Source organism: Nicotiana tabacum, chromosome 22 (assembly GCF_000715075.1).
Source record: "Nicotiana tabacum cultivar K326 chromosome 22, ASM71507v2, whole genome shotgun sequence".
In the NCBI taxonomy this organism is placed as follows: Eukaryota; Viridiplantae; Streptophyta; class Magnoliopsida; order Solanales; family Solanaceae; genus Nicotiana; species Nicotiana tabacum.
The window spans coordinates 227,629,000-227,701,088 of NC_134101.1; the positions used below are offsets into that span (position 1 = coordinate 227,629,000).

The following is a 72,089-nucleotide window of genomic DNA, read 5'->3' on the forward strand; positions in this document are numbered from 1 at the left end:
CTTCTAACGTCCCCATAAGCTATCCGGCGCCCCATTCGGGTACCCAGCCATTTCGGCCTTCTCTACTGGATCGCCCTCTGATTTTTATCCATGGGTGTCAACAACGGATGTAAATACAAACATCCTTACTGCACCTCCCTGTCCAATCACGGCACAACCTGCTACACACAAGCCAAATTTTGACTCATCCTCGTTTACATTCCAAGCACCATCTTTCTCAATGGAACCAACTCGGTTCGCCACCAGCACTCATCCTCCACAGCCTCAGTGCGAGTTTGCACCTGGGCAGGATCAGAACCCCAAAATTGTTGAACAAGATGAGATGGCCAAAAGAATAAGAAGCCTTGAGCAGAGTTTGAAGAACATGCAAGGTTTGAGCGGACAGAAGAGCGTTTCCTATACCGATCTATGCATGTTCCCTCGCGTGCATCTACCAGTGGGTTTCAAGACCCCAAAGTTTGAGAATTACGACGGGCACGGTGACCCCATTGCTCATCTCAAGAAATATTGCAACCAATTGCGGGGAGCCGGCGGAAAAGAGGAGTTGCTAATGGCATATTTCAGGGAGAGTCTGGTAGGAATAGCCTCGGAATGGTATATGGACCAGGACATATCCCGATGGCATATATGGGATGATCTCGCCAGAGATTTTGTGAGACAATTCCAGTATAACATCGACATTGCACCAGACCGAAATTCTCTGTCAAACTTGAAGAAGAAACCTTCAGAAAGCTTCAGAGAATATGCTATTAAGTGGCGCGAGCAGGCGTCGAGGGTGAAGCCTCCCATGGACAAGATAGAAATGGTCACTACTTTTCTCCAGGCTCAAGAGTCCGACTATTTCCAAAACATGATGTCAGCCATGGGAAAGCCTTTTGCGGAAGCAATCAAAATCGGGGAGATGGTGGAGAACGGTTTGAAGATTGGTAGAATCTTAAGTCAGGCAGCCATAAGGGCAACCTCCCAAGCCGTCCAAAGCGGGTCCGGAGGAATGGCAAGAGGAAAGAAAAAGGAAGAAACGGCCATGGCGGCATCAGAAGCAAGGGAATATCGTAATCCCAGGCCCCGTTTTCCAGAAAGGACCCCACAACACTACTACCCCCACCAAAATGTGGCATATGCTCCTCAACCCTACATGGTCATGAACACCCAGCCTTATGTCCAGCTGCCGCAGCAAGCCAATCGAGGCCAAGCTCCACCTCCCAGAAATCAACCTCCATACCGCAACCACTATAACCCATAGCCTCCCCAAAATAACTTCCGCCCTCAGGAACCACCTAGAAGGCGGACTTTCACACCCATCGGTGAACCATACTCTATTTTGTTCCCGAAGCTAGTCCAATTGGGTTTCCTGCAGCCGGTCCCTCAGACAAGGCACAATCCAGCATCACCTTCTTACAAAGCCGGTGTTACGTGCGCCTATCATTCAGGAGCAGAAGGGCACGATACAAATGACTTCTGGGCTTTGAGAAGGGTGGTCGAGAATTTAATAGAGCAGGGGAAAATAGTGCTAAGGGACGAGGATGTCCCAAACGTGACTAACAATCCGTTGCCAGCTCACAATAACGGGCCGCTGATTGGAATGATTTGCAAAGACAAAGAATTTGACCCTGCTTTGAAAGCTATAATCGCCATCGTCGACGCAGGGAAAAAGCCTGAAACAGCCCAGAAGCTAGAAAAGGGGGAAAAGAAGGTCAGTACTGTGAAGTGCGAGCCCGAAAAGAAGGTGGAGAAAAAGACGGTGCCTGTGAAGAATGGAGTTCTTTACGTCCCGCGAGGTCAAGCAGAGAAGCCGCAGAGTTTCGAAGTCAAAAGGGCAAGGCCAATGTACGTACCAAAAGGGGCCTATGTGGTCCGGGGGATGATTCAACCACCTCGGCTGAATGAGCCGGTGGTTATCGGACGCGTGCCACAGAAGTCGATGACCAACCCGTCCACAGTGCCATGGAATTATCAGAGAACGTTGGTTACGTACAAAGGTAGAGAAGTCACGGGAGAACTTCCGGAAAATACCTTTATTGGAAGGTATTCAAACACTCAAGAGCTAAACAATGCCACACGGAGACGCTTCCCACCGAAGAAGCCTATAAGCGTTGAAGAGGCGGAAGTTTTCTTCCAACAAATGAAAATGCCAGACTACGAAGTGGTAGATCAACTACGCAAGTGCCCTGAGCAAGTATCCATGCTATCTCTGCTGATGAGGTCAACCGAGCATCAAAAGATCTTACTCAAGACCCTGAACGAAGCATACGTACCAGTTGAAACTTCAGTTGAGCAACTAGAACGGATGACGGAGAGGTTCTTCGCCGTTAACCAGGTCTTTTTCAGCAAGAACGATTTACCCCCAGAGGGAGCGGCGCACAACAAAGCCTTGCATCTAACAGTTAAATGCGAAGACTACTACGTCAAGAGGGTAATGTTGGATGGAGGTTCAGGTGTTGACATTTGTCCACTCTCCACGCTACAGAGAATGGAAATTGGGACCGGAAGAATCCGCCCCAATAATGTCTGCGTAAGGGCTTTTGACGGCGTCAAGAGAGACACCCTTGGGGAAATAGACTTGGTGTTGACCATAGGGCCAGTGGAGTTTGAAATAACTTTCCAAGTGCTTGACATGGATACGTCCTACAAGTTTTTCCTCGGCAGACCTTGGATTCATGCGGCAGGGGCTGTACCTTCCACTCTTCATCAAATGGTGAAGTTTGAGTATGAAGACCGGGAAATTGTGGTCCACGGAGAAGACGAACAGTCTATTTATCGGGACTCATCCAGCCCATATCTTGAACCAAGGGAAGGGAGCGAGCACACGGTCTATCAGGCTTTCGAAGTTGTGTTAGCAGAACAGTATGAAGAGGGAAGACCTTTCCCCCAACCTTTCTTGTCTAACGCCTCGATCATGGTGGCTAAAGAGATGATCCGGCACGGATTCAGGCCAAGGAAAGGGCTCGGACGAACATTGAAGGAATAACGGAACCCATCACTTTGCCTTTCGCCAAGAAACTTTTTGGGATAGGTTTTCAACCCACTCCAGAAGATGAAGAATGGGCAAAGAAGAGGAAGAATGAGGGTTGGAAACTGCCTCGACCACTGCCGGATTTATATGAAACTTTCGTCGGACCAAGATACACTGAAGAAGAAGACGATGAGGTTTTCACGGCCGAGGAAATCGAGGAGATATGTGGGGCAATGAGAGAAATGCTCTAAGAGGCTCACATGGTTCAACCAGGAGAAGACACCAGCACCGCCGAGATGCTATATATGGGGCCAAACGCCAAACTTCGAAACTGGGAGGCCACGCCATTCCCGACTAGGCAGAAGTCTGGGTAGACCTGTCCTGCCACCTTTCCTGCATCACGAGTTATCTCCAGGATATAACTTGGATGTTTTCTTCCCTTCAATTGTTGTTTTGAATTCCTGAGTTGTAAACATTGTTGTCTTCCAAATTCCAAATAAAAAGAAATCATCATTGTTTTCTCATTTTTCCCTTTGTTCTGATTTTTGTTATTTTTCCTTTATCTTTTCTTTCAGTTATAATAATGCGGCTTTAAATATGACATGCTTGAGGACTTCACACCCAGATCACAACGAGCTATTTAATTGTAAAATAATGAACCCAGAACCAGAATATGATGAAGAAGAGGCTTTTAGGGAAATAAACCGAGAATTGGAACACTTTGAGAATAAACCTAAGCCAAATCTGAATGACACCGAACCGGTTAATTTAGGAACTCCTGAAGAAATCCGAGAGACCAAAATAAGCATTCACACGGACAAGAAAACGCGAGACGCAATAATTCAACTCCTTTTTGAATTTAAAGATATGTTTGCTTGGTCATACGATGACATGCCAGGATTAGGTGTTGATCTAGTGGTTCATAAATTGCCAATTCACCCTGATTGTCCTCCAGTTCAACAAAAGCAAAGAAAGTTCAAAACTGAGGTCAGTGACAAAATTAAAGAAGAGATCACCAAGCAGCTGAAAACGGGAGTGATTCGGGTAGTCCAGTATACCACTTGGTTGGCAAATGTAGTTCCAGTGCCGAAAAAAGATGGGAAGACTCGGGTATGTGTGGATTACCGAGATTTGAATAGAGCGAGTCCCAAAGATAATTTCCCATTGCCCAACATCCACATCTTTGTTGATAATTGCGCCAAACATGAGATCCAGTCTTTCGTAGATTGTTACGATGGGTATCATCAGGTGTTGATGGATGAAGAAGACGCTGAGAAGACTGCCTTCACCACACCTTGGGGCACTTACTGTTATCGGGTTATGCCATTTGGTCTGAAGAATGCTGGGGCAACTTACATGAGGGCCATGACTGCCATTTTTCATGACATGATGCATCAAGAAATAGAGGTGTACGTGGACGATGTGATAGTCAAGTCCAGGACGCAGGATAATCACATCCAAAACTTGAGGAAGTTCTTCGAGAGATTGAGGAAATACGATTTGAAGCTGAACCCAGCCAAATGCGCTTTCGGAGTCCCATCGGGCAAGCTTTTGGGCTTCATAGTGAGCAGGAGAGGCATCGAATTAGATCCAACAAAGATAAAATCTATCAGGGATCTACCTCCCCCAAGAACGAAGAAAGACGTGATGAGTTTGTTGGGCAGGTTGAACTATATCAGTCGATTCATTGCCCAGCTAACTAGCACGTGTGAACCCATATTTAAGCTGTTGAGGAAGGATGCATCGATCAAGTGGACGGATGAGTGTCAAGAAGCTTTCGACAAAATCAAAGAATATCTTTCAAATCCCCCAGTTTTGGTCCCGCCAGAGCCAGAGAGACCCCTGTTCTTGTATCTGACAGTTTTGGAAAATTCTTTTGGTTGCGTCATCGGGCAACATGACGTAACCGGAAAGAAGGAGCAGGCGATCTACTACTTGAGCAAGAAATTCACTGGCTACGAGGCCAAGTATACTCTGCTAGAAAGAACGTGTTGCGTTCTGACGTGGGTTGCTCAAAAGCTGAGACATTATCTCCAAGCCCACACTACTTTCCTCATAAGCAGGCTGGATCCTTTGAAGTATATATTTCATAAACCAATGCCTACTGGAAGACTGGCCAAGTGGAAAATCTTGCTTACTGAATTCGACATAGTCTATGTCACCCGTGTGGCAATGAAAGCCCAGGCGTTAGCCGATCATTTGGCCGAAAACCCAGTTGATGATGAATACCAACCATTGAGCACTTATTTTTCGAACGAAGAAATAAACACCGTAGAAGTTGTCTCGGAAAACGCCCATGTTTGGAATATGTTCTTTGATGGGGCCATAAACGCCAAAGGTGTAGGAATCGGGGCAATGTTGATTTCGTCCTCCGGTCAGCATTATCCTGCTACAGCTAGACTGCGTTTCTTTTGCACGACAATACAGCTGAGTATGAAGCCTGCATCATGGGTATGCATATGGCGATCGATCAGGATGCCGAAGACTTACTGATTATGGGAGAATCTGACCTGATTATCCGGCAAGCCCAAGGTGAATGGGAAACTCGGGATGTCAAGCTTATTCCTTACTGACAGCACGTGGAGGACCTCGGCAAGCATTTTAAATCAATAGAGTTCAGGTATATCCCGCGGTGTCACAATGAACTAGCGGATGCACTTGCTACCTTGGCTTCAATGCTACCTTACCCAGGCAACGCCCACGTCGATCCCTTGGAAATCCAAATCAGGGAAAGACACGGCTACTGCAATGCAATCAAGACAGGATCGAGTACACAGCCATGGTACCATGATATCAAGAGGTTCTTGAAGACACAAGAATATCCCGAACATGCTACTGGAGATCAAAAGAGAACCATTAGGCGGCATGCAAGTGGTTTCTTTTTTAGCGGCGAATTGTTGTATAAGAGGACCCCGGACCTCAATCTACTAAGATGTGTTGACGCCGATGAGGCAAGAAGGATCATGCATGAAGTACACGTAGGAGTGTGCGGACCTCACATGAACGGGTATGTCTTAGCAAAGAAAATCCTTCGAGCAGGTTATTACCGGATGACCATGGAAAAGGACTGCTTTAGCTTCGTTCGGAAGTGTCATCAGTGTCAGGTGCACGGTGATTTGATTCATGAACCTCCCACGGAATTGCATCCCATGTCTGCACCTTGGCCATTTATTGCCTGGGGTATGGACGTCATTGGTCCGATCGAGCCGAAGGCCTCAAATGGACATAGATTTATACTGGTTGCCATCGACTACTTCACAAAATGGGTAGAGGCTGTCACTCTCAAGTCGGTCACTAAAAAAGCTGTAGTGGATTTTGTACATTCAAATCTTATCTTCCGTTTCGGCATTCCTGCAACTATCATCACAGATAACGCAGCGAACTTGAATAGTCACTTGATGGGAGATGTATGCGAGCAGTTCAAAATAACGCATAAGAATTCCACTCCTTACCGGCCCAAGGCCAATGGCGCTGTAGAAGCAGCAAACAAGAACATCAAGAAGATTTTGAGGAAGACAATCCAGAGTTCCCGATAGTGGCATGAGCAGTTACCGTTTGCATTGCTGGGATATACTACGGTACGCACGTCAGTAGGGGCAACCCCTTATCTTTTGGTTTATGGGACTGAGGCTGTGATACCAGCAGAGGTAGAAATTCCTTCGCTTCGAACCATTGTCGAAGCAGAAATCGAAGACAACGAGTGGGTTAAGACTCGATTGGAGCAGTTGGCTTTGATTGACGAGAAACGAATGGTTGCGGTTTGTCACGGGCAGTTGTACCAACGAAGAATGGCTCGTGCTTACAATAAGAAAGTCCGACCCAGGAATTTTGAAGTGGGTCAACTGGTACTGAGGCGCATTCTGCCACATCACCAGGAAGCGAAAGGGAAATTTGCTCCAAACTGGAAAGGCCCATACATCATCAGGAAGATATTGCCAAGAGGAGCATTGTACCTAGGTGATATTGAAGGAAATGATCCCGAAACAGCAGTGAATGCGGATGCAGTCAAAAGATACTATGTCTGAATTATACTCCAGTGGTCCTGACACATTTGAAATGATGAAGGTTTTATTTCCACTACCCCAAACATTATCAACTCTCTCTACAAGCCCTTTGAGCCGATTACATTTCTTTGGCTATCTTCGGAAAAAAAAGAAAAAAAAACAAAACAAAACATTGATTGAGGCCTGAACTACGTCTGACTTGATTCCGAAAGGATACGTAGGCAGCCTCTCTCTGAGGTTCAGTCACACCAACAATAAAATCTGATTTACCCTAAAATTGAAACCGGGGCACACCAAACGGTTTAGAATTTGTAGTATTGTCTACCGTTCCCTACCAAGCACAGGCCTTTCGGATCAATTACCAAAGGTAGGGGGAGCCAAGAAGTGTCACGAATGGAGGCCGGTACATTCCGAATTGAGAGAAATAAAATGAGAGAGTCTTGTCGGTGAAAACCTTCGGGCACCGCAAGGCGACGGGAGTAGAGAAACCAAAATGAGAGAGCTTGTTTAGTAAAAACTCGCAAAGAGTGCTATCAAGCGACAGCAAGGAGGGAAATGAGAGAGGTCAACTAGCGAAAACCCGCAAAGGGCGCTGTTGGCCGAAAGGATGACTCCACCTCAGGAAGTCTCGGCAAAGTTCCACCAGTTTGGAAACGCAGATCCATTTTGGTTCGGGAGGAAATGCAAGTTCGTTGAAGGTCAAGCGTCCAGTCCAAAAGCGTGTCATGTCCATTTAAAGTCAGCATTGTTTCCCTCAGATAAGTCTTTCTTGTCCCGAAAGAGACACTTCTTTTCTGAAATTTATTTTCTCCGTTCTTTGTTTTACTTTTCTTCGAATCCCCTTCATTTTTAACCCTAAGTTCCAGATATACCGGAGAGAATAGGTGGCAGGATTGGCTTCACGGATTTTTGTTTCGCAAGGGAAAATGCCTTGCTTCGTTGGTACGTTCGTCCAAACCTGATGGATCATGATGTTGACTGCATTCTAAGTAAAGTCACGAAACCGAAAAAAAAATCCCCACAGGTTTTCCCTTTGTACAAATCCCCACAAAGCCTCCCTTTGTAAAACAATTCCCCAAAGAGTCTGCCCCAGCAAAATCCCCACAGGTTTTCCCTTTGTACAAATCCCCACAGGGCTTCGCTTTGTAAAATTCCCCAGCAAGCCTGCCCCAACAAATCCCCAGCAAGTCCGCTTTGTAAAATTCCCCAGCGAGCCTACCCCAATAAATCCCCGGCAAGTCCGCTTTGTAAAAAATCCCCACAGAGCCGCCTTCAGACAAATCTCCACAGAGTTTCCACCTGTGCAAATCCCCACAGAGTCTCCCCAATAAAATCCCCATTGAAAATCCCCAAGCAAAACGGGATGGAAAAACCAAAGCCTTACAAGGCAAATCATCACAGAATCTGGAAATGCAAGCCTGAGCAGTCTAAAAGGGTTTCACCATTTGAATCCAATCAATGGCAGAATTTCTCAACAGAAATAAGGACGCAACAAAGCAACTGGAACAATCAAGGTCACCGAACCAACCGCCACTTCCGAGCTAACAATTGTTCTTTGTTTGAAAAGTTGAAACAAGTATGATCCAAGACAACCGTGCAAGAAGCAGGTGTCGCCCAAAGAAGAAAGTACATGAGTGCAAGAAACAGTTTGGCAATAAGGAATCCACTCGAAATGGAAGTTTCCACGAAATTCTCTTTTACATTTTACTAAAACAAGAAAATTCAAAAAAAAGGGTCGGTTAGTACCCCTGAGCATTTTCCATTTAGTCAGCATTAGGGCTCCAACCCTGAACTGAACTTTTTCCATTTAGCCAGTATTAGGGCTCCAACCCTGAACTGAGCATTGTCTGTTAGTCAGCATTAGGGCTCCAACCCTGAACTGAACTTTTTCCATTTAGTCAACATTAGGGCTCCAACCCTGAACTGAACTTTTTCCATTTAGTCAGCATTAGGGCTCCAACCCTGAACTGAACTTTTTCCATTTAGCCAGCATTAGGGCTCCAACCCTAAAATGAGCATTGTCTGTTAGTCAGCATTAGGGCTCCAACCCTGAACTGAACTTTTTCCATTTAGCCAGCATTAGGGCTCCAACCCTGAACTGAGCATTGTCTGTTAGTCAGCATTAGGGCTCCAACCCTGAACTGAACTTTTTCCATTTGGCCAGCATTAGGGCTCCGACCCTGAACTGAGCATTTTCCGTTTAGCCAGCATTAGGGCTCCAACCCTGAACTGAACTTTTTTCATTTAGTCAGCATTAGGGCTCCAACCCTGAACTGAACTTTTTCCATTTAGTCAGCATTAGGGCTCCAACCCTGAACTGAACTTTTTCCATTTAGCCAGCATTAGGGCTCCAACCCTGAACTGAGCATTGTCTGTTAGTCAGCATTAGGGCTCCAACCCTGAACTGAACATTTTCCATTTAGTCAGCATTAGGGCTCCAACCCTGAACTGAACTTTTTCCATTTAGTCAGCATTAGGGCTCCAACCCTGAACTGAACTTTTTCAATTTTGCCAGCATTAGGGCTCCAACCCTGAACTGAGCATTGTTTGATAGTCAGCATTAGGGCTCCAACCCTGAACTGAACTTTTTACATTTAGCCAGCATTAGGGCTCCAACCCTGAACTAAGCATTGTCTGATAGACAGCATTAGGGCTCCAACCCTGAACTGAACCTTTTCATTTAGCCAGCATTAGGGATCCAACCCTGAACTGAGCATTGTCTGTTAGTCAGCATTAGGGCTCCAACCCTGAACTGAACTTTTTCCATTTTAGCCAGCATTAGGGCTCCAACCCTGAACTGAGCATTGTCTGTTAGTCAGCATTAGGGCTCCAACCCTGAACTGAACTTTTTCTATTTAGCCAGCATTAGGGCTCCAACCCTGAACTGAGCATTGTCTGTTAGTCAGCATTAGTGCTCCAATCGTGAACTGAACTTTTTCCATTTAGCCAGCATTAGGGCTCCAACCCTAAACTGAGCATTTTTCTGTTAGCCAGCATTAGGGCTCCAACCCTGAACTGAGCATTTTTACCTTGTGGCAATATTAGGGATCCAACCCCGAGTTTGGCATTTTGTAGACTGAAATTTTCCAACCCCTTCATCAATTCTATAAACTTCCTAGCAATTAACTCACGAAATTTTCCTAGTGAAACTGGGGCAGAAAATTTCGTTCGTCTGTTTTTCCCCGTAGGTCTGACCTCGAGACGCATGGATCGAAACGACCCACGAGATGAGTCTCAACCCAGAATAGAGAAGAGAAGAAAAGACAAAAGAAGATGTTCCGAGATATTTGGAAAAACGAAGGGCGGATCGCTCCAAGATTTGATCAAAAGTCCCGAGTTATGCCAATCCCGTCTCACTCAATATCGCAGAAATAAACAGGCGCCTACAACTTGCAAGAATCAAGATTCGGATCGAAGTCTACTAGCAGAATCAGCTAAGACCCAAGATCAAGTTGCAAAAGAATCATAAATAGGAATCTTGTAACTAGCAGTTGACAAGCATAAGTAGTTAGTTTAGTTTCAATTTTCCTTTGATTGTAATAAGGCGATCGGTAAGTAGTTAGTGGCAACAGCAACAGCACTAACATCAAGCATTGCAATCCCATGGTAGTCCCAGCTACCAAGGTTTCCCGAACTACATTGACCTGATTCCTGTTTATCCCAGGATATGTACGAAATCTTTGAAGCAAAGATTCGGTCAAATCTTTCAAAATGTGCTTCACACGGAGTATTCCAATAGGCAAAAATCGCTCATATCCGCTCACTTTATCTTTGTACGAAAACTCTTCGCGTTTTCGCACAAAGAGGGGCAGCTGTGAGCACGTGATTTTTGTTTACACAACAAATACTCCAAAAGAAATCAAAATAACAACACATTGTCTTCGTGTATAATTTTGTAAATTTGCCGGTCATTTTTAGCTATTGTTGGTTTTATCCGTGTCTATTTAGTCTTATCCAACAAAAAAAAATATATGTCGCATGTGAGTTTAGGATGTCATTTTACTGCTAGGAATTAGTCAAACTACAATTTGTTTTTAAAAGGAAAATCATAAAAAATACGCGTCTTTTATCCTATTTTTGTTGTCATTAAGTGATTTTATTTTTAAATGTGAGTGATAATTGTTGTTTGAGTATTAATTAATATTGGTTGATTTTATCTTGATTTTTATAATTTAGTTAGGAATTTTTATTTAAGTTGTAAGAAGGAAAATATTGAATTTGGGCCAAAATTTCAAATGAAATCAGGCCCAAACCAATACAAATGACCCAGTCCAACCAGGTCTTCTACGAGACGCCCCAAACGATGTCGTATAGGCATTATCCTTTTGAGCCATTGATTTATTCAAAGGAACGGCCCAGATCAGGCCAATCCTTTACCCAAACAACGCTGTATAAGGCAGTCTAATCTCAACCGTTAAAACCCAATCCCGTCCAACGGCCTCATGCCACTCCCATGTGCCCGACCTGTTCAAACTTGGACCAGCCCGACCCCTTGTAGTTGAAACGACACCGTTCCTCATCAGCTGAAAGATCCTGGACCTTCATCTCGCTCCATCCGACGGCCAGGATTTGATCACTCATCTACTATATAAGCCCACCCCTTTTACCCCCTGCCCTTAGGTCGTCCTCACCAAACCCCAATCCCTTAGAACCCTAACGCCGCCCCCTTTCCACTCACCATTAAACCCGGTGGCAAGGATGCCGGTGACCACCACCTTAACACCCTAGATGCACCTCACCACCCTGAATCCAAATCCGCCAACCGCTTAGTTCGAATAAGTCCCTAGGTTCTCGAATCTTCATTTGAAGATTCGAGCAGAACTTCGATCTACACTGATCTACCCCAGATTCACACTAGACACTCCCCTGACTTCCCCCGTGACCAAACCAAGCTTGGTTTGGTCCGAATCTACCCACAAACCCCAAAAACCCAAATCTGAAGAATCGAACCCTAGAACACCAAAATTTGTGGAGTCTGTTGGATTTAAACGAAAGTTTGGGGTCTAGTAGATCCTAATCAAAGTGTTCTCGTTCGAAAATACCTTGGTTAGGATTTGTCCGACCTCAAATGGGAAAATCAAGCTCGGGCTTGGGTCATCCATGTTAAAACATTTTCTGGTTTGTTCACTGTTTCCTTTTGTTATCTATTTAGTTTAGATTAATTTATCAGCATGTTTATTTAGTTTGTTTGTCTATTTTTGATTTTTTGTTGTCAGTTTGTTTCCCCATCTCTGTTAAGACCTTTTATTTGGCCGTTTGTTTATTCTGTTATGTTGAATTCATATAGTAGTATACATATTTCAATGTGATTAACGTCGTCGAATCAATAATGCCTGTTTTCCTGTATCGTTGCAAAATTGTCAAGAACAGTGTTATGCTTTGTTTTGTGTTATTTTGTTTGGGTCGACTGCTTGTCCTGTGTTACAATTGGTATAGTCGAGTCGATATACGTCGTCAATAAGTTCAGCTTCAAATGGTAATAATTTGATTCATGTTATTGGTTTTTCTGCTGAAGTCTTATTTAAAGCCAATTAGGAACTGAGTATAGTCGCATGTGAGTGTGTTCAATCTGAATCAAAAATATTTAAGGGTGGTGTTATAGTTGCAGTTCAGACTTTGGTTTAATGGATAGCATGTTCACCTAGTTTAGGTTTGGGGCAGCATGTGTTTGGTCAGCTGCTGAGGAGTTAAAGTGAAATGGACAGCATGTGCTGCCAGAACACACCCCTACTGCCCATAACCTGATTTAGTTCAGAAATAATAAACCATATCTAAATATAGGACTGTCAGGGGAATATCATGGGAGGGGGGTTTTATTTTTATTTGGTGAGTGGAAAGACAGGAGACCACATAGGAGGAGTTTTGATTGGTTTTACAGACTGTAAATGGCCTGATGCTAGGCTATAAAGAAGGAGAGCTTCCATTAGTTAAGCATATACATACATAGAGACAAAAAAGGGAGAGGGGGATATATACAGACATAGACACACATACACAGAGATTGAGAGAGGCATATATACAGGAGACAGACAGAGAGAACAAAACACACACAGACAAAATTAGAAACTGTCTTTCCATTGTGGCCTTGATTCCACCTTTCGACCTATTAATTAACAGTGGTATTTCCAAGTCCCAACTGAGGGTACTGGGTGCTGGTGTCATTAGTTTGCTTCTGGGTTTGGTCTATCTGGAGTTCTGATTCTACCCCACTGTTTGCTGCTTTCATTGTTGCTATTTTTTCCATCGGCTATAGTTGCATCTTGCACTGGAACTTGTTCTGCTGTTACTTGTTGTTACTGCTGTTGTTCGTCAAACTTGTTATATCCCAAACTGTCACTAGAACTGTCAAACTTGTTATATCCCAAACAAATTCTCATATGGTGTTACGTTAACGGGTTAGCCATGTATGCCAACTCTCTTGTTGGATTCCTTGCTTCGATATATGTTTGATAATAACTGATATTGGCATCGGCCCACCATTTAAACAAAGTGGCTATTAATAGGATCAGCAGGCTTTTACCTATTTTGAAGCACGAAATAATGCAACAATTTTGAGAAACACTAATTTAATAGGCATGAGTTGGGTAAGATGTTCTGGCGCTTAGATCAAATAAACTCCTAAATGAGCATTAATAATTAAGGTTTAATCTCAGCACTAATAGTCGCGGACGATTATTCGTTTGTTCACATAATTGTGAGGAGTTAATTTAGCTATAGGATAATTAATCATGTTCGGATATATTAATTTATCGTTTTCGATTTTGTTTATAATTTCTAGTAATGTTCCTTTCAGTAAATGCGCGTCTCAATCTAGCGTTTAATATGATATGCCTCTTTTAAGCTTGTAACGAGTTAGGATTTTCTCTCACTTATTTTAGAGACAAACATAATAGAAAAATGTAGTCGCTGTAGGTTTACCCTTTTAAAAATAATGAGACGAGCCTCACCAAATAAAAATGCAAATTGCGGGGGCCCTCAATAATTGGTCATAATAAATACTTAGAATTTGGGATGGATTGTTTAGTGAATTTCACTGTCTTCCCCAAAGATAATAACGCGTTTAGACTCTTTAGGCGCTACTTAATTAAATTACATTCTTAAATTCGGGTGCGCATTTATGTGACCCAAATTCAAATCTCAACGGAGTCAAAATGTGTTAACAACTACGGGTGCATTGATTGTGACGTGGTTCGAGATGCATTTTCACGACGTTGCAATTCTATAAATAATAAATGATAATAATAAAAGCGGTTTAAACTTAATAAAAGCACATAAGTCATGACATGTATTTAAATCAGATATTAGCCATTATAACAATTTAAGCGACCGTGCTAGAACCACGGGATTCGAGGGTGCCTAACACCTTCCCTCGGGTCAACAGAATTCCTTACTTAGAATTTCTGGTTCGCAGACTTCATTTGGAAAGTCGAAAATTTCCTCGATTTGGGATTCAAGATAAACCGGTGACTTGGGACACCAAAAGCCAAACCTTTCCCAAGTGGCGACTCTGAATTAAATAAATAATCCCATTTCGAATATTGTCACTTAAATTGGAAAAACTCCCTCGCGCATTTATCCTTCGGGGCGGGCGCGCAAAAAGGAGGTGTGACAAGCAGTAAATAAATCAACATATTTGGTAGAAACTCACTTTAAAGAGGAGTGAAAATCAATAAGTTCATAAACAGTCCCCTCAGGCAAAGCATCACTCATGTACATGTTTATATCTATCGCCCCGCGGGCAAGCCTCTCAGTCACTCATGACTCAACTCTTACCAATCAACGCTCACACTCAATAGGTACCAATAGTAATCATTGCAGTGCGCAACCCGATTCATATATCTCTGCAGCGTGCAGCCCGATCCATATATCTCATCGACGGCACTCACTAGGGGTGTGCAGACTCCGGAGGGTTCCTACAGCCTAAGCGCTATATCGCTGCGGTATGTAGCCCGATCCAACATATCGTTGTGGCATGCATCCCGATCCATATAAGTATCGCTGCAGCGTCCAACCCGATCCATATATATATATATATATATATATAAATTGTTGTGGCATGCAGCCCGATCCATAGATATATAATCCTCACAACTAGGCCCTCGGCCTCTCTCAGTCATTAACCTCACCATAAGACTCTCAGTCTACCTCAGTCATCAATCTCATGATCACTCGAACCATCAGTAAAATAGGGAACTCGGCCCAAAACAATTTCCACATTTTTAAGAATATAGTGGTAAAGCCAGATTTGAGTAACAAACAGGTAAAACAAGACTGAGGATATGCTTTCAAACAAACAGAGTGAGGAAAGACAGTAAAAATGCTCCTGAGGGTCTTAACAAGTCGGCACAAGGCCCCAAACATGGCATACAGCCCAAAATATAATAATATCAAATAATTAACTATCAATTACGTATTAAAATAATCGTTCGGGATGGACTAAGTCACAATCCCCAGCGGTGCTCTACCCTACGCTCATCATCTAGCATGTAAGTCACCTCAACATAGCACAACGATGTGTAATCCGGGGTTTCAAACCCTCAGGACAGTATTTACAATCATTACTTACCTCTATCCGGCCCGAAATCTAGCCCGCAATGCCTTTGCCTCTCGAATCGGCCTCTGGATTCTCCAAATCTAGCCGAAATCAGTACCAAACCATCAAAATGTGCTAAGGGAACAAAGCCCACTCGAAAATAATCAAATTACCACAAAATTCCCGAAATTGGTCAAACCCGACCCCCGGGCCCACATCTCAGAATTTGACAAAATTCACAAAACTAAAATCCTTATATGCTCACGAGTCTAACCATACAAAAATTATCCAATTCTTATACCATTTGGTCCTTCAAATCATCATTTTACATTTTAAAAAGATTTTACAATTTCTTCCCAAATCACGAATTAAATGATGAATTCAATGATAGATTCATGTACTCTAGCCAAATCTGAGTTAGAATCACTTACTCCGATGAATTTCTTGAAAAACCTTCGAAAAATCACCAAAATCCGAGCTCTCTAGGTCAAAATATCAAATAAAACCCAAAAACTCATATTTATAGAGTGCCCCACAGATTTCCACCTCCGTGGACCGCACAAAATCGACCGTGGTCCGCACAAAACCAGTGCGGTCAGCACAAAAATGACCGCGGCCGCACAGGTTTTCTTTGGCAGTGACAGGCTTTAGTATTTTGGCCATAACATTCTCTACAAATGTCCAAATTGCAATATCTTTACCTTTCTAAACACTAGACACTAAGGGATACAACTTTTGTTTTTGAATCATCTCAAAATTCCTTGTAGTTCAAAAGATATGAGCTTCCGAAGTAGGACAAGCGAAATGTTCCCCACCGTGGCCGCACAGCATTTTGTGCGGTCCGCACAACACCGAACGCGGCCTCACTTCATTTTGTGCGGTCCGCACAGCACATACCGCGGCCGCACTTCTTTTTGTGCGGACCGCGCAGGTGGGTTCCTAGGTCTGCAATCCTTCTGGACCTGCTACAGCTATGATTTTCGGCCTAAAACATCCCGGAACCTACCCGGAACTCCCAGAACTTCAAACCAATTGTACCAACACATCCCATGACATCGTTCAAACATGTTCAAAACTTCGGAATGCTCACAACAACAACAAATCACCAATTTAACATAGGATTCAAGCCTAAGAACTCCAAGAACTCTTAAATTATGCTTTCGATCAAAAGTCTATCAAATCTCGTTCGAATGACCTGAAATTTTGCACACACATCTCAAATGACACAACGAAGCTACTGTCACTCTCGGAATTCCATTCCGACCTCTATATCAAAATCTCGCCTATCAACCGGAAAACTCCAAAATCTCAATTTCGCCAATTCAAGCCTAAACCTTCCACGGACTTCCAAAATGCATTCCGATCACGCTCCTGAGTCCCAAATCACCCAACGGATCTAACCAAATCATAAAAATTCCAATCCGAGATCAAATACAAACAAGTCAAATCTTGGTCAAACCTTTCAAATTTTAAGTTTCAAACTGAGGACTGTTCTTCCAAATTTCATTCCGATTACCCTGAAAACCAAAACCAACGATTTACATAAGTCATAATGCACCACACGGGGTAAGTCATGCCCGCGAACTAGCTAACAAAGTGCAAAAGTTCAAAACAACCGGTCGAGTCGTTACATCCTCCCCCACTTAAACACACGTTCGTCCTCGAGCGTGCCCAGAATTGTTCCAGAAGCCAACCAATTGCTAAATAACTTTACCATGCATATACTCGGGGGTGATCCCACGTCACCCTATCTCACATAGGTTCGATAACACAATATAACTGAAATTTCACAATCTATCCTAGTCCATAAACCATAGAACCACATTTCCTCTTCTAAAACCATCAACATGATCAGAATCTCATATTTATACTGTGAATAAGTCCAAACATGCTATCACAAACCATATTTGCTATCTCAGGTGCAATTACATGTTATACCACATAACTCAAATACTCGTAGCAATAACTTCTAATCACAGCAGCTGCACATAACAACTGAATACCAATAGAAAACCTCTTATCAACTAAAGTCTCATTCCCACACTTTCATATACTGCCAATGATAAATAAACCACATAGTAAGCCATAACTATTTCTCAGATCAACCATTCATGAAGCCACTTCTCCTTTGGAAAAGACCATAGCAATTTTCCTGAGCTGAAACTCGATATTATCCATCCAACATGCTGAAATCAAAATCCGTTTGTATTCATTAATGATCCTAACGATCTCATCTAATCCAACATACTACGCTGGTGACACAACATCCCTTGGGGTGGACGTGCCAAAAGGAGGTGTGACAGCTCTGGCGACTCCGCTGGGGACTTCAACCGAGAACCACTGGTTCAGGGTTAGAAATTCGAGCTTAGAATAATTGTTATCATTTGGCTTCATTTATTATCTGATTTTATTACATGTTTTAGCCTAAATGTGCAAAATGTTACTCTTACCGCTTTGATATTATCTGAACTGTATATAAAAACTGCTACGAAATCCCTCTTTTCTCTCTCTTGAGGAGTGCACGCTGGTCGTGACTTCTTTCTGTTAGTGTCCTATTCCAAAATAGAACGAGGATTCGGAGGAGTTGCAAAATCGGATGATCTTTTGGTTACCGGTACGCAGTTCCCATCCTCGGCTCGAGTTGTCCGCTCGGGTAAGCCAGGTCTAGAACAAATACACAGGATAAACCTAGTATAACAAAACCTCATGCTGGATCCCTAGTAGGAACGCTTATTTGCATCATGTTGCATTTGACTTAGGGGACTCAACACAGGGGTTGGGTCCGTCTAGGACAAGCAACTTGAAATAAAAAAAACATCATGCTGCATCCTGTTTGTTTTGCACATTTATTTGCTTCAGATCTGCATGCTGACCGGCTTCTGAAATCAGGAATTTTTGAAAAATTGTGAAAAAGAGAAGAAAAAAAATAGCAGTGTAGAAAGATAATTCTGAGTTACCGGCGAGCTCTGCCAAAATTTTGTGGAAAAAAATGTTTTTTTTAGTGTAATTTGTTTAAACAAGTCTTGTTGTCAGAATTAGTTTATTGTCGTGTCCGAACTACGCGGGTCTGATTCTCACCGGATGTGAGATACGTAGACAAACCTCTTCGGTTCCGGCCCACCATAAAAAAAAATCCAAAAAATATTTTACATTATTCGCTTCTTTAGAAAGTCTTTCTTTTAAACCTCAATTTAAAAAAAATATAATACAAAAATATTTCCTTTTAATCTCTCTCAAAATCCAAAAATATTTGTTTAAAAATTCAAAAAAAAAATCAAAATTCAAAAATATTTTTCTTTTCTTTTTTAGTATTTCTTTCATAAATTCAGAGTAATAGTCCAAAAATATTTCCTTTCTTCTTTAGAAGTTTTTTCGAAAATTTCCAAAAAAAAAAAAGCAAAAGAAGTTAAAATTCAAAAAAAATATTTCTTTAGTCGTCGTTTCTTTTCAAAAAAAAAACAACAAAAAAAAAACAAACAAATCGAAATCCAAAAATATTTTCTCTCTTCTTTGTAAGTATTTTATTCGAAAAAAAAAAGAAAGTTAGTTTATTTCCTTTATTCCTGATCGGCCCGAACTACGTCGGTTTGATTCTTACAGGATGTAAGATACGTAGGCAGCCCTCATTGCCAACCTCCCCTTTTGCAAAAATATCAACAACAAAAAAAATTGTGTCAAAATTTTAATTTTTGTCATAAATAAGTCGGGTGATGCCGCTTTTTGTCAAATATAGCCGAATGTTCCCGAAAGGGACGCAGGAAGGCTGACTTTGCATAAACGATCACCTTAGGTCCCTTTTAGTTTTTCGGCCGATTGATCCACACAGCCTTAAAATCTTCGTCCCCGAGACGCTGAAAGGTCGTGTCTGCAATATTGGGTCTTCTGTTTTGAAAAAAAAGTCATAAATAAGTCGGGTGATGCTGTTTTGGTCAAAAATAGCCGAATGTCCCTGAAAGAGGCGCCGGAAGGCTGACTTTGCATAAACAGCCACCTTTGGGTCATTTTTTTTAGATTTTGGCCAATTGACCCACACAACCTTAAAATCTTCGCCGCCAATGTGCTAAAAAGTCGTCTTTGCAAAACCATACCTTTTTTATTTTAATTTGAAAAAAAAAAGAGTCAGTGGTCAAGTAAATACCGCTTAGATTTTTAGTCAAAATAAGCCATTCCAGCTTCAGAGATGTATTAAACCGTTCTTGCCGAGGTAGCCTTAGAGTATCTTTCAGTTGTCGAAAGGCTATTTTCGTAAAAGAACGGACCAGTTTGTAGTGTCATAAAATAATCCTCCACGGCCTCAAAATTCATGTGAAATTAGGAAGGGGCCACGTTTGCAAAAATAACCATTTGGTTAAAATTAGCAAATAGGGAAAGGAATCTGGCCGTTTGTTTTTGAGTTTGTAATTCTTTTGATTAGGGTGTGGTATGTTTTGATTTTCAAGTCTGTAGGTCGTCTTTTCATCAAAATATGTTAGTATGGTCAGTTTTTAAACCGTTGTAATCATGTTTGTTTTGTTATGAAAATTGAAAATTTCAAAAAAATAAAATATTTTATTGTTGTTTATCTTTTTCGGTCCGAACTACGCAAGGTCTGATTCATGCGGGGACATGATACGTAGGCAATCAATATAAGATTCGACCACCATTAAAAGAAAAAAAAGAGAAAAAAAAAAAGAGCACAATTACAAGAAGCCGGAATGACGCACGTAACTGAAGCAAATGCATGATAGAAAGGGTTAACTGCCTAGTTGCATTGCATCCTCAATGTGTGTTTTTCCTGTCTGTGAAAAACCCTAACGCTAACCGGTTGCTCTCATTTTTGTTCCCTTTTCAAATCTTTAGAAAGGTGGTTGGTTGTGGTTCTGAAAGTAACGCTTCCCTGCAACACAAAGGCAAAAGACAATGGCAGAGAACAACAGAGCTAAGTGGGTTGGTACCGATGCCCGAAAGCGGTTGGTTGAACAGGACTATGAGTTGGTAAAAGAGGTAAAAATGTTAAGACAGCATGTGGCAGACATGTATCAGGCATGGATGACTGGGAAAGCACCACCCTCGCCACCGCCTAGCTTCTTGTACTCTGTCCTTACCCAAGCACCCAATACCATAATGGATGATCTCACATACTCTCCATCTCAACCCACTTATAATAGATTTCCCAGCCACCCGAGTAGCTCCATCACTCGTCAACACTACTCCCCTCCCCAACGCTACTTCTCTCCACGGGACTCCCAAAAACATGCTTCACTTTCCCAGTACCCAGCTCCACAAAATGATTATCCACCCTCACGAGCCTACTAAAAGCCCTCTGGATCAGGTTTCCGGCCCAATCAAGCATTTAAGAAGGAGAGGTTGCTGAAAAAAGAAAAGGCTTTCACCCCTGTTGGAGGATCATATGCCGGTTTGTTCCAAAAGTTGAAGCAATTGGACATGTTGAAGCCGATTCATATAAAAATGCCAAACCCTCTGTCAAAGAAGTTTGACTTTTTCTCAAAGGTGCGCATATTGCTCAGACGCCCCGGGGCATGACACAGAGAAGTGTTGGAAGCTGAAGTTGAAGCAATTGGACTGCATCGCACGTATGATTCGCGAGTAGGGACTGCGTCGCATGTATGATTCGCGAGCAGGGAAATAGATGCATATATGGTTCGCGTCGTTCGACCCTCGGAAGTGCATATTTTACTTTTATGTTGGATCGGGCCGTACGCCTTAGCATTTTATATATATACACACACATCATTCTTATGGAACTCGTGCTGAACATTTGGTTAGAAGCCAGTGTATCTGAGGATCTTTCCCTAATTTGAAATTATAACAACCATTTTATGAAAGCCATTATACATTTATGTATATGCCACGGTTACGGAGGGAACATGCTAGTTGAGAGCTTGAGTATAGTCGTAAAGAAGTGAATTGTTTCATGTATTTTATACATGTTTGTTTAATATGTGTACTCTGCTTCATGTTTATTCACTTCTTTACTGTATTTGATATCATTGGACCACTAGTAAGTGTCGAAGTCGACCTCTCGTCACTACTTCTTCGAGGTTAGGCGGAATACTTACTGGGTACACGTTATTTTTGTACTCATGCTACACTTGCTGTGTAGTTTTGTTGCACAAGCACATGTTTGCCTTATGTCTTAGTTTGGCGCAGTGGCATGGTTGATACGGAGACTGGGGTGAGCTGCATTTCTTGAGACGGCCCGCAGCCAGCAGAGTCTCCTTCAGAGTAGTGTATTATATTTTCTGTATTGTCCAATTTGTATTCCGGACGGTTAATGTATTACATTGTTCCCTAGAAATTACCCATGCACTTGTGAGACCGGGTTCTGGGATGACTAAGGGATTATTCAGTATTTAAGTTTGTTAAAGACATCATTAATTATTCACTAGAATTCTTTGTTAATTGTTTAATGTTTAAAAAGGAATGATTTCAAAATATTATAAATCAAGAAATTTCTAGTTATTTGGTGTTGGCCTACCTGACAGTGATGTCTGGCGCCATCACGATCCTTGGTGGATTTTTGGGTCGTGACATCAACATTCTTAGAGCTGAAGTTCTAAAATAACAGTGAATTTAATAGATCATGATTAGTAGCGATTGATGCTGTTCATTTCAAAGATTAAAGATGAAAAATATTTTCGACATGAAAATAGGTTACTACAGATAAATTAGAACCAAAAATCAATGTGCATGTAAAGCTAAAATATCTAAGAGGTTAAATTATTGTGAATAAGACCAAACTGAACATAATGGGACAAGCAGATATATATGAATCATTAGGCTAGAACGCATAACAATATCTCAATCTTCAGCATTCAGAAAACGAAGGAGGAGGAGAAAGAGGCCTGAAGTTGTTTAAACAATGGGTACAAGTTAAAACTTTTTTAAAAAGTGAGTATAGGTTAAATGGGGACGACCAAATAGGGGGCCCGTGCAAATACAAGAGTATGTGTTCAGGAGTCACAGTCTCCCGCTTTTGTGGGCTAATAGTTGTTGGCCGTTATGATTGGTTTTGGGCTATGAATTGTATGGTTTATTTTGGGCGAAGTGCAGTAATAGCCACTTTCAAAGCCGCTATTTAAATATATCCAACATTTACAATGTATTTAAAGATTAGCCAATTCACCCAAACTCCAGGACTAAGTATCTTGAATTTGAAAATTCAAGATTTAGTATTCTGAATTTTTGAGGTGTTAATTTGAAATTCGGGACTAAGTGTCCTGAATTTCTGAGTTACGTATTTAAAATTCAGGACATAAGATTCGAACTTTAGGACATGATGTCCCGAAGTTTGAATTTTGAGGTTTAAACTCTAGGACTTCAGGACTAAGTATCCTAAATTTAGAAATTCAGGACTTAGTGTCCTGAATTTTTGAGCTGCTAATTTGAAATTCAGGATTAAATGTCGTGAATTTTGAACTACTAATTTAAAATTCAGGACATTAGATTCGAACTTCATAACACAATTTTCGAACTTTACGACACGATGTCCTGAAGTTTGAATTTTGAGGTTTAAACTTTAGGACGTCGTGTCCTGAAGTTTGAGCGAAACAGGCTAATCTTTAAATACATTGTAAACTATGGATGTATTTTAAATAACATGCTTAAAAGTGGTTACCTGGTGTCATTCTCAGTTTATTATGTAGCTACCGGTTATTATTAGTTTTCACCGGGTGGATAAATATAATTTCTGCTCAGAACTTAAATTCTTTTGTTACGCCTCAATTCCAAACTAACTCGGCTCAATTTTCAACTCTATTTCCTGTTTGTTACTGTCTTTATTAGATTTGACGAAAATCATTACGAACCCATCATGTGATATCCATGCCTTTTCTTTTTTGATGCATAATATAAAGCTACTTAGTTTATGATAAATTTTCATAATACAAATGTTCCTAAGAAAATGGTTGCAAATTTGATTGCTTTATTTGAATTTCATGAAATACTCCATTCTATCGATCCATCGTTACAAAACAAAAAAGTATGGCAAACAAAAATTGTTGCAATTTTCTTTTTATGCGCCAATTTACTCTAAAGGAAATTAGCTTTGCTCCTTTTCGCACTAGAATTAACATATATGTAATATCCTTTCCCTTTTTATCTAAAGACATCGATACGTCAATCCCTCCTTTTGTCTCTAGTTAACTTTTACTAATGTACCATTGCTAGATAGCTCAGGCTGCTGAGATTTTGTGCCTTGATCTTGATAATGAAAGGTTAGCAATGGGTTTTAGATTTTAGCTCAGAGGAATAATTATATCACCACTATTAATTGCTTTAATTTGTTGTCTTTTGTTGTTATTCTTTCCTTTTCTCTGTAATTATCTGGTCATATAAATCTTCTTATCTCAATTGGCTTTTTTCATATTATTAGCCTCCTTTAAGATGTTTTCTTGTTCCACTATGTTAGAAGAGTATGTTAGAAGGGTGAGACTATCTATCTAAAAGTTTAAGTTATTAGAAAGAACACATTTTTAATATTTATTTAATTATGTTTCCAACACGACTCTGATTTTTTTTATGAGTCAAGCATGTAAAAGTTCTTTTTGATATTGGGTGACAGTGGGCCTCGAACTCTGAACCTTTGTTTGCTCTGCTACCATATTGAAGTGTGAGCAACCATCTAAAAGGTTAAGTTGTTAGAAACAATATACTTTTATTTATTTAATTATGTCTCCAACACAAATAGACTGTCTGGTGTGTTGTAATGTATGTAACTCAAATTGAGGTGAACAATCATTTTGACTTTTGAATTGTGCATATAATGTGCAGATTCTGTGTATGGACTTTGTAGCATTGTAGGAATCAAATAATATCCACTGCTCTTCTTTTTAGATTTTTTACTATTGGAAGAAAAGCATAAAAGTAAAAGAAGATCAATAACTGTTTCTTACCTTACAAACAGTAACTGACAAGATCAGTTTTTCAACCCTATAAAATTTGCAAGAAGAGTAAAAAAGGATCTATACATCTAAAGACATTGACATGTTCAAATCCCACAAAAATAAAAATAAAACATATTTAAATCCTCGAATGAATCGCAGAAAAAAAAAACGACATTTGTTTTAATTTAATTTCCTAATTAAGACCCTTATTAAAGGACAAATAAGGCATGGACAATGGATAATTAGTGAGAAGAAGGAAATAAAATATATCTGGAGTATTAATATAATTATCTATTGAAATTTCCAACTAATTCAGTTAGTTTGTATTAAATTCGTAACGAAATTCGTTTTAACTTAACTCTCTTTTTGCAAGAAAAGAAGACTATTACGAAAAGTTTGTGTAATAATTTGGCTAGTTTTAGGTTTCCTCAATGTTTTTGTACTAATGCTTAGGTTACGGGTGCACTTTTCTCTTCAACCAAATCTGCTTTGTATATAGGCTGTCACTACTAATATTATCACTCTTTTTTAAAGACATATACATGTATATGTGGAACTTTTGCTGAATATTTCGGACGTCGGTGATCTCTCTTACAACATAGGTCTGCATCTATATCCTACTACATGGATCTGATCCCTATGGGATGTTGTTGTGAGACTTATGTCATGCTACTTAGCTTTAATTTAGTTAAATAAATACCTTTATTAACACACACAAAAAAGAGAGAGAGATTGATAAAGGTAGAAGCTTATTTTTCACTATTGTCTAGGAAACATGTCATATTACATACTTTTAAAGAAAAAAGAAAGTTGGGAGTTAGCCACATTTACTAGTTCATATAAAGTAGTACATTTAAACAGTAAAGCATAAATTTCTCAAACCCTAGCATCATCTTTCTCAAACCCTAGCATCATCTTTAGATGAAGATGGTGGTGGATTAATGAAGTTGATTTCCTTTGGTGGTGGTTCCCTTGGTGGTGGCTTGAGGATGTTGGTCATAGCATCAACACCTCTCATTTCAATGACCGCTTTGTCATAAGCCAAAGCGGCTTCTTCAGCAGTGTCAAAAGTTCCTAACCAAATCCGATTCTTTTTTCTTGTATCGCGTACCTCTGCCACCCATTTGCCCCATTTTCGCTGTCTAACTCCCTTGTACTTCTTCGCATTTCCTTGCATCAGCTTCTTTTCTTTCGTCTTCTCCTTTGAAATGACCTCAGTCTTTTCATTCTCGATGATGATTGCCTTTTCACGCGTCTTTTCATGTCGTTCTGACTTCTCTCCTTCCGTCTTCTCTTCCTCCTCGTTAGGGGTGTCATGCATCCGTACAAGAGGCGGTAGGATAGCGGAACTTTCCCCGACTTGGTTGGTTGATTTTGAGGGTTTTTCGATTGCCTCATTTTGTTGATGCTCTTCTTTGGAGGCCATGGCTTTATGAAAGGAAAGAAAAAAACAAAGTACGTTAGATGTACATTAAGTTCAATTTATGATCAGAAATTCTTTCTTTATTTTTTCTCTATAATTGGATAATGAACATTTTATCAATATGAGGTGATCGTACCCTAACTATCATAAGTTTCTCGAATGAATGTAAATAAAAAAAGGCACAAACAAACAAAGAAGCAAACCTCCAACTCCAAGAAACTCGTGCCCTGTGAAAGAAAAAATGGAAAAAATAAATAAATAACGAACACGTTTCCATCATGAAAGCACGCGGATACACATTTACCCTAAGCATCTATTATCTTCAGCTCGAACTATATAAACTTGAGAATTCTTCAAAAACATATAGTTCTATTTAGGTTAAGGTTGGTATCCATTGTCTCAAAACACCAACTCACTTAAAACTTTTAGATTCATTTAAAATCTTTAACATAAGCATCTATTATATTCAGCTAGAACTATATAAAACTTAGAATTCTTCAAAAACATATAGTTCTATTTATGTTAAGGTTTGTATCCATTGCCACAAAACACCAACTCACTAAAAACTTTTAGATTCATTTAAAATTCTTACCATAAACATATATTATCTTCAGCTCGAACAATATAAAACTTGAGAATTTTTCAAAAACATATAGTTCTATTTATGTTAAGGTTTGTATCCATTGTCACAAAACACAAACTCACTTAAAACTTTTAGATTCATTTAAAATCTTTAACATAAGCATCTATTATCTTCAGGTCGAACTATATAAAACTTGAGAATTCTTTAAAAATATATAGTTCTATTTATGTTAAGGTTTGTATCCATTGTCACAAAACTCCAACTCACTTAAAACTTTTAGATTCACTTAAAATCTTTAACATAAGCATCTATTATCTTCACGTCGAACTATATAAAACTTGAGAATTCTTCAAAAACATATAGTTCTATTTATGTTAAGGTTTGCATCCATTGTCACAAAACACCAACTCACTTAAAACTTTTAGATTCACTTAAAATCGTTACCATAAGCATCTATTATCTTCAGCTCGAACTATATATATTTAAGAATTCTTTAAAAACACGTAGTATTATTTATGTCAAGTTTTGCATCCATTGACGCAAAACACCAACTCACTTAAAACTTTTAGATTCACTTAACAGTTAAAACCCTAAAGGAAAAATAGACAGTAAATCAACAGAATCGAGTTGTTTATAAGGATTCAGCAGTCAAAAACATCTATATCTATTTCATTAAGAGAGAGAGGAAAGGATGTCCATCTTCCTCTAGTGTTTCAAACAGAAAAAATCAGTACATACATAAAATAAAAAAATAAAAAAAAATAAAAATAAAAGTCATAAATCCATCACTGAAATTTAGACATATAAGTTTAAATGTGTGTTTTTGTGCGTGTAGAAGCACACAGAATTAAAATCACACATCAAAAAATTAACTAAACAGCACAAAATCTGAGAATTTATAGAACATACCTAGCTTGAAAAATCAAGAAACTCAAAATCTGTCTCTCTCTCTCTGATTTTCTGAATCTTCTTTCTGTGTGGTTTCAGTTATGATATATCAGAGTATATAAGAAGGTGGCAGCTGGTTGATTGTTGTCTCTTTGTGGCTACATTTGTAATACTAAAACTTGCATGATATGCAAGTGGCACCCCACAGAAACTGCTCTTTTTTGCAAATTTTATAGGGTTGGAACACTGATCTTGTCAGTTACTGTGTTTTAAGGTAAAATATATTTATTGATTTTCTTGTAGTTTTATGTTTTTCTTCCAACAGTTAAAAAAAACTAAAAGGGACAACTGATGTAAGATTTGGTAGGCACTTAGATTCTGTGAGAACTGTGCAAAATTGGCCAAAACTCGCAATTGCAGTCAAACCTCTATAACAATGTCATTTGTTCCGAATATTTTTGGATGTTAAATCGAAGTGCTGTTATAGAGAACACATATTTTAACATAACATGAAATTTGGTTCCGAAAAAGCTTGGCTTTAATAGTGAAGTGTTGTTATATAGGGATACACTATAGAGATATCTGACTGTAATTCATTTTGATGAAGAAATATATTGATTTGAGTATAAACATTGTGATAGTTGGTTTGATAGTGTTTTACAGTTATGTTTCTCAAAGTATTGCAAGGAAGAAAGAAGCTCCTTGCGAATGTATAATTTGCTTCAGTAATGTCGTAAAATTCCATGAAACTAGAAATATACAGTCAACTTTTTTCTTATAAACTAAGGTTTATTTCGCTTAAGTATAGCAATTTTGTGCTACTGTTGCTGGAAATCATAAGCAGGAAAACAACAACTAAGCCTCGATCCCAAGCAACTTGTTTCGAGTATATGAATTCTTATTATCCGTGACACCCCAATTTAAGCTCATCTCGGTTTAATATTATATAAACTAAACTTAAAATTAAAGAAAAATAAAAGTGATAGAAATTATCTATATTTCACTGGCGTATAACTACTGACAGGACTAGAAGACCCCTTGGAAAAACGATGAATGCCACAGTGCCACAGAACGATTTATTTAATGAACTGGATATTGTATAACAGTGGGAGACACACACACACAGAGACAAGGTTGGTTTTCTCAAGGACAGAATTGGAACAAGAATTCTGTCAATGGGTGAGATACCAACTTCTTGCAAAAAGCACCACACATTCAGCTAAAATTTAATTAAATATCCTATAAAACATAACTAAAAGATCTTCCTTTAATCCAGATAAATAACAGTTTGATAATATGCAAAAACCATATGGAAAAAGGTAAAAGTAAACTAAATTAATGTATATGGATTGTCACATGTCCTTTCCAGTTACAACAACAGACCCGATGTAATCCCACAAGTAGGATTTGGGAAGGGTAGTATGTACTCGGACCTTACCCCTGCCTTCAAGAAGTCAGAGAGACTGCTTCCAAAAGACCCTCGGCTTAGGAAAGATAAAGGAAGGGCAGCAGTCCTTTACAGTAAGATAGGGCTATAAAAGTGGAAGATCAACTCAACTCTGTTGTGTACAAGAACCAAATGCACGACTGTTTAAAGAGTGCTAGTAGCAATTGTGCCTAGTATCTTCTTCTCAAATCATGTAGCACTTAAACTTCATGAACTTGGGAGTATCCTGAAGGATCACAATAACCTTGCTTGATTCACAAGAGTGCGTAATACAGATGAAATCACGTCAAAAATGTCATATATAGTAACATAAGCAGATACAACTAAACTTGAATTCACGTCCAAGGTACTAAAATATACACGTTAATCTTTACATGTTTTCATGCATGGCATTTATTATCGACATGTTCACTATGGTAATTAGTTATTTCCTTCAACACACATATCCGACTGAACTATAGAAAAGAGAAACATCCAAAATGAAGTATAAACCAGTTAACAATGCAAGCAGCAGTTACCTATACATAAAAAACACGCAGCAAATATAAAAAGCATTACCAATCCCCTGTTCCACAAACTTGAAGGAAGGAGAGTAGAACAGAGTGATAAATACAGAAGCTTCTTTGTTCATAATGTTCCGGAAAACATGTCATGGTCATATCACATGCTTTAAGAAAAAGAACATACCAATTAGTTGGGAACTTCCAAGTTTACCAATCGAAAAAAGGTACAGTAAAGTTGGGAAGCTTTATCAAACCCTAGCATCATCGGTGGGTAAAGATGGTATCTTGAAGATGATGTTGATCTCCTTTCGTGGTGGCGGCTTGATGATGTTTGTCAAAGCATTAGCACCTCTTATTTCAATGGCCGCCTTGTCATAAGCCAAAGCAGCTTCATAAGCAGTGTCATAAGTTCCCAACCAAGTTCGAGTTCTCTTTCTTGTATCTCGAATCTCTGCTGCCCACTTGCCCCATTTGCGCTGTCTAACCCCTCGGTATTTATTTACATTTCCTTGCAGCAGCATTATATCTTTCTTCTCTTTGGATTTCTTCTTTGAAATGACCTCGGTCTTTCCATTTTCAAAGGTGATTTCCTTTGCACATGACTTTTCCTGCTGCTGTGACTTCTTTCTTTCAGCCTTCACCTCATCGTCACTAGATGAGTCTGTTGTGTCATGGTCCAGCACGTGAATCCGTTTCTTCACATTTTCTTGCAGCAACTTTTTATGTTTCTTCTCTTTGGATTTCTTCTTTGAAATGACCTGGGTCTTTCCATTCTCAATGACGATTTCCTTGGCACCCGTCAGTTCATGTCGCTTGGACTTTTCTCCTTCAACATTCTCCTCATCCCCACTGGATGAGTCTGTGGCATCACAGTCCGGTACGCAAATCCGTTTCTTCGCATTTTCTTGCAGCAGCTTTACATCTTTCTTCTCATTGGACTTCTTCTTTGAGATGACCTGGGTCTTTCCATTCTCGATGATGGTTTCGTTTAAACACATCCGTTCATGTCGCTTGGACTTCTCTCCTTCAACCTTCTCCTCATTGTCACTAGATGAGTCTGTGGCGTCGGACTCTGGTACGTGAATCCTTTTCTTTGCATTTTCTTGCAGCAGCTTTATATCTTTCTTCTCTCTGGACATCTTCTTTGAGATGACCGTGGTCTTTCCATTCTCGATGATTATCTCCTTTACACACGTCCTTTCATGTCGCTCGGACTTCTCTCCTTCAACCTTCTCCTCATCGTCACTAGATGAGTCCGGCAAGTGAATCCGCACAACACGCGGCAGGACCACAGAACTTTCTCCGACCTGATTGACGAATTTTTCAACTAGATCAATTTTTGAGGGTTTCTCAACTACATCAATTTCTGAGGGTTTCTCGACTGCCTCATTTTTCTGATGCTCTTCCTGGGAAGCCATGGCTTCATGAAAAAAAAAAGCATGAAATGTACATCAGATCAGACATGCATCAAACTTCATTTATGATCATACCTTCTTTGTTAATTTTTTTATAGAAATGTTTAATGAACATCTTATTAATATGAGGTGATCGTACCCTAACGCTTCATAAGCTTCTAGAAGGAAATATAAATAGAAGAGAACAAACAAACAAAAACAAACTAAGCCACCACTTCCCAGGAAGAGCATCATTCATTCTACTACGTTTTCACAAAAAACTCCTATAAAACATAACTAAAACATCTACCTTAATCCAGATGCATAACCATTTGAAAATATGCAAAAACCATATGGAAAAAGAAAAATTAAACGAACTTAATATATATGGATTGTCACATGTCCTGGCCAGTAAGGTAGGACTATAAAAATGGAAAATCAACTAAACTTTATGGAGTACAGAAACAAAAATCATGACTGTTTTAAGAGTGCTAGTTTATTTAGAAGAGTAAAAGCACGTAATTGTACCTAGTATTTCCTTTTCTCAGTTCATGTAGTACTTACATTACATAAACTTGGGAGCATCATGAAGGATCTTATAACAACGTTGCTTGATTCACAAATGTGCGTCAAGACAGATGAAATCATGTCAAATACCAAAATGTAGTAACATAAGCAGAAACAACTAAACTTGAATGGCTTAACTTACATATACACGCTACTCGTCACACATTTTCATGCATGGCTTTTACTATCGACATGTAACAGCTATGGTAATTAGTTATTTCTTTTGACACACTAATATTACTCATCATAGAGATACTTGAATAAATGAAGTTAATGTAAGCTAAAATCAATTCAGAAGACAAAAAAGAAATAAACATTGAAAGACATTGACAAATCAAAATATCCGAATAAAATGTAGAAAAGAGAAACTTCCAAAATAGAAAAATTATAAAGCCAGCTAACAATGCAAACTGCAGTTTCTTCAACATCCAAAACATGTTGTAAATTTAAAAAGCATTACCAAACCCATGTTCACAAAATTAAAGGAGGCTAGATTGATAAAGAAAAAAACGTCTTATAATTGGCAAACATGTTATGACATCACACGCTTAAGAAACAGAACATTCCAATTAGTTGGGAACTAGCCAAGTTTACCAATTCAGAAAAGGTACAGAAAAAATTGTGAAGCATTTATCAAACCCTAGCATCATCTGTTTGAAGCATCTCCCTTGGTGGTGGCTTGAGGATGTTTGTAAAAGTATTAGCACCTCTTATTTCAATGGCCGCCTTGTCATAAGCCAAAGCAGCTTCTTCAGCAGTGTCAAAAGTTCCCAACCAAAGCCGAGTTTTCCTCCTCGCATCTCGAATCTCTGCTGCCCATTTGCCCCACTTTCGCTGTCTAACCCCTCGATACTTCTTCACATCTCCTTGCAGCACCGTTATATCTTTCTTCTCTTTGGATTTCTTCTTCGGAATGACCTCAGTCTTTCCATTCGCAATGATGATTTCCTTTACACATGTCTTTCCATGTTGCTCTGACTTCTCTCCTCCAGCCTTCTCCTCGTCACTAGATGAGTCTGTGGCGTCACGGTCAGTTACGTGAATCCGTATAAGATGCGGCAGGGTGCCAGAACTTTCTCCAACCTGATTGTTGGATTTTTCGACTACATCAATTTCTGGAGGTTTTTCAACTGCCTCTTTTTTCTGATGCTCTTGCTGGGAAGCCATGGCTTCATGAAAAGAGAGAATAACAAGGCACAAAAAGTACATTAGATCAGACATGCATCAACATCATTTATGATCAGAAATTCTTTCTTTATTTTCATATGGAATTGTAATGAATGTTTTATTAAGTGATCATACCCTAACCCTTCATAAGCTTCTAGAAGGAAATATAAATACAAGAGAACAAACAAACATAAAGGAAACTGCAGACTCCAAGAATCCTATACCATATGGACAAAAAGGAAACAAAATTAATAAAAATAAACATGTTTCCCCAATCAGGGAGGACGCATGTTTACAACAATGGTACAAACACATTTACGGGCTTTTTCTTGAACTATATTTGTCACAACCCAATTTAGGACCATGATCGACGCCAAGTGAAACTTGGCTCACCTAGCAAGACCATTTTCATAACGAAAATCCGAAAGAATCTCCTCTGTAGCATTCCAATAATCTCCGTATTAGCCTATCAATAATCCCAGCACATATAGCATTCGCAAGTCTCACCAAATCACAAACCAAGGACACTAAAACGACCAAACATCCAAAGATAGCACAACACTAGACTTACAAAACTAGTTCTACAATCCTAACACCGACTAGTGAAGCAAACTCTAGAATTATATCCAAAAAAACATACAACTAGTCTAAAAAAATAGTATAAGATACTACCCACGCGTAGCAAATGTGGGGCTTACTTTGAATCAACTCTCTACTAACAGTCATACGTCTGGAGGAGTAATCCCCACCTTAGCTAGTGAATCTGTAAAAGATAAGGGGAGGGGTCAGTCATAGTGACTGGTGAGTGAATAAAGCAATTATAGCCATTTTATTTAGGACAAGTATATACTTGCATCTGCATTATGAAAACATGTACACTTCAATCAAACATGAAGTAAGAGCCAATATTTCATAATAATTGAGCAATATAAAACAATAACGTGCAGTAAAATAGTTTTCCATCTCAATTATGGGAAGTTTTCAAAGGCAGAACCAATATTGAACTGTCACTATGGTCGTCACTATAGCCATCTAGTGAAGTTTTAGTGCAAACCACACTTGCTGCTAGTTCTTCTCTTAGTACTAGCAAAGGCACAACATTATATCAACACTATACAAGGTGCACCGATCCTAACTATTCCCGCCGTTACATAAAGGTATTCTGGAAAGGTTTACTATCCATTAAAAGTATCCCAATGTACTTACATCATGCATACATGTATATTAACCAGTATATGTTACTCTTTTCAAAAATCATTATGGCATATCATGATAACACGAAACGACTGTACATCATATCTCATGTGAATATTCAAACCTTTATACATCATAACAAAACTTATATTACCAAAATAATTGCTTCATCAACATATACAAGAAAACAATTATTTGAAAGCACGCCATAGCTAAAAGAACACAAGCTAATGAATATCCACCACTACGACAAGCTTCCTTTGTCCTAACGTGATGCTTGTAAACCAACAGCTTGACTTCTTCAACTATCTATCGCGTCACAATGCCAATCCAGGTATCAATTATTCTGCATTTATAACATAACTATCATGTTATAACCGATTTCCAAAATTAATCCACCTCTCTTCGTCCAAAATAGGATCATCCATGGCGTGATTTGATTTCCAATTACTCTTTTCCTAATACCCAATTGGTCCCTGTTTTTTATGATGATAGTGTCGAGGGGCAGCTCTCTGCACCTCGACTACTCCACCAGGTACCTGCTACCTCCTCCCACCAGCACAAGTACTAGGTAGCTCCACCCACAAGGGCTTAGGCAGATGAGAAATCACCAATCATTTTTTAGCCTCTACTGGGAATTACCCAATTGATTTACGCCATCAATTTCTTTTTGTACAAAACCACAGGCGGTTATTTCAATTCTTACTCAATCATTCACAGTTAGGGTTTCACCATACAACAACAATTCCATAATCCTACTCAGTATTTCATTATACACACAGACACACACACAAACACACAAGTATCAACTGAAAACATATTAAATTATATCAAATGAACAGAGAACAAACCTCCATTGAAGAAAACGCCTCCATTTAATGTTTTTTTGTGGGCTGTTTTCGTATTTTCCGAGAATTTCAGTGCTAATTTTTTGGAAGAAGAAAGCGCGCTCAAGGGTTTTATACGGAGCTTCGTCAATGACGATTCTAATTTGGGCGATTTAGACTTTGATTTTATCCAATTCTCTTATTTATTTATTTATTTTTAAATATATTCTGTTAAATGGGCCCAAGCCCACCACGTGTTCTCTTATTTTATTTAGCTGGCAGGGCATACAATTTTGACATTATTATTATTTAGTTACTACTGTAAGGTGTAACTACAAAAATTTTAAAAATTATTATATAGATAAAATAATAACAACCCAATATAATTTTACAAGTAGGGTTTGGGGAGGGTTTTCTATTGTTTTCTGTCGATAATACTGATAGTATCTCTCTTTTCGTCTTCTTGAGCCGAAGATCTTCCGGAAACAGCCTCTCCAATGTCTCGGGTAGGGGTAAGGTCTGCGCACACTCTACCCTTCCCAGACCCCACTGGTGAGCCGAAAATCTTCCGGAAACAACGTCTCTAATGTCTCGGGTAGGGGTAAGGTTTGCGCACGCTCTACCCTTCCCAGACCCCACTGGTGAGCCGAAGATCTTCCGGAAACAGCGTCTCTAATGTCTCGGGTAGGGGTAAGGTCTGCGCACAGTCTACCCTTCCCAGACCCCACTGGTGAGCCGAGGATCTTCCGTAAACAGCATCTCTAATGTCTCGGGTAGGGGTAAGGTCCGCGCACACTCTACCCTTCACAGACCCCACTGATGAAATTTTACCACGTTGTTGTTATTGTTGGGTTTAGGGAGGATAGTGTGTACGCAGACCTTACCATTACCCATGGGGTAAAGAGACTGTTTCCGATAGACCATATAGGGTAGGGATAAATTATATAACTATTATTCAAAAAAGTGTCTAAAATATTAAGTAAAATTTTAAAAAATCGTATTCCAAAAAATAATAAATATTTGATCTTATTTATCTAACTTAATACAAAAAAATCGATCATACGAAAATATAACGCTCTTGTTTCTATTAGCTCAATAGTGATAGATAATATCAATAACCCACATATCCATGGTTTGATATCTATTTGCAATGACATGAAATAACAAACTACAAAACTTTACTATAATACTTTTAAAAGGTATTTTATTAATATTTTCTTAAAAAATAAAACCGCTTGAGTTGGCAATAGTTGTTAATGTTTTTAACATAACCAACCTAAAAATCTTATATTTTAGTAATCTAAAAATAATCGTGAGCTCTTGAGGTTTATTTTTGTGTAATTTACTTTACGGTTTTAATTTGTCTCTTCCTCTAACAATTGATTTGCACTCTGAAGAAAGAAAATAAGAATTAATTTAAGAGTCTCTTGGTGTCTTGAAGTGAAAGACTTATAATATCACCTAGATAATTGTTGTTTTAGATGAAATAATTATTTCTAAAATTATAAATTCTTGTGAAAATTAACTTACTCCATTTATATAAATAAAATTCAATTTTGTGGAAACCATGTCTTTTTAGACTCTAAGTTTGAACGCATATCATAATTTTTATTATATCTCAAAGTTCAAGCTCGTATATTTCTACTCAAACTTAGCAGCTAGTGCTACTTCATTTATTATAAAATATTAAAACAAATTAATTTGGTGATTTTCTTTACTTTGATATAATTTAAAATAAAGGACATAACCCGAATCAATCCTAATTTATAAATTTATTTTAGTCCACGTATGAAGGCTTAAGGTATTTGAATTTGGTTGGAAACAAAGCTCAAGATGTTCTATTTGAATGCTAGTTCAGTACTATATTACTTGTTATTACAGATTATTCATATTTTTCGTCTAGAGTACATGGAAAAATAGCGTCCATATATAAGAAAATAATTTTTTTAAACTAATTAAAATGGTTAAAATTCCATAACAGTAATAAAATTTCTTTATTGAATGCAAAACAAAGATATAGCTATTTTTTTAAGTGTTAGTTTTTTTAAAATAATTGTAATATTCAACTCAAAGTCCTACATGTAACTTTGATTTATATGTTACATATGAAGTAATTAAATATTTATTCCTAACTATTAGGAAAATAATTAAATAATTATTTCTAAAATAATAAAAAAATAATTAAATAACTACTTTATCTAGTTTGAAATAAAATTTAAAGGGTAAAAATGCGAACGATATTTCGCTAATAGGCTTTGTGCTTTTACCCTTTATTAAAATTTAATTTCTAACTAGACAAAATAGTTAATTAATTATTTTTCTAATATCTAGGAATAGTTATTTAATTATTTTTTAATGTTTAGGAATAAACATTTAATTGTTTCCCAAATATTTAGGGTTTCTTCTTCCTTTTAGGTTTAGAAGTCCTTTTTCCCTCTTATTTTAGCATGTTTACATAAACAACATTATTTAATACAGAAACTTCATTATTTAGAAACATTGAGTTGGTAATTACAATTATTCACATTTTTCGGCTAGAGTAAAAGATAGTGTCCACATATAAGGAAAAGAAGTTTTTTAATTAATTAAGATGGTTAAAATTCCATAACAGTACTAAAGGTTGTTGAATGCAAAACAAAGTCATAACTATTTTTTTTTATAATGTTAGTTCTTTTAAAATAATTATAATTCCAACTCAAAGTCCTACGTTTAACTTTGATTTATATTATATGTTACCTATGTATGATGTCTCTAAATAATGAAGTTTCCGTATTAAGTAATGTTGTCTACGTAAAAATGCCAAAATTCAAAAAAGGAAAGAATTTATAATTAGGAAAAAATCAAATGACTATTCCTATATATTAGGAAAATAAATTAATGACTACTCCTAAATATTAGGAAAATAATTAAATAATTATTTTTTCTTGTTAAGAAAATAATTAAATGACTATTTTATCTAGTGTAAAATTAATTTTTAAAGAGTAGAAAGACGAACGACAACACTAAGGGGCTTTGTGCTTTTAATATAGCGTAGATATACATAGGAAAAATAATTATTTAATTATTTTTACTAATATCTAGAAATCGTTATTTAATTATTTTCTAATCTTTAGGATTAAACATGTAATTATGTACCTAATATTTAGTGTTTCTTCTTCCTTTTAGGCTTAGAATCATTTTCCCTCATATTTTAGCATGTATACATAAACAACATTATTTAATACAGAAATTCATTATTTAATATGACTTTGAGTTGGATATTACAATTATTTTAAAATTTAAGTGAACTAACAAAAAAAGTTTATGACGTTTCCTTGAATTTTACTTTTTTTTTCATCTCCTTGCATTTTACTTCTATTATTATAAAATTTTGACCATCTTAATTAATTAAAAAAAATAATTTTATATAGGGATTCCATTTTTTCATGTTCTCTAGGGAAAAATATAAATAATTCATAATAACAAATTTATCAGTGGATAAAAATAAATTTATAATATTAGGATAGGATTTTGGGTTTTATCATTACTTTAAATTATATCTAAGTGAAAAAATCAACAATTAATTTTTTTTAATATTTTATAAGTCGCTCATGGGTACATATCTATCCAAATAGAGGATAGTCTAGGCCGATTTATAGATAGACTTCTCTAGATAAATAAAAGACGTAACACTAAGTTTTAGTAAAAATAGAACTTAAAATTTGAGGCTCATTTTTTCAGTGATTGGCTTTTCAAAAATATTATTATAGTATAAATCATGATATATATGCGCTTGAACTTAGAGTCTAAAAGACCTGTTTTTTCCAAAATTGATTTTTATTTCTTTGTTAAATACAACAAATTGAATTAAGAAGCATTAGTAGGGACCTTTTTGTGTTAAAACAAAAGCAACTCAAACAAAAACAAAACATATAGATTACTTAAGAAACGTTAAAAACATATAAGAAAACAAAAACAAATAAATAAAAAAGAATTAGAAAAAAAAAACTGAGAATTGAACATACCTTGAAAAATGAAGAAACTCAAAATCTCTCTGATTATTTTATTCTTCTTTGTGGTTTCATGGTTAAGAAATATCTGAGTATATATAGGGGTTTGGTGTAGACTGTGTCCCCAATGTAACTTCTAAACATTCAATATTAAAAATGCAATTTTAGAAAATTATAAGTAATTATCTATAATAAATTTGTAACCGAAAAAAGAATATGTTAATATGTTAAATTAATAATACAAAGATTCATTAAACTATACCGCATATCTAGTTAAGTTCAATTCAAATTTTCATGACAACTTTCTTTTTTTCCCCTTGTCATTCTTATGATATAAACATTAACAACTTACTAAATAGCACTTACAACTTAAATTCAGTTACCAAATTCTATTTAAAAAATATGGTTAATTATGAATTTTTTATAAGGCAATTACAGTATCAACCTTGTAAGCAGTAATCAAAACATGGCGACATGAAACATATGCCACCCAAACCAACCGAGGAAAATCACATTTGTCTCATCGCATGCACTAATAATGTTGTAATTATATCGATTTATCTTAGTTTTATTGATTGTTTAACATATGATTGTCGTTACATAAGAAAAGGTATAAATATGAAAATTTATCTATCATTTGGATTGAAGAAATTATTTAAAAATCGAGACTAAAATCAAAATTAAAGAAATCAACCATTAATTATAATTTGCTAAGTAGCACTTACAACTTAGATTTGTTTATCAAATTCTATCAAAAATATGGTTAGTTATTTTAATTTTTTTCTTCCTATAAGGAAATTATAGTATCAACATTATAAATAGTAATCTACACATGGCTACATGAAGCATATGCCACCCCAACCAACTGAGGAAAATCTCTCATCGCATGCACTAATATGTCATAATCATATTGATTTACCCTAGTTTTGTTGGTTGTTTAACATATGACAGCCAGAAAAGGGTATAAATACGAAAATTTATCTATCATTTGGATTGAAGAATTTATTGATAAAATCGAGACTAAAATTGAAATTAAATAAATCAAACATTAATAATTTGTTAAAAAGTACTTACAACTTAGATTTGGTTACCAAACTCTATCAAATATATGGTTAATTATCTTAACTTCTTCTTCCTATAAGGCCATTATAGTGTCAATATTGTAGGCCATAATTTAAACATAGATGCATGAAGCATATGCCACTTAAATAACTGAGGGAAGTCATATCCATCCCATTGTATGCACCTGGTAATCATATCAGTTTATCCTAGTTTTAATAGTTGTTTAACATATAATAGTCATTCAAGCAAGAAAAGGTATAAATATGGAAGTTATCTGCCATTTAAATAGGAGAATTTTTTGAGAAAATTGAGATTTAGATTGAAATTAAAGAAATTAAACATTAATAATTTACTAAATAACGCTTACGACTTAGATTTGGTACCAAATTCCATCAAACGTATGGTTAATCATCTTAACTTTTCCTTCCTATAAGAAAATTACAGTGTCAATATTGTAGGCCGTAATTGAGGGAAGTCACATTCGTCTCATCCATGCACATGTAATGTGGTGATCACATCGATTTATCCTAGTTTCATTAATTGTTTAACATATGATAGCTAGAAAGGTATAAATATGAATTTTACCTGTCATTTAAATTGGAGAATTTATTGAGAAAATTGAGATTTCGATTGAAATTAAAAAAATTAAACATTAATAATTTACTAAATAGCGCTTAAGACTTAGATTTGGCTACCAAATTCTATCAAACCGTATGGTTATTATTGTGTTAACATTGTAGGCAGTAATTTAAATATGGACGCATGAAGCATATGCCGCCCAAATAACCGAGGGAAGTCACATTCGTCTCATCGCATGCACCTATAATGTGATAATCACATCGGTTTATCCTAGTTTTATTAATTGTTTAACATATGATAGCCATTCAAGCATGAAAAGGTATCAACATGAAATTTATCTGCCATTTAAATTGGAGAATTTATTGAGAAAATTGAGATTTATATTAAAATTAAAGAAATTAAATATTAATAATTTACTAAATAGCGCGTACGACTTAGATTTGGCTACCAAATTCTTTAAACGTATGGTTATTATAGTGTCAACATTGTAAGCAGTAATTTAAACATAGTTGTATGAAGCATATACCATCCAAATAACTAAAATTTATCTACCATTTAAATTGGAGAATTTATTAAGAATTTCGAAAATAAATTGAAATTAAAGAAATCAAACATTAATAATTTACTAAATAGCACTTACAACTGAGATTTGTTTACCAAATTCTACCAAATATATGGTTAATTATCTTAATTTTTTTTCCTATAAGGTAATTTTAGTGTTAATCTAAATATAGATGTATGAAGCATATACCACCCAAATAACTGAGGGAAGTCACAATTGTCCCATCACAAGTACCTATAATGTGGTAATCACATTGATTTATTCTAGTTTCATTAGTTGTTTAATTTCTGGTAGTCATTCAAGCAAGAAAAGGTATAAATATTAAAATTTATTTGCCATTTGAATTGGAGAATTTATTGAGAAAAGCGAGATTATAACTCTATAAGGAGAGCTTCGGCTCCCATTTCTTCACACCAAACTCAGACAGAAATATATCTGAGAGCATAGAGAGCAGTGTGAGATATTCACAGGCGGTGTAGTCTGTGAGGAAAAATAGAGAGTGTGAGCGATATTGTAGTGAGGTGGGAATCTCAAAAGAGGGTTATTTTTTTTAGTATAGTGGTTCTTGGAGTATTTACTCGGGACTACGGAGTGTGAAATTTTTTATAATAGTAGATTACTTTGCTCCTCTCGAGCCCGTAATTTTTTTTCTTATTCAAAAAAGGTTTTCACGTTAAAATCTTTGTGCTCTTATTGTTCTTTTTGTTGATTATCGTATCTCGGTACTATATTATTATTCCGTTGTTATTCCCAATGCGGTTTATTCTCAACAACTGGTATTAAAACACAAGTTCTGCTCGTTCACAAAAATACTATTCATGGTCGGTAGTGCTATACTCGATGAAAAAATAAAATGCTCGGAATAAAGTACGAGATAGTAAAATTCAACAGAGATAGCGGTTTCTCAATATGGCAAAGAAGGATAAAGGATCTACTCATCCAACTAGGATTACACAAGATATTAGATAGTGATGCCAAGAAACCTGATACCATGAAAGCTGAGGATTGGGCTGACTTGAATGAAAAGGCTACTAGTGTAATCGGGTTGCACTTATCAGATGATGTGGTAAATAACATCATTGATGAAGATACTACATGTGGCATTTGGACAAGGTTGGAAAGCCTATACACGTCCAAAATGCTGACAAATAAATTGTACCTGAAGAAACAATTATACGCCCTACATATTGATGAAGCTACAAATTTTTGGCACATTTAAATGTGTTTAATGGACTAATGAGGCAGCTTGCCAACCTCAGAGTAAAGATCGAGGAAGAGAATAAAGCCATCTTGCTCTTGAACTTATTACCATCTTCGTACGATAATTTGGCGTCAACCATCTTGCACGATAGAACCATTATTGAGTTAAAAGATATCACATCGACTCTTCTACTAAATGAGAAGATGAGAAAGAAGTCTGAAAATCAAGGACAAGCTCTCATCACAGAAGGTAGAGATAAGAGTTATCAAAGGAGTTCAAGCAACTATAGTAGATCCGGAGGTCGTGGGAAGTCTAAGAATCGATCCAAATTAAAATCCAGAAATTGCTACAATTGCGATCAACCGGGTCACTAAAAAAAAGATTGCACAAATCTAAGAAAGGGAAAAGGTGAAAGTAGTGGCCAGAGGAATGACAACAACACAACTGCCATGGTGCAAAATAGTGATAATGTTATTCTCTTCATAAATAAGGAAGAAGAATGCATGCATTTGGCAGGTCCAGAGTTGGAATGGGTAGTTAACACACCAACATCTTACCATGCGACACCGGTAAGAGAAATCTTTTATATATATGTAGCAGGTGATTTCAGCATTGTGAGAATGGGTAACACGAGTTACTCAAAGATTGTGGGGATCGATGCCATTTGTACCAAGACAAATGTTGGATGCACATTGGTTCTAAAGGACGTGCGGCATGTACTTGATTTGTGGATGAACTTTATCTCGGGAAACTTTGGACCGGGATGGATATGAAAACTATTTTTTAAATCAAAAGTGGAGACTCACCAAGGGATCATTGTGGATTTCAAAGGAAGTTTCTCGTGGCACGTTGTACAGGACAAATGCAAAAATATGCCGAGGTGAACTGAACGCGACACATGATGAAATTTTTACATATTTGTGGCACATAAGAATGTGTCATATGAGCAAGAAGGGATTGCAGATTCTTTTCAGGAAATCACTCATTTCTTTTGTCAAAGGTACAACGATAAAACCTTGTGACTACTATTTATTTGGTAAGCAACACAGAGTCTCATTTCAGACATCATCTGAAAGAAAATTGAATATACTTGATTTAGTGTATTCTAATATTTGTGGTCCAATAAAAATAGAATCGATGGGTAATAACAAATATTTTGTTACTTTTATTGATGATGTTTCACAAAAATTGTAGGTTTATATCTTGAAAACCAAAGATTAGGTGTTTCAAGTTTTTTAGAAGTTTCATGCTCTAGTAAAAAGGGAGACATGCCAAAATCTAAAGCGTCTCCGAATTGAAAATGGAGGTGAGTACACTTCAAGGGAATTTGAAGAGTACTGTTCAAGTCATGGGATCAAACATGAAAAGATAGTTCCTGAAATCCTACAACACAATGGTGTAGCTGAGAGGATGAACCGCACAATTGTTGAGAAGGTGAAAAGTATGCTCCGTATGGCTAAGATATCTAAGTCATTCTGGGGGTGAAGCAGTTCAGATAGTCTTTCACATGATCAATAAGAGTTCATTAGTTCCATTGGAGTTTGACATCCTAGAGAGAGTTTGGACTAGCAAGGAGGTGTCCTACTTACATTTGAAGGTGTTCGATTGCAGAGCTTTTGCACATGTACCAAAGGAGCAGAAAACAAAGCTGGATGATAAATTTATTCCCTGCATATTTATCAGATATGGATATGAAGAATCTGGGTACAGATTGTGGGATCCTGTAAAGAAAAAGATCATTAGAAGCAAATATATAATCTTTCGAGAAAGTGAAGCTGGAGATGTAGATGATCAATCAGAGAAGCCCAAGAACGGTATAATCCCTAACCTTGTTACCGTTCCTTCTACTTCTAACAATTCCACAAGTGCAGAAAGTAGGACTGGCGAGATTTCCAAACAGGGGGAGCAACCTGGTGAGGTCAATGAGCAGGGGGCAACTTGATGATGATGTCAAGCAAGTGGAGTAATCCACTCAGGGAGAAGAACAACCTCAACATCTAAGGAGATCATAAAGGCCAAGGGTAGAGTCATGCAGGTACCATTCCACAGAGTATGTCTTCATCAGTGATAAAGGGGAGCCAAAAAGTCTTACGGAGGTGTTGTCCCATCCAGGAAAGAACCAATGGATGAAAGCCATGCAAGAAGAGATAAAATCTCTACAAAAAAATGACATGTACAAGCTGGTTGAACTTCTAAAGAGTAAAAGACAACTCAAATACATATTAGGTTTTTAAACTCAAGAAAGATGGAAATGGCAAGCTGGTTAGATACAAAGCTCGATTGGTGGTAAAAGACTTCGAACAGAAGAAAGGTATTGATTTTGATGAAATTTTTTCACCTATTGTCAAAATGACTTCTATTCGAACAATTTTGAGCTTAGCAACTAGCCTAGATCTTAAAGTGGAGCAGTTGGACGTGAAAACTGCATTTCTTTATGGAGGTTTGGAAGAAGAGATTTATATGGAGCAGCAAGAAGTATTTGAAATAGCTGGAAAGAAACACACGGTGTGCAAATTGAATAAGAGTCTTTATGGGTTGAAGAAGGCACCAAGGCAGTGGTACAAGAAGTTTGACTCATTCATAAAAAGTCAAACTTACATACACATATATGTTGATCCATGTGTATACTTCAAAAGATTTTTTGATAACAACTTTATTGTTTTGTTATTGTATGTGGATGACATATTAATTGTAGTAAAAGATAAGGAGATGGTTACCAAGTTGAAGGGAGACTTGTCTAAGTCCTTTGACATGAGGAATTAGGCTCAACACAACAAATTATGGGGATGAAGATAGTTCGAAAGGGAACAAGCAGAAAGTTGTGGCCATCTTAGGAGAAGTGCATTGAACGTGTACTGGAAGACTTCAACATGAAGAATGCTAAGCCAATCAGCTCACCTCTTACTAGTATTCTGAAGTTGAGCAAGAAGATGTGTCCTACAACAATGCAGGAAAAGGAGAGCATGACCAAATTTCCTTATTCCTCTGCTGTCAAAAATTTGATGTATGCAATGGTATGCACTAGACCTGATATTGCTCACGCAGTTAGTTTTGTCAGCAGGTTTCTTGAAAATACTAGGAAACAGTCAAGTGGATACTCCGGTACTTGAGAGGTACCACAGGAGATTGTTTGTGCTTTGGAGGATCTGATCCAATCTTGAAGGGCTATACAGATGATGATATGGAAATTGGTATTGATAATAAAAAATCCACTATTAGATATTTGTTTATATTTTCAAGGGGAGATATATCATAGTAGTCGAGGTTGCAGAAGTGTGTCACACTCTATACAACTAAAGCGGATTACATTGCCGCTACTGAAGCTGGCAAGGAGATGATATGGTTGAAACGGTTCCTTCAAGAGCTCAGTTTGTATCAGGAGGAGTATGTTGTCTATTGTGACAATCAAAGTGCAATAGACTTGAGAAAGAACTCCATGTACCATGCAAGAACCAAACACATCGATGTGAGATATCACTGGATCTAAGAAATGGTAGATAGTGAATCTCTGCAAGTCCTGAAGATTTCAACAAATGAGAATCCAACAGATATGCTGACCAAGGCAGTACCAAGGGACAAATTCGAGTTGTACAAAGAACTTGTCTACATGCAGTCAAGTTAGAGGATTAATTTCCCTCCTTGAATATTTACTCGGGACTACGGAATGTAAATTTTCTCATTATAGTGGATTACTTTGCTCCTCTCGGCTCCATAATTTTTTTCTTATTCAGAAGGGTTTTCCAAATTAAAATCTTTGTGTTCTTTGGTTTTCCATCCCCACTAAATAATATATATAAAAAAGGAAAAGAAAATAATGATGTCAAATACAGATTTGGTTGAGGGAAATCTACAAGATTTCAATTGGTAGATGGTAGGCGTCAAAATATCGCAAATTGTAACCAATCCTTCATTCTGATTGGTCCAAATGGAGGTGCTATTGTCTATATAAGGAGAGCTTCGGCTCTCATTTCTTCAAACCAAAGTCAGAGAGAAATATATCTGAGAGCATAGTGAGCAGCGTAAGGTATTCACGGCGGTATAGTCTGTAAGGAAATTTAAAGAGTATGAGCGATATTGTAGTGAGGTGGGAATCTCAAAAGAGGTTTATTTCTTTTGAGTGTATAGTGGTTCCTATAGTATTTACTCTGGACTACGGATTGTAAAATTCCTCATTACAGTGGATTATTTTTCTCCTCTCAGGCCCGTAATTATTTTTCTTATTCATAAGGGCTTTCCATATTAAAATACTTGTGTTCTTATTGTTCTTTTTGTTGATTATTGTATCTCGGTGTTACATTATTATTCCGTTGTTATTACCGTAAATATTATTTCTGTGGGGGTTTATTCCCAATAAAAGATTGGGCGGCTGTTACATCTCGTGTTTTTGTACGTTAAAATTTCGTTTTCAGTTAACCGACATATACTCGGGGATGAGATCTGTAGACATGTGATTTTTGACCCTCCCCGAGATTTCACCCATTTTTAGCATAAAATATTTAGTTTAGGCCTAATATCACTATTTTAATTAGTTTTGACCCTTTTACATTATTTTCTCACAAAAAAATAAAAATTACAAAAAAATAGTTTCATTAATATTTTGTAGTCATTTTTAATCTTGAAAAATACAAAAAAATAGTTTTGTTTTAAACAGTTATTGTTATTTTAATAGTTATCTTCCTAAGTAAGATTTAGTAGTATTTTTAATAGCTTATCTTATTTGCTATATTATTTTTACATACAAAAAGGAGGAGGGAATAGAATTAATTTTTTGGACTAATTTAGTCTTGTTTGTAGCCCAATTAAACCAATCTCTTAGCATATTAACTCAAAAGCCCAAACCTAGACACCCCTTTAGCATAATATGCAAGAAAAATAAAAGAAAATTAGACCGAGAATAGAGAGTTTAGCCGTTTTGACACAAGGTAAGGGGACCCTTCATCTGGACAAGATACAAAAAACCAAAGAACCCTAGAGGTGCTAAAAGAATTGGCATCAGCCGTTTTCACCATACTAGACAGACCCCCCCCCCTATGTAGCTTCTCCATCGTCTTCTTCATTGAGACAGCAAGAAAAACTCCATTGAAGCTCTCAGCCGTCACTCTCACACCAAGCGGCCATCATTGCCACCGCCGAGCTCCTCCATCCTCACCATCCTTACACATTTTTACCCTAGAGAACCCTAGGTTGATTCTTCTTCTTCTTCAGATCTAGGAACTCCATAAGATAAGAAAACCTGTCCCCTTCACTCACACCCTTCATCCAGACCTCCACGCCATGTTCCCTACCAAGCAGCGGCAAACCTTAAGACCTCAACCAAAAATGGAACAACAAACATGCCTAGACCCCTAAAGCTAAGAAGCAACGCCATTGAAGACCAGAGAAAGACCCCATCATTCTGCTCTTCTTCTCCAATTGAAAAACCAGCGAAAATACAACCAAAAAAAAAGACTGAACCCTAAGGACACCAAGAAAAGGCAACCATGAGAGAACCTAGAACCTAGGATTCTAACAGCTACACACCTTCAAGAGCAGCAACCCAAAAACCTGGAAGCCAAGCGAGGATTCAACGAAAATAGTAACAATAACAGCGACTATTTGATTGAAGAAGAGAAGGAAAACGTTTTTGTCTTGTTTTGGTTTTTTTGGATTCTAAACTTTCTGTTTCTTATTTAGATCCTAGTTTAAATATAACAATTAGTACTATGAGATTTTACAATCAAAAAATACAAAAACAAAAACACATTTAGTTCCTTCTGTTAAATTTGATTTCAACGGTGGGGTTGGTTTGAAATATTTGATTCGGAGTTCCATTTGAAGGTTGAATCTGTCGACGAAGATGTTTTTGTTTCATCATTTGGTTCTGATTTTTGGTTATTCGAGTATGGGAACGAAGTTTAACCGAGGTTGATTCACGTTCGTTGCCGATTTTAGATTTTTGGTGCCGATTTGGGTTCCCGTCTGCGGTTCGTCACATTTTTTAGTTCAAAATAGTGAAACAATCAATTTTCCGTCTATATTGAGGTTCAACTCTTCCATTCTCAATTTGTTTTATTCAAGCTTAATGTTAATTATTCATCTGGTGATATGATCCTGTTGTTTCTATAATTGTTCTTCGTGGTGTTGAATTTGCCCGCTCGGTTATCTGCTCGTGTTTACTCGAACTGGTTATAGTTGAACATGATTTTGTCACAGTATAAAAATTGGGTTGCTATTCATTAACTGAACTATGTCAAAGTAGATTAAAAGGGCTCGGGTGTGCATTTCATGTGACCCTACCATAATTTTTGAATAATGATAGAAGAAATAAACATGTTATAAATCTGGGTGTACATTTCATGTGACCCGATTCTCATTTCCAACAAGGTTAAATAGAATGTGTCTTGAACCACGGGTGCATTTCATGTAGTGGGGCTTACGATGTATTTTAAATAACCTTGAAATAATTCTTCAATTAATTAAAAGCGGTTGCAAAGTTAAAAATGCACATAGGTTTAAAAATGTTTTAAAATCAGATAATTAGGCCAATAATAATAGTTGAGAGACCGTGCTAAAACAACGGAATCCGGGAATGCCTAACACCTTCTCCCGAGTTAACAGAATTCCTTACCCGGATTTCTATATTCACGGACTATAGAACACAGTCAATCTTTCCTCGATTCGGGATTTAAAACCGGTGACTTGGGACACCGTAAACTATTGGCGAATCTGAATTTTAAATAAAATAATCTCGTTTCGATTGTCACTTAAATTGGAAAAAACTCCCTTATACCCTTCCGGGGGTAGGAAAAAGGAGGTGTGACAGCTCTGGCGACTCTGCTGGGGATAAGAACCCAGAACTTCTGGTTCAAGGTTCAGAATTTAAGCTTAGAATGTCTGTTATAATTGGATTTATTTATTATCTGATTTTTTACATGTTTGAACCTAACGTGCTAAATGCCCTTTTTTTACTACTTTGATATTGTTGAACTGTATATAAAAAATATTACGAAACCCTCTTCTCTCTGAGTCTACTAAATCATTTGGGAAGTGTGCACTTCGTGTGACTTCTCTTCTGTTAGAGTCATATCCCAATTTTAGAACGAGGTTCAGACAAGTTGCAAAGTCGGTGAAGCTTCTGTATTCCCGGTACGTTGCCCCCCCTCTAGGACAGGTGCACCCAAAATCAAAAGACCATCCTGATGCATTCTATTTGCTACTTGAGCATTTATTTGACTCGGATTGCATGTTGACCGACTTCTAGAATAAGGAAAAATTGAGAGAAACCAAATTGAGGTGAGTGAGAGGAAATTACCCGCCTGTGAAAAACCTGGTGTCCAAAATACCCCGAAACTCTACCAAAAATTTTCAAAAAAAAAAGGAAAAAAAACTATTTCAAATGTTTATGTTTTTTGTTGCGTCAAAATTGACCGAACTACGCAAGTTTGATTCTCAACGGATGTGGGATACGTAGGCAACCCTCATCGAGTCCAGCTCCATTTTTGCAAAAATAACCCAAAAATATGAAGTGTTGTTGTTTTGTCATAAATAAGCTAGGGGATGTCGTTCTTGTCCGAAATAGCCAAAATTCCCGAAAGGGCGCCGGAAGGCTGCTTTTGCAAAAATAGGCACCTAGGTCCTTTTTCGAATTTTGGTTGATTAGGAAACGCAGCCCTAAATTTTTCTTTCTTGAGGTGCTGAAGGGTTGTGCTCGTAAAAATATTTTGTTTTAAATTGCAATATTTGAAAACTGGTATTTTTCTCTTGAGTCAAAGTGAATCATAGTCTTTTAATCAATCACTTAAAATAAATGTGCAGGATGAGTACGATTGAAAATGAACCTTTCACAGTCCTCGAGAAGATCCCGTTAGAGCTTCATATGTGGTGGAATGATCTGGGGGAATTCAGTAGAAAAACCATGATAAAAGCTTTGGGCTGTCTTGTTGGTCTTCTGAATAATAAGCTGAGGAAGGATATAATTGAGGCTCTAATATCCTTTTGGGGCCCAGCACATAATGTATTCCATTTTGCTGATTTCGAGCTAACCCCTACGCTTGAGGAAATAGCGGGCTACGCTGGTTTTAGTGGGAATCTCAGAAATCAATACCCGGTGGCACCCAGGACAATGACTCCTTATAAGTTTCTGGACCTTCTAAGCATCAGTCGGGAAGTTCAAGACGCAAATTTGGCCAAGGGATTCTGCACATTCTACTTCTTGTACCGACGTTACGGGAATCCCCGCAGTTTTGAGATGCCAGATACTGGTCTTATTCATTCGGGGAACAAAGATAAGTGGGAAGATCGGTAGGGATTGGCTTTCATAGTGGCATTCTTGGGTGTTTTGATTTGCCCGAGAAAGGATGGAAACATAGAATTGGGGCTTGTAGGGATAGCCGACTTCATGACTAAAAAGGCAAATGGCACCATTGTACCAATGATATTAGCGGAGATCTACCGAACACTGACTGTTTGCCGAGAAGGAGGAAAGTTTTTTGAGGGATGTAATAATGCTTCTACAACTCTGGATGGAGGAACACATGTGTCACCGCCCGGGGTACATGAACTTTGGTATGACCAGTCTTCAATGCATTGAAAAACATGAACAATGGGTGGAGGGCTATGAGTTTCCAGAGGGTACGGAAGCATGGTTTGCACACTTGAGCTCCCTTATTGCAAATAAGATTGAATGGACATTCGGGTGGCTCTCGGTCAGTGAAGTCATTTATATGTCGACCGAGGTGTATTTTCTTCTATTGATGGGTCTCCGGAGCATTTAGCCTTATGCCCCGCACAGAGTCCTACATCAGTTAGGCAGGTACTAGACTATACCATATGATGAGGATTTGAGTCGGCAAGTCATCGAGCTGGAACCAAAAGATGCTTTCCCGAAAGAAAGGGTGCGTCGGATTTGGCATCAATGTAGGTTCTTAAAGCCAAAGACTCAGGTACGAGATCTGTCTAGAGGCGAGTTGGAGCCTAGTTACACATCTTGGTACGGTAAAAGGTCCCAAGCCCATCTAGATCCCGAACAGCCCGCAAAAAGGCCCCATGTCCAACAATTCACTGATGGAGCGCAAGAGCAATGGGATTGGTTGGCGAAAGAGGCAAGTTACAGAGCCACCATAAGCAAATTAGAGGGACAGATCCGGGATCTTAAATTTGACAAAAGTGTACAGGCCACTGCCGATGAAGGGGAGAAGAAGAAATTGGCTCAAGAAAACAAGGCCCTTCAAGCACAGATCCAAAAAATGAAAATAGCTGCTGAGAATCAGGAAAGGAGTCGAAAGGATGAAAGACTCATCAGTGGTCTTAAGAGGAAAATAACTGAGTGTGAGGATAATCTGGAAAAATCCGAGTGTAATCTGGCGAGGGCCTGGGCACAGTTAGCGAAGAATGCAGAGGGACGAGCAGAGCTTGTCCGTCAGTTGAAAAGGAAATATGAGGGAACAGTCACCAATTTGAAGAAAAGGCTAACTACCCTCGAAAATGAGATGGCCAAGCAAGCTAAGAACTTTAAAGCAGAAAGGGAACATTGCTATGCATTAATGTCCCAGCTAGAGGAAGATATGCAACAATTTCAGGGTCAAAACCATCATGATGCCCAGGTGCTAGAAGCTAGGTCTCAGCAACTAGGGCGTTTGCTCCAAGAAAAGGGTATCATCAGGGAGAGGGTTAGAGCAATTGCTGACTACATCGTCATGAAGTGTCATGAATGTGAAGACATGACTAGAACCACTTTCTTTGCCGCAGTAATGACCTTTGTACACCAAATAATGAGTGACTTGGAGCGTCTTCAAGGGGATCTTGTGCATAGGCCCGTGGCGAGACCGATTGATGTCCCGCGGACCCCTAGAGCAATTGAGGCACTTATGTATTCATGATTTTCATTCGAGTCTGTATTTTCACCTTTCTTCCAGAGTCTGTTAGTCCTTTTTGAGTCTGTATTTTCATTTTTCTGTTGAAGTCTATTAGCTCCCCTTTTCGAGTCTGTTAGTCTTTATGTTTAAATCTGTAGAAGAAGTCGTTGTAATCGAGATGTTTGTTTTTTTTTGTTTTATGAAAATTTGAAAATCCCAAAAAATGTTTGTTTTGTATATTTTTTATCTTACACTTACTCCCAAAACTACGTTTGGTCTGATTCATACGGCGTCATGATACATAGGCAATATCTATAGGATTCGATCATAACCGTGAAACAGAAAAAAGAGAAAAAAAGAAGAAAAGAGAGAAAACAAGAAAAACTGTGGAAAGAAATAATGGCAAAACAAGAGATAGAAAAAATGAGAGAATAAAGAACAACGAGAAACCAAGCAAAGAAAGGAAGGAATGAAAATGAGAGAAGTTACAAAATGGAAATTAGGGAAAGCCGGGATGACGCAAGCAACCGATCAAATGCATAATAGAAATGGTTAATTGCTTAGGTGCATTGCATCCCCAACGTGCGGTTTTCTATCTATTAAGCCCTAATCGCTAACAAGTTTGATGTCGTCATCAAGTTCAGGCAGGTGGTTAGTTTGTTTGGCATTCTGGCAACTCACCCGTACAGCACCAGGTCCAAAGACAAGTTGACCATGGCTAACCAAGAACTGGATGCAAGTGTTATTGATCCGTCAAGAGAGGGGGAGGAGTCTGATGTTAATATGAAGTAGGAGTTGTATAAGTTGAAACATCAGATGGCATAGATGTACCAGGCATGGGTAATAGGGCATCCACCACCATCCTACCTCACCAACCCTGTTTTCATCCCGCCACTGGCTCAATCCCAAGAACCTCCCACTCTTTATTCATCTCTAGGCTTCCCCATTTACCACCACTACCAGGGCACCACATTCCAAACCCCACAAGCACCACCACCCAAACCAGTCCCCTACCCTCCTCCACCAGCCACCCCTATTTTCGTGGCACCCCCACCTACTACACTCCACCGATCCTCCAGTGAGCTCTTATTCCAGACCCAAGATAACTAGTACTATCCCTCGGAGCCTACTTTCAAGGCCCAGAGCATTACTCTTACACTCCTCGTTTCGACCTCCCAGGTGAGAATGAGAAACCATCTAAAAACCCAGAGTAGGAAGAGATGTTCAAGAAGGTAAGAAGCCTGCAACAATAGTTCAGAAACATGTAGGGATTGAGAGGCCAGGTGAGCGTAGCCTACAAAGATTTGTGTCTATTTCCCGATGTTCAATTGCATGTGGGATTTAAGATGCCGAAGTTTGATTTGTATGACGGGCACGGAGACCCGGTGGCCCACTTGAGGGGATTCTGCAGTAAAATGAGGGGAGCCGGTGGGAAAGATGAGATATTGATGGCATACTTTAGCCAGAGTCTGAGTGGCTCAGCATTAGAGTGGTACACTCGTCAGGATCATAACAGATGGTATACCTGGGATGATTTGGCCCAAGCATTCGCTCGTCATTTCTAGTACAACATCGAGATTGTTCCAGACTGTTTGTCTTTGACTAAGATTGAGAAGAAGCCTAGTGAAAGTTTCAGAGAATATGGTTTTTGCTGGAGAGAACAAGTGGCAAGAGTTAACCCCCCGATGGAGGAGAGCAAAATGGTAGAGTACTTTCTGTAGGCTCTGGAGCCCACTTACTTTGGCCATCTGATATCGGCCATAGGCAAGCCTTTCAACGAGGTAGTGAAGATGGGTGGCATGGTGGAAGAATGGCTTAAATCAAGCAAAATCATGAGTTACTTGGCTATCAAGGCAACTACCCAAGCCATTCAGAATGGTACTGGGGGAGTGATTGGAAAGAAGAAGAAAGAAGACGTGGCAACAATTGATTCAAGATCGTGATTTGGACCCAGGGGCCAGTCACACCATTATACCCAGCCTCGACCCCCTCACCGAACCTACACCCAAACCCCATATAACGTACCCCAATACTACTTCCCATCACCAGACCCTCACATTTCTGTCCACCATGCCCAGAAATATACTCAACCTCCCGCCTACGTATAATGGCGTGCCCCAGCCCCACAAAACACCTACCCGGCTCCCCAAAATGCTTACCCACCCTTACGAGCCTATCGAAACCCTGTCGGCCCAGGTTTCCAGCCTAATCCAGCATTAAAAAACGAAAGGTTACAGCGGAAGAAAACCTTCACCCCGTTGGGGGAGTCTTATACCAATTTATCCTATAGACTAAGGCAGTTGGATATGTTGAGGCCAATTGAGTCGAAATTGCCAAACCCCCCTCCAAAGAACCTTGATTACTCCGTGAGCTGTGAATATTGTTCTAGTACTCCGGGGCATAATACGGAGAAGTGCTGGCACCTAAAAAATGTCATAAAGAGCTCATTGACACAAACTGGATTGAAGTCCAAACTCTAAAGGCACCCAACATCAACCAGAACCCACTACCAACCCATCAGGAAACGAACATGATCGAGATAGTACATAAGGGAGGGGAGACTAAGAAGCCTTCACAAACCATCATGATGATTCGGTCCAATGAGGTCAGACCAGTTAAAAACCAACAGTTGAAGGATCAGTGAACAAGTTGAGCAGGGCAAATGGTGAACCATTTGTGGTAGTCAAGGAAGGATCCCCAAGTGATGTCGCAGCGAAGCAAGAAAAGTCTAAAGTGGTTGTGCCAAGAGTGGCAAACAAGCCTATCATAATTGTAGAGGGTGCCCGTATGGATCCTATCATCATTAAGCCTGTAACCCAGTTGCTGGTAATCAGCACCAAGGCCATCCCATGGAACTATGAATGGGTGATAGTGACCTATAAGGGAAAGGAAGTGAAAGAAGAAGTCAATGAGGCCCAGGGATTAACTCGTTCGGGGAGATGCTTTGCCCCGGAAGAGTTGAGGAAAGCTAAAACATCCAGAGATAATCCGGTCCTAGTAAAGAAAGCAATGACTGAAGAAGAGGCGGAGGAGTTTCTAACAAATAAAGTTACAAGATTATTCCATCGTGGAGCAGTTGAGAAAGACGCCTGCTCAGATATCTTTGTTGTCATTGTTGGTCCACTCAGATGAGCATCGTCGGGCCCTGATAAAAATTTTGAACGAAGCTCATGTCCCCGACAAAATTTCAGTGAACCATCTGGAAAAGATCGCCAACAAAATATTTGAGGCGAACAAGGTCACCTTCTCAGATGATGAGTTGTCGGTGGAAGGTACTGAACACAACAAAGCTCTATACCTTACGGTAAAATGTGAAGATTCTGTGGTCACCAGGGTGTTAGTCGACAATGGTTCCAGTGCAAACATTTGTCCTCTCTCTACTTTGAACAAGTTGAAAGTTGATGATAAAAGGATTCACAAGAACAACATCTGCGTCCAAGGTTTTTATGGTGGAGGAAAAGACTCGGTTGGTGATATAGTGCTTGAGTTGACAATAGGACCGGTGGAATTCACCATGGAGTTCCAGGTACTGAAAGTGGCCGTCTCCTACAATTTGTTGTTAGGTCGACCTTAGATTCATGCCGCCAAAGAAGTCTCATCCACTCTGCATCAGATGGTCAAGTTCAAATGGGATAAACAGGAGATTGTCGTGCATGGAGAGGATAATTTGTGTGCTCACAGTGATGCCTATGTCCCGTTCATTGAGGCTGAAGATGACAAAGGGCCTTGGGTTTATCAATTTTTTGAAACAGTGTCGGTCGAGAAGGTTCCATAAGGGAAATGTGTTCCAACTCCAAAGATAGCCTCCGCATCAGTCATGGTGGCCTTTGAAATGCTGAAAAATGGCTTTGTGTCTGGTAAAGGTCTGGGTGCATCTCTACAGGGTATCATACAGCCTGTGTCCCTCCCTGAAAATTTGGGTACTTTCGGTCTTGGATTCAAACCTACAACGGCAAATGTGAAAAGGGCTAAAAGGTTGAAACAGAAGGTGTGGGCACTTCCAAAGCCCGTTCTGCAACTCTCTAGGTCTTTTGTCAAGCCGGGTGCCAGGAAACGCCCAGTGACGACAGTCCCAAGTTCTGTGGTTGACATTGATGGGGAGTTAATTGAAAGGTTCCAGAGGTTGTTTGATGATGTGAACATGGTAGAAGGCGGAGAAGGTTCTAGCAAAGAGGACGTGCAGTTCGTCGGGCCGAATGTAAAGCTTAACAATTGGAAGGCTACTCCTCTCCCTACCCGGAACGAGTCTTGGTAGTTTGTTTTATTTTACTTTCTATCTAGGTCATTCCAAGGTTGTGACCCAGACTTTTTTTTTTGCTTGTTGATGTACAAACCCTGATATCCTTTAATTCCAATGAAATGCAATTTTCTTTATCCATCATTCCTAATATCTCTTATTTTTGTTTTTCTTTTCTTCTTTGTACAGTTCTTTTTATGCTGGTTTCAATGACATGACATGCATGAGGAATCTTTGGCCTAGTCTAAAAAGTCAATCTAATTCTGAAATAATAATCCAAGAAATAGAACGTGATGATGAATCAGAATATGATGAGAATGAGGCCTTTGAAGAGATTAGTAAGGAACTAAGTCATTTTGAAGAAAAACCCAAGCTTAATCTGAATAATACGGAAGCAATCAATCTAGGGGACCCAGATAATGTCATAGAAACTAAGATAAGTATCCATCTTGAACCACAAATCAGGAAAGAAATAATTAAAGCATTGTTTGAGTATAAGGATATTTTTGCATGGTCGTATGATGACATGCCAGGATTAAGTACCGATTTGGTGGTCCATAAACTACCAATTGATCCAGCATTCCCTCCCGTCAAGCAAAAGTTGAAAAAATTCAAAACTGACATGAGTGTGAAGATTAAAGAAGAGGTTACAAAGCAGCTTGATGCAAAGGTCATTCGGGTCACGCGATATCCCACGTGGTTAGCCAATGTTGTGCCTGTGCCAAAGAAGGATGGTAAGTGTGTGTTGATTACTGTGATCTCAACAAGGCAAGTCCAAAGGACAACTTCCCATTGCTGAATATCCACATTTTGATTGATAATTATGCCAAGCATGAGATTGGATCTTTTGTGGATTGCTATGTGGGGTATCATCAGATTTTAATGGATGAGGAAGATGCGGAAAAGACGACATTCATCACGCCATGGGGAACATACTGCTACCAAGTCATGCCTTTTGGTTTGAAAAACGCTTGGGTAACTTACATGAGGGCAATGACTACCATATTCTATGACATGATACACAAGGAGATTGAGGTTTACGTGGATGATGTGATCATAAAGTCCAGGAAGCAATCTAACCACGTTAAAGATTTGAGAAAGTTTTTCCAAAGGCTCCGCAGGTACAATCTTAAGCTCAACCCTACAAGTGCGCATTTGGTGTTCCATCGAGGAAACTGTTGGGGTTCATAGTCAGTCGGCGGGGCATTGAATTGGATCCGTCAAAGATTAAGGCTATTCAGGAACTATCACCGCCAAGAAACAAGACCGAAGTGATGAGTCTATTAGGGAGGCTGAACTACATCAGCAGGTTTATCGCTCAGCTCACGACAACTTGTGAACCCATCTTCAAGTTACTAAAGAAGGATGCTGTGGTCAAATAGACCGATAAGTGCCAAGAGGCCTTCGATAAGATCAAGGAGTATTTGTCGAACCCACCTGTGTTGGTCCAGCCAGAACCCGGAAGATCTTTGATTCTTTATTTGACAGTCTTGGATAACTCACTTGGTTGTGTGTTGGGTCAGCACAACATCACCGGAAAGAAAGAGCAAGCCATCTATTATCTTAGCAAGAAATTCACATCTTATGAGGTTAAGTATACTCCCTTGAGAGGACATGTTGCGCCCTGACTTGGGTAGCACAAAAGTTGAAGCATTATTTGTCATCCTACACCACTTACCCCATCTCTCGCCTGGATCCTTTGAAGTATATCTTTCAGAAGCCCATGCCCACAGGGAGGCTCGCAAAGTAGCAGATCTTGCTCACAGAGTTTGTCATCATATATGTGACTCGGACAGCGATGAAAGCCCAAGTATTGGCCGATCATTTGGGCGAGAACCCAGTCGTTGAGGAATATGAACCATTGAGAACTTATTTTCCTGATAAAGAGGTAATGCACATTGACGAGGTCGAGAGAGAGGAAAAGCCCGGTTGGAAACTCTTCTTTGATGGGGCTGCCAACATGAAAGGTGTCGAGATATGGGCAGTGCTTATTTCTGAAATAGGGCATCACTACCCTGTTACGACCCAGTTGTATTTCTACTGTACTAACAATATGGATGAGTACGAGGCATGCATTCTGGGACTAAGGCTAGCTGTAGATATGGGAATCCAGGAAGTCTTGGTCTTGGGAGACTTAGACTTTTTGGTGCACCAGATTCAAGGAGAATGGGAGACGCGGGATTTAAAGTTTATACCGTATCGACAATGTCTGCATGATCTTTGTCAACGGTTTCGATCAATAGAATTCAGGCACATTCCAAGGATCCATAATGAGGTTGCCGGTGCTTTGGCTACCTTAGCATCGATGTTACATCATCCAGATAAGGCTTATGTTGACCCTTTGCATATTCAGGTCCGTGATCAGCATGCTTACTGTAACATGGTGGAAGAAGAACTTGACAGTGAACCTTGGTTCCACGATATCACGGAGTACATCAGAATGGGGGTATATCCGGCACAGGCCACAAGGGATCAAAAGAGAACAATTCATTGATTGGCAAGTGGATTTTTCTTCAGTGGGGGAGTTTTGTACAAAAAAACTCCTGATCTTGGATTGTTAAGATGCATAGATGCTAGAAAAGCCACGACCATCATGACCGAAGTACATTTCAGGGTTTGCGGGCCGCATATGAGTGGGTATGTTCTGGCAAAGAAGATTCTTCGAGCAGGTTATTATTGGCTCATCATGGAGCGAAATTGTATTAGTTTTGTGCGCAAATGTCATCAATGCCAAGTACATGGAGATTTGATCCACTCTCTGCCATCTGAATTGCACACAATGTCCGCACCATGACCCTTTGTTGCTTGGGGTATGGATGTCATCGAACCGATTGAGCCAGCAACATCCAATGGATGTGAGCACGTGATTTTTGCCCTACAAGAACTACTCCCACGAAAATTCAAAATAAAATAGTTGTGTGTTGCTTGTGATTTATTTGTATTTGTCTGTATATGTTTTATTCTATTTTTACTACTGAAAAATACAAAAATATATGTGTTGCATTGGCATTTATAATTTAGGATTAATTAACCAATGATTTGTTTTAGGAAAATGAAAATCATAAAAAAATAATGTACTTTGCATTTTTAGCATTTAATGTTGAATTGTGTGATTTTATTGTTAATTGGCATTTAATTGTATGTGATAAGTGTTATTAAGAGATAATTAGTATTTTTAGTAAGTTAACTTGGTTTATGATTTTAGAAAATAATGTAGAAATCAAAATGAATGAAAAGAATAAAAGAAATAAGAAGGAAATAAAGAGAGAATCAATAAAAGAGAAGAACCAAACTTGGGCCAAAAGCAGCCAAGCCCAAACCAAACTCGTCCAAACCCACACCTGATCCAGCCCATTACCAGTCCAATCCAGTCCATCTCGGAGACACCCAAACGACATCGTTTTGGGGAAGCCCTGATTAGGGCCGTTGATCTCACTTGATCAACGGTCCAGATCACTCCGCCCTCACCCGTAACCCCATACCCGACCCATGGCCCCGAATCAACCCGATCTCTTAATAAGACCAAACGACACCGTTTGAGTTAAGTGAACTGATCTGGACCCTCGATCTCTCTTGATCGAACGACCAAGATCAAACCACCCCCCACTATATAAATGAAATCTCATACCCAGCCCCCTCAGTCCAAACCCCTGTTCATCATCGTCTCTCAGAGACGAAGCCCCTTCCCCAAACCCTAGCCGCCATGGCATTACTTCGCCTGAAACCCGGCGGCAACAATGCCACCGACCACCAAAATAACTCCCCTGAACCTCCTAACCACCCCCAATCCAAATCCAGTACCCGTTTACTTCGAATCATCCTCAAACTTCTCGAATCTTCATTTGAAGATTCAAGCAAAACCTGGACCTACCCCAATCTGCCCTGAACTCACACCCTGGCACCCCTTGACCTCCCTCATGACCAAATCACCGTTGGTTTGGTTCGAATCTGGCTAGAAACACTCGAACCCCAAATCGAAATGTAAGAACCCTAGAAAACCAAAACTGGGTTCTGTCCGAGGTTTAAGGGGATTTGGGTATTTAACTGACCTTAGTCGAAGTGTTCTCAGTTGAGAACACTCGATTAAGGCCCGTTTGACCTCAAAAAAATTCAAGTTCGAGTCGATTCAAGTTCGTCTATTCTCTGTTCCATTCAAGGTATTTTTCTTTTTTTCTTTTATTCTATTTTGATGTTTTAAATGTCTGTTTATTTGTTTAGTATTGTTATATTAATTTTTCAATTTTTGTTGATTATTCTGTTCTTCTCCCTCGAACCTTTTTATTTGGTCGAATTTGTTTCTGTTTGTTGTTGTGTATAATTATAGGCTGTGCAATCGATTCGAATAAGTTCGTCGATTAGTTAAGTTTTATTGCAAATCCCTGTTCTTGTCAATGCTGCTTGAATTGCCTGATTATCTATTTCTGATTGATTGATGTCAATTGTTGTAGGCAATCGGTTAATTAGTTTTCGTCGATTAATTCGTTCTTGTTTGTAAACCAATAAGTTCGTCAAATGGTTGTTGTGTGTGCTTGATCTGTGGACACTTAGCTTCAGGGCATTGTCAATAGGCTGACAATGATCCTGCATTCATGTTCATTTTGATTCAATTTTTAGTTTCAGTTTTAATGATTCTGTTGAGTTTTGTGTTGTGATTTAAATTCAGTTCATTGGTTTCAATTGGAACTCAACCTTAGTCATTCAGTTGTCAGGAGGATTGGTTATAGATGTTAGTCAGATTTAGTTTTAAATCATTGTTAGCTTGAACAGATTTTAGAGTTAAAAGGTTTTAATACGGATGAATAGATTGTATTAGGGGCAGTAATATTAAGGGGTTTCAGGGGTGATTTGAGAATGGAACAGTTAGGGTAATATTTTAGTGTTAGTGACTTGTTAGTGGGGTATTAAATGTCCTTAAATTAATAAGGTAATGGGGAACAAGAGAGAATGGGGGCTGAAAAAAAGGAAAAGCTTTCCTTAGTGGGTTTTAAGTGGAAAAAGGCAGATTTTTAGTGGGGAAGGGGTTCGGGCAGTTAAGTTTGAGAGAGAGGGCAGGTACGGATGGCTATATAAGGGAGGGGGATTAGGACTTAAAAGGGGATGGATGGCTAGAGATTTCAAAAAGAGAAAACAAAAAAAAGATCTTGTTTCATTGCATCTGTAGGAGGAACTCGAACTCTGAACATTGAATCCGATTCCCTTTGATTGCTTAAGTGGTTCAGTGGTTTACCGGTCCAGTTTCTGGTTTAATATACGTTTGGTTGAATTTGTTTGTGGTGTTATTGATTGTTGCTATTTGGTCTTTTACAAACTTTCTGGGCTGTGTCGGTAGCTGTTTGGAATTCCTAACTGTTGTTGCTGTGTTGCTCGTACTACTGCATCTGCTGTTTCTCATCTTCCTCTTCTTTTGTTTCCAATACCAGGTACACGACTGTAACACTGGCTATTATAAGCTGAAATATGTGGAAGCATGAATACATATAAAAATGGAAGCCTGAAGTTTGATTCAGCTTTTTCTTTATTTACTGATTATAGTTAGAATATTTTGTACACTACTGCTATGTAAATTTTTGCTGCTTTGTATAGTTGGACTGTTATATGTTGATGCCCAAGTAATGTAGATGCAATGGTTTAGTATAGTTTAGATTTGATTTGTATATGATTGTATAAAGTGGGCTGAAGTTGGACGTGTATGTTTATGTTAATTAGCCTGCATATTGGTGCTAATCACCAATCTTGATGTAATAGGATTTATCCATGTGGTTTAAATGTTGAAAAAAAATCAGAATAGTTTGAAGCATGAGACAAAAAAATGTGAGATTTACATCATTCGCGTGTAGTGATAAGTAGAAACTGGTTGTCATTTAGGACATAGGCATTAATCCAAAGACATCCTTTTGGCAATAGTTTCCTGATAACATTTCAATATCATAGCTTCAAAATATTGGGTGTTTTTGAATATTGATCTAGTAAGGTTAACTTGAATCAATTGGTTTAATCAGTCGCCTCGCGTCTTTGGCAAAAATCATGTTTCTAATAGTGATTTGAACAACCCCAAATGTAGAAGTGGTAGTAGAATTAATAATAAAATTAGGATTTTCTTCTTCAATAAATTTTTTAGAGAAAAAATATATATAGACAATCGTATTCATTTTAGCATAGACCTTTAAACAAAACCTGAGACGAGCCTCTCCGGATAAAACGTGTAAATAGCAAGGCTCTCAATAATTGGCTAAAGAATAGAACATCTAGAATTCGGGATGGGTCGTTTTAGTGAATTTCACGGCCCTCCCCAAAGTAATAACGTGTTAGTCACCGTTAGGCGCGTACTTTTAATAATTTACTTTCTTAAACTCGGGTGCACATTTATGTGACCCAAATCCAAATATCAACAAAGTCGAAATGTGTCGCTAATCACGGGTACATTGATTGTGACGTGGTTTGAGATGCATTTCCACGACGTTGCAAATTCTTTTTAAAAATAATGAATGAGACGATCCTCGACAAACAAAAATACACAAGTTGCGGGGCCCTCTATACGTGTTGGTAAAATTACTTAGACTTCGGGATGGGCCGTTTAACAAAATTTCATGGCCCTACCCAAAATAATGACACGCTAGTCGCTTTAGGCGCGTATTTAATAATGTTATCTTCTTAAACTCGGGTGCAAATTTATGTGACCCAAATCCAAATCTCAACAGAGTTTAAATGTGTCAATAACCACGAGTGCATTGATGTAACGTGGTTCGAAATGTATTTTCGCGATGTTGCAATTCTGGGTAAAAATAATAATAAAAGCGGTACACAGTTAAAATTTGCACATATGTTCAACATGTATTAAAATCAGATAAATAAGCCGAATATGATAGTTGAGCGACCGTGCTAGAACCACGGAACTCGGGAACGCCTAACACTTTCTCCCGGGTTAACAGAATTCCTTACTTGGATTTCTGGTTCGCGAACTGTAATACAGAGTCAATCTTTTCCTCGATTCGGGATTCGACCGGTGACTTGGGACACCATAAATCTCCTAAGTGGCGACTCTGAATTAAATAATAAATCCCGTTTCGATTGTCCTTTAATTGGAAAAGCTCCCTTTTACGCCCCTTTGCGGGGTGTAGCTGAAAAAGGAGGTGTGACAGCTCTGGCGACTCCACTGGGGACCGAACGCAGAATCTCTAGTTCAGGGTTCAAGAGTTCGAGCTTAAAATAATTGTTATATTTGGCTTTGTTTATTACCTGGTTTTATTACACGTTTGAGCCTAATGTGTTAAATGTTGCTTTTTACCGCTTTGATATTATCTGAACTGTATATATAAACTGCTACGAAATCCCTCTTTTCTTTCTCTTGAGGAGTGCACGCTGGTCGTGACTTCTTTCTGTTAGCGTCATATCCCAAAATAGAACGAGGATTCGGAGGAGTTGCAAAACCGGATGATCTTTTGGTTACCGGTACGCAGTTCCCATCCTCGGCTCGAGTTGTCCGCTCGGGTAAGCCAGGTCTAGAACAAACACCCAGGAAAAACCTATTATAACAAAACCTCATGCCGGATCCCTAGTAGGAACGCTTATTTGCATCATGTGCACTTGACTTAGGGGACTCAACACAGGGGTTGGGTCCGTCTAGGACAAGCGACCTGAAATGAAAAAGACCATCCTGCTGCATCCTGTTTCTTTTACGCATTTATTTGCTGCAGACTTGCATGCTGACTGGCTTCTGAAAATACTGGAATATTGGAATAAAAAAAAGAAAATAGCAGTGTAGAGAGATAATTCTGAGTTACCGGCGAACTTTGCCAAAATTTTGTGAAAATGAAAAGAAAAAAAAATGTTTTTTTAGTGTAATTTGTTTAAACAAGTCTTGTTGTCAGAATTAGTTTATTGTCGTGGCCCGAACTACGCCGTTTTGATTCTCACAGGATGTGAGATACGTAGGCAGCCCTCATCGGGTCCAACTTCCCCTTTTTGCAAAAATAGCCAAAAATAAAATGTCAAAATTTTTAATCTTTCGTCATAAATAAGTCGGGTGATTCCATTCTTGTAAAAATAGCCGAATGTCCCTAAAAAGACGCCGGAAGGCTATTTTTGCGAAAATAGCCACTTTTGGTCATTTTCAAGGTTTTGTACGGTTGGTAAAACACGACCTTTAAATCTTCTTCGAAGTGCTGAAAGGCCGTATTGACAAGACCGGAGTTTTATTTAAATGTGTATCAATTTTAGTTTATTCTTTTTTGAGTCCAATGAGTGTTAATCACCCCAAACAAACATATAGAATGAGCCTGGGTCCAAGTTTGCCGGTAACAGTTAGGAGCAAGATCCCTTTGGAGTTGCGCTTGTGGTGGGAGGATTTGGAAAAGTCAGAGCGAGATAAGATCAAATCACATCTGGGAGGCCTCACCAGTTTGTTGAACGTCAGACCCAGATGTGACATCATAAAAGCTTTGGTTACATTTTGGGACCCGGCCCACAATGTATTCCACTTCTCGGATTTTGAACTCACCCCAACCTTAGAAGAGGTAGCAGATTATATGGACATTACTGAGGGGCTAAGGCACAAATATCTGATTGCTCCAAGAGCCATCAATTCGCACAAGTTCATGGATCTGCTAAAGATAAGCAAGGGAGTCCCGTACTCTGAATTGGATAGGGGTTTTTCTACTTTGCAGTTGATATACCAGAGGTATGGGCATATAGGAGGGTTCGACGATCTGGAAAGCGGGGTTTGCAGCAGAGGGAATCAGACAAAATGGGATGAACATAGGCGGTTCGCCTTCATGGTAGCATTTTTGGGCATTGTGGTGTTTCCTCGGAAAGACAGAAATATTGATTTGAAGGTGGCTGGAGTCGTCAAGGTCCTAATTACCAACAACAAAAGCACGCTTGCCCCTATGATAGTGTCTGAGATATACCGAGCTCTCACAACCTGTAAAGCCAGGGCAGATTTTTACGAAGGATGCAATTTGTTATTGCAAATATGGATGATCGAGCACTTGTGTCATCATCCTCAGTATATAAGCTATAGATCTACAAACGAAGGTTGCATTGAAGGATATAACACGAGGGTTTCAAGGCTCAAATTGCCAGAAGGGTCTGAAGACTGGGTATCTTGCCTTCGTGCCATCACTGCAACACAAATAAGGTGGACATTGGGTTGGCTTCCTATTGAAGAAATTGTGTACTTGCCCGCCACGGGTCCTTACTTCCTCTTAATGGGACTCCGAGGCATTCAGCCTTATGCGCTTTACCGGGTGATGAGACATTTAGGGAGGTGTTAGGTGGTACACCTAGATGAAGATCTCAGTGTTTATGCAATCGAGGTTAGCACCAATGGCCAATTTCATGAAGAAACCGTTCGTTCTATATGGAATGAATGCCAGTATTTAACGGTAAACACTCGAGTGCGCGACCTATCCAGAGGCGAAGTCTCACCTGCTTATATCGCCTGGTACAGGAAGAGAGACGTTGTAAGGGACGAGCTAGAACGGCCAACCAAAAAACCTCACATTCAAGAGTTCGTTGAGGCGTCACAAGAACCGTGGGACTGGTTGGCCAAAGAGCGCGAATATCGGGCCGAAGTAGGCAAGCTGAAACAACAGATCAAGGATCTGAAATTTGAGAACAGGGTGCAAGTTGTTGCCGATGAAGGAGAGAAGAACAAGTTAGCCCAAGAAAATGAGGCTCTCAAGGCTCAGATCCGACAAATGAGGATAGATGCTGACAATCAGCAAAGGAGTCGGTCGGATGAAAGATTGATTAACGGACTAAAGAAGGAAATCATCGAGCGTCGGGATGACCTAATGAAATCTGAGGGTGCCGTAGCACAGCTCTGGGCACAATGGGCAAAAAGAACAAAAGAGCGCACACAGTACTTGCAGCAGGTGAAGAAGGAATATGAAAAAACCATCGCCAAACTAAAGGGAAAAATGACCACCCTTGAGGACAAGGCAGCTAAGCAAGCTGAAGCTTATGAAATCAAAAGTGGACACTGTTACGATTTACTGGCTCGAATGGAAGATGAAATACGGCAGCTGCAAAGGCAGCATATCCAGGATTCTCAGGTTTTGGGGGGCTGTAGTGATCAGATAAGGCGCCTGCTCATAGAAAAAGGTCGAACCAGGAACAAGATTGGAACTATTGCCCATGTCATCATTAGGAGATGACGAATGTGTGAAGACATGACCCGCACTACCTTCTTGCCAGCAGTAATGATTTTTGTCAAGCGGACAATGTACGAACTGGAGCAACTTGAAAGGGATCTCGCACATAAGCCCGCAGCAAGGACGAACAATGCCTCGTGGGCACCAACTTTTGGATCTTTAGTGTATTCATAGTTCGAGTCAGTATTTTTGTTTTTAGAGTCTGTTGTCTATCTGTATATTCTCTTTTGCATCTAAATGTGTCAGTAGTTTTTTTTTAGTCCGTAATTGGTTTTACTTCGAGTTTGTTCTCCTTTCCAAAAAATGTTTAGTTTGTATTATAATGTTTCAGTAAAGAAAATGGAAAATTCCCAAAAATTTGCTTTCGCATTTATGAGTCAGAACTACGCACAGTCTGATTCATGCAGGGACATGATACGTAGGCAATCCACATAAGATTCGACCACCACTAAAAAAGGAAAGTTTGGAGGCACTTAAAAGAAGTCGGAATGACGCATGCAGTCAGAACAAAGACATGATAGAAATGGTTAAACTGCTTAGGAACATTGCATCCCCAACGTGAAATTGCAATATGTGTTAAACTCTAACGCTAACAAGTTTGTTGTTGATACTAGAGATTTCGAAACGGTTAGCTTTTTAGAACGTTCTGGCAGTTTACCATTACCACACAAGATCTAAAGGGCCCATTCCAAAAAGCATGTCTGGTTCGGACAAAAGTGTTGAGGAGGAAAAGACGGAGATGCAAATGATGAAGGAGGAAGAAGACAGGTTGAGACAAGAGATAGCTGGGATGCACCTAGCCTGTGCTAGGGGACAAACATCATCAATCTTTCCCCCTACTCCTACCCTCTCACCGGCTCGGACTCCGGAACACCCTCCCACTGGTCCATCAACGAGCTTCCCCATTGCCCAATACTATCAAGGGGAAACTTCCTATAATCCCCAAGCTCCACCACCCAAACAAAACCCTCATCCAACAACTGTTCCTGTTTTTGTGGCACATCCGCCTGCCACATTGCAAAAATCATCCAATGAACCAGTGTTTCAGGTTCACGACAACCAATACTATCCTCCCGAACTCACCTTCAAAACACCCGAGCCATACACTTACACCCCTCACCTTCAGCCCCCAGCGGAAATTGAGAGGCCGGCTAAGAATCCGGAGCAGGACGAAGTGCTTCGTAAAGTGAAAAGCCTGGAGCAGTCCTTCAGGAATATGCATGGATTGGGCAGCCAAGTTAGTGTGGCCTATAAAGATCTGTGTCCCTTCCCCGATGTTCAATTGTCGGCAGGTTTTAAGATGCCAAAGTTTGATCCATATGAGGGACATGGTGATCCCATGGCACATCTATGAGGTTTCTGTAGTAAGATGAGAGGGGAAGGTGGAAAGGATGAGCTGATGATAGCTTATTTTGGTCAAAGTTTAAGCGGGTCCGCACTGGAATGGTACACGAGGCAGGATCCTAGCAGGTGGTATACATAGGACGATCTAGCACAAGCATTTGCAGGTCACTTCCAGTATAACCTTGAGATCGTCCCTGACCGTCTCACACTGTTGAAACTTGAGAAAAATCCTGGAGAGAGCTTCAGGGAATTCGGATTCCGTTGGAGAGAACAAGCAACAAGAGTCGATCCACCAATGAGGGAAGGTGAAATGGTGGACTACTTCTTACAAACTTTGGAGCCAACTTACTTTGGTCACCTGGTGACGTCAGTTGGTAAATATTTCAACGAAGTAGTAAAAATGGGCGGTATGGTTGAAGAGGGTCTCAGGTCCAACAATATAATGAGTTATTCGGCAATCAAGGCGATAACTCAGGCTATCCAAAGCGGCACGGGAGGTGCGTTCGGGAAAAAGAAGAGAGAGGAGGTCGCAACAGTCGAAACAGGTACTTGGTCCAGATCCAGAGGTCCTTACCCTCACTACCAACCCAGACCTCATCACCCAAATTACCCACACACTCCATACGACCATCCACAGCCCTATTATCCACCACAAGAGCCACATTTCTCCGTCCATCACGCCCAAACTTACACCCAGCCTCCGGCTCACCCACAATGGCATGCGTTGTTTCCCTAGAATACATATCCACCTCCACAAAACACATACCCACCTCCGCAAAGCACATATCCACCACCAAGGGCCTATAGGAATCCTTCAGGGCCAGGCTTCCGCGGAAATCAGGCTTTCAGGAATGAAAGGGTGCACAGGCTGAGAACATTCACTCCGCTGGGAGAAACCTATACTACTCTGTTCCACAAATTGAGGCAATTAGGCCTATTGAGTCCTGTTGAGCCCAAATTGCCAAATCCCCTTCCCAAAAATCTAGACCACTCGATAAGCTGTGAATATTGTTCGGGGGCTCCCGGGCATGATCTGAGAAGTGTTGGAAGTTGAAGACTGTCATACAAGATCTTATTGACACAAATAGGATCGAGGTTCAGGCACCAGAGGCACCCAACATCAATGAAAACCCGTTGCCGGTGCACCATGAGGCTCACATGATCGAACTAATGCACGAAGGAGGGGAGCCCAAGAAACCCTCACAAATGGTAATGATGATTCGTGCCAGTCCAAACGAAAAGCCGACCAATGGAAAGGTAGTGGTACAGTTGGGAAGGGTAGATGACAAGCCAGTTGTGGTAATGGGGAAAGGTTCGTCTGTTGTTGCGAAGAAGCCAGAGCCGGTCAAGGTAGTGTTGCAGGGAGTACCAAGCACACCAGTGTTAGTTGTGAAGGGGGTCTGCGTAGAACCAGTTGTTATCATGCCAGTAATGCAGTTGCCGATAACAAGTGAGAAAGCTGTGCCCTGGAACTACAGTCAAGTGACAGTGATGCATAAGGGGAAGGAGGTTGTGGAAGAAGTATGCGAGGCCCAGGGGTTAACTCGTTCGGGAAGGTGTTTTGTTCCCGCAGAATTGAGAAGGGCCAATCCTATAACAATAAAGAAGCCAGTGACAGAGGAAGAAGCAGAGGAGTCTTTGAAGAAGATGAAGGCACAGGACTACTTCATTGTAGAGCAGTTGAGGAAGACCCCGACCCAGATTTCGTTGCTATCCTTGTTGATCCATTCAAGCGATCATTGTCGGGCATTAATGAAGATTCTGAATGAAGCCCATGTTCCGGACAAGCTCTCAGTGAACCATTTGGAGAAAATAGTGCACAAAATCTTCGAGGTAAACCGAGTGACATTTTCTGATGATGAGTTGCCAGTAGAGGGTACATAACACAACAAAGCACTCTATTTGACTGCTAAAAGCGAAGACTCGGTGGTTACTCGAGTACTGATTGATAATGGGTCCAGTGCCAATATCTGTCCTTTGGCCACTCTGAACAAACTGAAAGTTGATGGTGATAGGATTCACAAGAACAGTGTCTGCATCCGAGGTTTTGATGGGAGTGGTACTGACACAGTGGGTGATATCATACTGGAATTGACAATTGGTCCGATTGAGTTCACCATGGAATTTCAAGTGATAGATGTGGCAGTGTCGTATAATCTTCTGTTGGGGTGACCCTGGATCCACGCAGCCAAAGCAGTGCCTTCTACACTGCATCATATGGTCAAATTTGAATGGGATAGACAAGAGATTGTGGTACACGGGGATGACGGTACGAGCGCCGTTAGTGATGCCATTGTGCCCTTCATAGAAACCGACAATGACAAGGGCCCATGGGTTTATCAGGTTTTGGACGCAGTCTCAATGGACAAAATTCCTAAGGGTGGGGGCCTTCCACTTCCCAGAATCGCAGTTGCGACCTTCATGATAGCCTCGGAAATGTTAAACAGCGGGTTTGTACCAGGAAAAGGTTTGGGGGTTGATCTACAGGGTATTGTCCAGCCAGTTTCTTTGCCCAAGAACCTGGATACTTTTGGGCTGGGATTCAAGCCTACAGCGGCGGATGTGAGACGGGCCTGCAAGTTGAAGAAAAGAGTCTGGGTCCTTCCCAAGCCAATCCCGCGCCTATCCAGATCATTTGTCCGAGCAGGTATCAGAGGGTTGTCGGTCCCGAAAGTTCTCGGACCACTGATCGGGCCAGATGGAGATTTGAATGAGGGCTTTGAAAGCCTGTTCGCCGACGTCAATGTGATAGAAGCTGGAGAAGGGTCTAGTAGGACGGATATACAGTTTGTGGGGCCTAGGGCCAATATCAACAATTGGACGGCTACTCCTCTTCCTACCCGGAGGAAGTCTTGGTAGTAGGCTCTGGATTTTTCTTTCTTGTTTTCTGGATTATTCTAGAGTTGTAATCCAGTTTTTGTTTTATTTTTTGTATTAGGCAAAAGTGTGAAACTCTGTTATCCCGCAGTTTAATAAAGTGAAAGTTTTCTCTCTTTATTTTGTTTTAATTCTGTTTTCTTCTTTTCTCTTTCTGAACAGTTCTCTTCATACTGGTTCTAATGACATGGCATGCACAACGGATCTTCAACCTAGTCTAAAAAATCAATCTGATTCCAAACTAATTGTACAAGAGGTCGATTATGATGATGAATCGGAATACGATGAGGATGAAGCCTTTGAAGAGATAAACAGAGAATTAAGCCAGTTCGAAGAAAAACCCAAGCCCAACTTAAATGACATAGAAGCTATCAATTTAGGGGATGCAGACGATATCAGGGAAACTAAAATAAGCATCCACATTGAACCAAATATCAGGGAAGAACTAGTCAAAACACTCATTGAATTCAAAGACATTTTTGCATGGTCGTACGATGACATGTCGGGATTAAGCACTGATTTAGTGGTTCATAAATTGCCCACTGACCCGACATGCCCTCCCGTCAAGCAGAAATTGAGGAAGTTCAAGACACATATGAGTGTGAAGATTAAAGAAGAAGTAACCAAGCAGCTGCAGGCAAAGGTTATTCGGGTCACTCGATATCCTGATTGGTTGGCTAATGTGGTGCCAGTACCGAAGAAAGATGGGAAGATCAGAGTGTGTGTCGATTATCGCAATTTGAAAAGGGAAAGACCAAAGGATAACTTTCCGTTACCCAACATCCATATCTTGATCGATAACTGTGCCGGACACGAGATCGGGTCTTTTGTAGATTGCTATGCGGTGTATCATCAGATTCTGATGGGTGAAGAAGACGCGGAAAAGATGACTTTCATTACGCCGTGGGGGACTTATTGCTATCGGGTAATGCCATTTGGTTTGAAGAACGCTGGGGCAACGTACATGAGAGCAATGACTACTATGTTTCATGACATAATACACAAAGAGATTGAGGTATACGTGGACGATGTGATCATAAAATCCAAGCATCAGGAAGACCACGTAGCAGACCTAAGGAAGTTTTTCCAAAGACTTCGAAGGTACGATATTAAGCTCAACCCAGCCAAATGTGCATTTGGTGTTCCATCTGGAAAGCTGTTGGGATTCATCGTCAACCGGCGAGGCATTGAGTTGGACCCGTCGAAGATCAAATCCATCCAAGATTTGCCACCGCCAAAGAACAAGACAGAAGTAATGAGTCTGTTGGGAAGGTTGAATTATATCAGCAGGTTAATCGCTCAACTCACAGCAACTTGTGAACCCATTTTTCGGCTACTGAAGAAAGATGTCGCGGTAGAATGGACGGCAGAATGTCAGGAGGCATTTGACCAAATCAAAGGATATTTATCAAATCCACCTGTGTTGGTTCCACCTGAGCCGGGGAGACCGTTAATTCTTTATCTAACGGTCCTGGAGAATTCGTTTGGCTGCGTACTGAGGCAACACGACATTACAGGAAGTAAGGAGCAAGTTATCTATTATCTCAACAAGAAGTTTACAGGCTATGAGGTTAAGTACACTCAACTCGAGAGGACATGTTGCGCCCTAACTTGGGTGGCCCAGAAATTGAAGCATTATCTGTCATCATATACTACTTATCTCATTTCACGCTTGGATCCACTGAAGTATATTTTCCAGAAGCCTATGCCCACAGGGAGGTTAGCAAAATGGCAAATATTGCTCACGGAGTTCGACATCATCTATGTGACGAGGACGGCCATGAAGGCCCAAGCATTGGCTGATCACTTGGCCGAGAATCCTGTTGATGAAGAATATGAGCCCTTGAGAATGTATTTTCCTGATGAAGAAGTAATGCATGTAG

General features: G+C 39.3%; 2 protein-coding genes across 3 annotated transcripts; both read right to left on the minus strand.

Annotated features, from left to right (window-relative positions):
• Nucleotides 1-25,167: 25,167 nt before the first annotated feature.
• Nucleotides 25,168-27,411, minus strand: LOC107813531 (uncharacterized). The gene is made up of 3 exons (XM_016638812.2): nucleotides 27,291-27,411; nucleotides 26,002-26,025; nucleotides 25,168-25,803 (listed from the first exon to the last, which is right to left on the minus strand). Exon 3 carries the CDS (start codon nucleotides 25,799-25,801, stop codon nucleotides 25,274-25,276), a length of 528 nt encoding a protein of 175 aa, XP_016494298.2. The 5' UTR covers nucleotides 25,802-25,803; nucleotides 26,002-26,025; nucleotides 27,291-27,411; the 3' UTR covers nucleotides 25,168-25,273.
• A 1,800-nt stretch (nucleotides 27,412-29,211) lies between these two features.
• Nucleotides 29,212-34,548, minus strand: LOC107813530 (uncharacterized). 2 transcript variants are annotated; one of them, XM_016638810.2, is made up of 4 exons: nucleotides 34,393-34,548; nucleotides 33,046-33,110; nucleotides 31,888-32,349; nucleotides 29,212-30,639 (listed from the first exon to the last, which is right to left on the minus strand). In XM_016638810.2, exons 2-4 carry the CDS (start codon nucleotides 33,071-33,073, stop codon nucleotides 29,468-29,470), a joined length of 1,662 nt encoding a protein of 553 aa, XP_016494296.1. In that variant the 5' UTR covers nucleotides 33,074-33,110; nucleotides 34,393-34,548; the 3' UTR covers nucleotides 29,212-29,467. The 2 variants fall into 2 exon arrangements, with proteins under 2 accessions (XP_016494296.1, XP_016494297.1); XM_016638811.2 differs by lacking the exon at nucleotides 33,046-33,110.
• Nucleotides 34,549-72,089: the final 37,541 nt, after the last annotated feature.

Bases quoted from the DNA above. Each gene is read 5' to 3' on its own strand.
- LOC107813531 (XM_016638812.2), bottom strand. From the start codon at position 25,801: ATGGCCTCCAAAGAAGAGCATCAACAAAATGAGGCAATCGAAAAACCC.
- LOC107813530 (XM_016638810.2), bottom strand. From the start codon at position 33,073: ATGACTGTTAGTAGAGAGTTGATTCAAA. The intron at 32,350-33,045 runs GTAAGCCCCACA...CTTTTCATGAAG, and splicing joins TAGTAGAGAGTTGATTCAAA to CCATGGCTTCCCAGCAAGAG. The intron at 30,640-31,887 runs GTGCTAATACTT...TTTTTCATGAAG, and splicing joins GGCGGCCATTGAAATAAGAG to CCATGGCTTCCCAGGAAGAG.